This window comes from Notothenia rossii, assembly GCF_949606895.1.
Source record: "Notothenia rossii genome assembly, chromosome: 9".
Taxonomy (NCBI): domain Eukaryota; kingdom Metazoa; phylum Chordata; class Actinopteri; order Perciformes; family Nototheniidae; genus Notothenia; species Notothenia rossii.
In genome coordinates, this window is record NC_136907.1 from 5,847,674 (window position 1) to 5,915,173 (window position 67,500).

At 41.2% G+C, this 67,500-nt stretch overlaps 3 protein-coding genes across 4 annotated transcripts in view; 1 reads left to right on the top strand and 2 right to left on the bottom strand.

Annotated features, from left to right (window-relative positions):
* Positions 1 to 4,585: 4,585 nt before the first annotated feature.
* Positions 4,586 to 43,095, bottom strand: pof1b (POF1B actin binding protein). The gene is made up of 13 exons (XM_079650649.1): positions 42,349 to 43,095; positions 39,430 to 39,474; positions 21,916 to 22,211; positions 19,638 to 19,671; positions 19,183 to 19,263; positions 18,720 to 18,812; positions 18,094 to 18,207; positions 17,161 to 17,313; positions 13,727 to 13,846; positions 13,069 to 13,206; positions 10,063 to 10,181; positions 9,509 to 9,623; positions 4,586 to 7,485 (listed from the first exon to the last, which is right to left on the bottom strand). The coding sequence occupies exons 1-12, from the start codon at positions 42,814 to 42,816 to the stop codon at positions 9,524 to 9,526; spliced, it is 1,761 nt and encodes a 586-aa protein (XP_079506775.1). The 5' UTR covers positions 42,817 to 43,095; the 3' UTR covers positions 4,586 to 7,485; positions 9,509 to 9,523.
* A 2,400-nt stretch (positions 43,096 to 45,495) lies between these two features.
* On the top strand, positions 45,496 to 61,193 carry LOC307020294 (putative monooxygenase p33MONOX). Its single transcript, XM_079651533.1, has 9 exons — positions 45,496 to 45,654; positions 47,634 to 47,697; positions 48,340 to 48,515; positions 51,444 to 51,555; positions 51,911 to 52,038; positions 52,362 to 52,465; positions 53,124 to 53,296; positions 57,221 to 57,454; positions 59,683 to 61,193. The coding sequence occupies exons 2-8, from the start codon at positions 47,673 to 47,675 to the stop codon at positions 57,433 to 57,435; spliced, it is 933 nt and encodes a 310-aa protein (XP_079507659.1). The 5' UTR covers positions 45,496 to 45,654; positions 47,634 to 47,672; the 3' UTR covers positions 57,436 to 57,454; positions 59,683 to 61,193.
* A 121-nt stretch (positions 61,194 to 61,314) lies between these two features.
* Positions 61,315 to 67,500, bottom strand: part of LOC307020291 (rho GTPase-activating protein 24-like) — a 9,952-nt gene continuing 3,766 nt past the window's right edge. Inside the window, exons 4-9 of one of the 2 annotated variants that reach the window (XM_079651527.1) lie at positions 67,417 to 67,500; positions 65,886 to 65,959; positions 65,549 to 65,670; positions 65,004 to 65,238; positions 63,436 to 64,305; positions 61,315 to 62,687 (exon numbers count right to left, since the gene is read on the bottom strand). The exon at positions 67,417 to 67,500 is cut by the window's right edge and continues 49 nt beyond it. In XM_079651527.1, the coding sequence (XP_079507653.1) occupies positions 62,447 to 62,687; positions 63,436 to 64,305; positions 65,004 to 65,238; positions 65,549 to 65,670; positions 65,886 to 65,959; positions 67,417 to 67,500 (1,626 nt within the window). In that variant the 3' untranslated portion in view covers positions 61,315 to 62,446. Of the gene's footprint in view, positions 62,688 to 63,435; positions 64,306 to 65,003; positions 65,239 to 65,548; positions 65,671 to 65,885; positions 65,960 to 66,165; positions 66,503 to 67,416 lie in introns of those variants that run through there. The other variant, XM_079651528.1, reaches the window with a different exon arrangement.

The window sequence follows — 67,500 nt, forward strand, 5'->3', positions numbered from 1 at the left end:
GAGACACAGTGTGAGACAAACGAGAGAGAGGAGGGGGGGAGTGTGTGGGAGACGCTGATGGATGGATCAGGAGATGGGGAGATAGAATTAAGTGAAACAAAGCAGAGGCCAGACATTAAAAGAGAAAGAGAGCTTTTCTATAGGCTCACTACCTACAGTATCTCTTACAGTGTAACTTCATTACACAGCAATACACTACAGGACACTCAGAGCACCTTTCCTCTCATCATGACATAACGCTCATTTAAATATGGAGCAAGGCATGACTCATTATTTCTCCGGTATGAGACAAATAAAGAGCTTTTTGAACATTAAAGCATGGAGACATGTCACAGTAGAGACACTATGAACCTGAAAAGCCTGAAAAGCCTACATGAAGACACATGCTGTGTCTTCATGTAGGCTTGGGAAGGTACCTCACCAGAGAGAGAGACAACACTATACAGTATGGCCTTTCATCGCTCTGTGAAACCTGAATGGAGAGCTTCAAATGTGTATAGAGGATCTTAATTACATCAAATGGAGGAAATATGAGAGCTGTCAACGCTTTCCTGGCAGGGTGGAGAGACGGGGAGATGGAGGAAGAGAGAAAGTGGTGACAGGTGGAAAACTGAAAACATCCAGACTGATGCAACCTGGAGTCGTCTGTGCAAACCCACAAGGGTTATCCCACCGTTATATCACGCTGCGGAGTCACGGATTACATCAAGGGGAATTACGTAATCAGGATACTTTAAGTTAGTTAAATACTTGAAGTTGGAGTTTATATTGTCTTTCCATCAGTTTGTGCCCCACACACACACACACACACACACACACACACACACACACACACACACACACACACACACACACACACACACACACACACACACACACACACACACACACACACACACACACACACACACACACACACACACACACACACACACACACACACACACACACACACACACACACACACACACACACACACACACACACACACACACACACACACACACACACTTCAGGGGACATTACATTGACTTACATGCATTTCCTGGGGACTTACCCTAACCCTAACCAAGTCTTCACCCTAAAATTAATGATTCCCCTCATGGGGACCTCCATTTTGTCCCCATAAAGGAGGCGAGTCCCCACACGTGACTGTGTAAACAGATTTAGGTCCCCACAAGTATAGTAATGCTAGGCCACACACACACACACACACACACACACACCCACCCACACACACACACACACACACACACACACACACACACACACACACACACACACACACACACACACACACACACACACACACACACACACACACACACACACACACACACACACACACACACACACACACACACACACACACACACACACACACACACACACACACACACACACACACACCCCGACCGACCCCACAGCCAGGCAGGGGGCTTCCTGGGGCCTGGTTTCTGGCTGAGGGGTCGATGGGCCTGCCTGTGTGGGGCGAAGGGGGTCAATAAGGGCGAAAGGCAGAGAAAATTAGATTTTAATTTGCATTATAGGTTTAATTCACATATTCTCCATAAATATGTTGAGCGTTCTTTCAGAGTACATTTTTTACATTCTTTGTTATTGATTTACCTTTCCGGCAGTGGCAACCTATTGAGTTTGGTCCATTGAGAGGATGTGTGTTTCTGCTGCATTGCTATAAAATGATGACTTCCTGTGTCTCTAGTCTTAGTCAAAACGCAGATCTATGTATAATGGATACGACACTTCAATCTGTTTTTGCACTCACGTCATTTTATACTTTTTAGGCATAATTGTGTTTATTTTCAGGGATCAGCTGTTTTTTTTCGGTCCCACATTATGTATCCCATTCAACTTTCAAAAAGTCTGAAAATCAGTATCCTCTCAACATTTCAAATCATCAACCAGACCCCTTTTCTTGTTGTTTTTCATGCCAATATTAATATAATACTTCCATTCATGCCAATAAAGCGTATTGATCTGATTATAGAGAGAGAGGGTGAGAGGGAGAGGCAGACGGGGGAGGGTAATGGGGCAGCATTGATTATGGCTGTTAACTCTGGCCCTTTGATGTGGATAATGCAGTCTCTCTCTTCCTGCCTCTGCACTGCCTTTACTCTCTAAAACCCCCGGGCCTCAGAGGATATTGGGTTTGCAGATAGAGAGAGGGAGAGGATACGTCAGACTTGCTACATTCGCTTAAATGTGACAGAAAGAAGTGCAGTAGAGAGAGGAGAGAGCATGCGGCTGTGTGTGAGCGATTGTGTTTATGTCAAAATGCGTTAATGGGATCACATAGGGGAAGGAATTGGTTTGTGTGTGAAAGGGAAAAGTTGGAGACAAAGTTGAAGATGTTTCTCTCCAGCTGTTTTAACAGAATGCACAAAAAAGACATATTTACGAAGGGGGTTCCTGTAAAAAGTCATAAAACACATGATATCCTTTAATCTAATCAATACTAAAAGTCTGTAACATGTAAAGAATCAGATGTTAGAGTTTCATGATGCCTTCCAATAATGTACCTATTGCATTCATGCCACATAAATGAGGATGGTGATGCTGCATACAATTGGTCTAAAATTGTATTTCAAGGGCCATTAAAAATGATTTGCAAATTAGGATACCTGTCCATTGGCAGCAAAGTAGGAACAAGTATCGGTGACCCATTGATAAGTCTGATCAAGAGATAGTGACATTGTATATCAACAGAAGAATTATCCCTAACTATTGTTAAAGTCATTTTTCATGTTGAACATTTCGTGCTGTTCTCCTTATATTCATACGTGAATATCTTTTTAACTGACGAAACAAGACATCACCTTGGACTCTGGGATGGACATGTTCCACTATCTTCAGACATCTTGCAGATCGAACCATGAACCAAGAAAATATTCTTCAGTTTACTGGATAATAAAAGGTCTCTGCATGTCCTGTGATTCCTCCTGGATGTGTGTGTCGGGCTCTGTGATGAGTGTGTGAGTGTGTGAGTGTGTGTGTGTGTGTGTGTGTGTGTGTGTGCGTGTGCGTGTGCGTGTGCGTGTGTGTGTAGGTCCCCACTAGCATTACTTGTGGGGACCTAAATCTGTTTACACAGTCACGTGTGGGGACTCGCCTCCTTTATGGGGACAAATTAGAGGTCCCCATAAGGGGTATCATTAATTTGAGGGTGAAGACTTGGTTAGGGTTAGGTTAAGGGTTAGGATAAGTCTCCAGGAAATGCATGTAAGTCAATGTAATGTCCCCTGAAGTGATGTATACATGGTGTGTGTGTGTGTGTGAGATGAGGGAACAGTGACTGAAGTCAAAATGGTTGACGATCAGCCAACTGAGCCGAGCCCTACAGAGATGACCTCATTCTGAGTCTCTGCTCCATCAGATCCCTCACTGACCCCGAGCCAGAGGAGCTAAAGGGGGGGGGGGGGGGGGGGGAGCGTCCTCTGCTGGAGATTCTGAGAGGTGCAGCATTATCCAGGTCCAGGTACGATCAAGAAGTATTTATCCACAAGGGGAAATTCAATTTTCACTCTGGTGTTATTTACATTATATCACACACAGGCCTGAAATGCACGCCCATACACACAGGCGCAAACTGGACCAGCATGCATAGGGGTCTGGGTCCAAATAACGCCTTTTTTCTTCTTCGATGAGGACAGAAGGCAGAAAATATGCACACTTACCGGCAGCAACATCTGGTGTCCACCAGGCCAATCTACTCCAAAATACCTCCTCTTCGGTCCTTGTTTTTGTCTAACAGAAACTGCCAAAAACAAGCTTTTCATGCAATTTCTACAGTTAGTGCGTCACAGGTGCTTTAGTGATGTGGACTGCTGATCGTGTATATCTCAATCCATAATCATATTTTATTAGTTCGATATATATTCGTTATTAATAATATGATCATGCAAATGACCTTGTGAATTACGTAAAAGGTCAAATGTGATTTTGGAGAAACCAGCTCGAGTGCGCTAGAATTTGAAAATACACAACCGGAAAAAATCTGCCTCTTCCTTCAGACTTCCTCACAGAGCCCCTCCTCCAACACACACGAACGCACACATGACCAATGAGGGCACGAGATAAGTTTGTGCACAGAGGGAAGGCTGACATCCAGTTATTTTAGCCGGGCGGAGGCAGATGATTGGTTGTGCTTTTTACAGCGCTACGGCTTCCAGAGATGATTTTTTTTTTAATGTATTTATTGTCAAAGCATTTAATATATTCATTGCTATCGGGATGTTAAGAGCATTCCATGGAATATAAAAACAAGTGTTTCTGAAATAAATTACATACCCTACCTTTAAATAGAGAAAACGTACTTTCACAACTCTCTGTATGTGATGCAGCTGTGAGTCTCTGCTTTTCACCAAATGTATTCAAGGATAGACTTTTAGAGACAATTATGTTACCATCAAAAATGTGGGTAGGCTATGTAGAAGTATTTATATATATATATATATATATATATATATATATATATATATATATATATATATATATATATATAATTAGGATGAAATGACCCCTGATATGACAGTATTGATCTGGTGAGTTCAATAAAACACACACGTTTGCATAGAAACATTACTGATTTTAATCACAGCTGAAACATATCTCATTGGAGCCCAAAGTCCGTTTGAACTGGAAATAAAGACAGCTGTTTGCATAAGAAAATATATTAACAACACTCTATTTGCTACATTAGCTAGAAAAGTTAATTGAGCTCAGCATATATTTGACTGTCAGCAAAGATTTAGTCTCCTCAGAGAAAGTTACAGATCGTCAACAAACTGAAATGCTGGGCTAACATTACCTTACGTCGCTAACGCAGTAAGGCACTTTAGGTCCAGTCAATTAAATGTACAGGCTTTTCATAGAAATCCGTCTCTGTGTCCACTGGCAGCTCGTCTCTATTAAAAAAAGTGAAATAAGATAAAATAGAATATGCTAAGGACGAGTTACAGCCGCTTCACAATCTGACACCATTCCATGTTAAATTAAGAAGCTCATCCGGACCCTATTCCTGCAGTGTGAACACGCATCAGCCTTTATGCATGATCCAACAAAAAGCATCTCGGTACACTGCAGCTTTTCAAGAAATACCAATACCATGAGCACTACCAAAACAATCTGTCTTTTTAAATGCACAAAAAAGTTCTCTGCAGACTTTATGAAACATACGATACAGGATGAAACAGTTTGAGTTCATTTGAAATTCGTTTTTTTGAGTTCAGAGATTTCTGTAGTCAATAAGACATTTTTAAAGATGTTTGAAGCTTATTTTCAATAAACTTTTTGGACACCTCTGTGGTAAATATAAGATTTTTGAGAAACTCAGATTTACAAATCAACTTTAATTTAATTTTCGACAAAGATGTCTTTAGTTGGGAACAGACTAACACACATAAGGAAGTTATTGATTGAGACGGGTGAAGATTCTGCTTCAGAAAACAGTTGTTCTTAAAAAGTAACATCTTGTTATCCTGTCCTGTACAGATAACTTTGTTATGTGATGAGGCTGGTTTGGGAGACACAGCACACAGAGAATCATTTGATTGGCAGCAGGAAGTCAGCGCAGTGGTCTCTACGTTACGAGCAACATAAATAAAAGCCTCAGTGTCTGTAAACTCTCTACCATTGAGCTCCCAGTGGACACAAAGCCGTCAACGTGATTCCTTTATGCAAAAGCCTGAACGGAGACAAAGCAGGAAAACTCTGACAGGAACAAAAACAGTTAACATAATATTGTGCTTTTAAAATGTTCTTCCACCATCATAAACCCCCATTAACCCTCCTATTGTCTTCGTCTTCGTCCCCCCCCCCCCCTTACTTTGGTGTTTGCGTTCAAATTTGACCGGTCCTGTTTTAACTGCTATTACATTAACAAAAAAACATTAATCATCACCACATTTCATTTAACACCCTTTCAAACTGTACATATTGTATCAGACTACTGGTATACATGAACAACTGCAGTAAATATACAAAGAACAGACACTGAACATGTAGTGTGTGTGCCAGGTGTGATCCATGTGGGGGGAGGGGCACATAAGAGCGGGAAATGTGTGAAATTGTTCTGTGCGTGTGCCAGGTGTGATGGGGGGATTGGGCACATAATGGGGACACACACATCTAGAGTGTGTGTGTGTGTGTGTGTGTGTGTGTGTGTGTGTGTGTGTGTGTGTGTGTGTGTGTGTGTGTGTGTGTGTGTGTGTGTGTGTGTGTGCGTGCGTGCGTGTGTGTGTGTGTATGTGTGTGTGCGTGTGTGTGTGTGTGTGTGATCCGGATGGTTACTAATTTATTTTATTTATGGCGGTCATTTTTGACCGGGAACACCGTGGGTGTTACAAAGTTGACTAAATCATCCAAAATTCAATGAAAGTGGTGATCAGCCATTTTATATGTTCAAATATCTACTGTGAAGGATATCAGAAAGCCTTAATGCAATCAAATATAAAACAAAAAAGTTATGATTGATGAAAGTAGTAAATCGGTCAGATTTGACCCGAAGACAACAGGAGGGTTAAATCATGCTACAGTTCCACCAACACACTTCACACATCAAGCTCTGTGTGAACACATCCCCATGCACCTCAGAGTCAAAATGACAACACAAAATTACACATTGCATACATAAAAACTACCATTAACCACGAAGCAAACTACCCGATTTTTTCAAAAGTTCCTCAAAAGATTCAATGAGTGTCTTACAATATATATAAAAAAATATTAATATGTACATGCAGAGTAGCAATCATGGTTCCACCTCCTTATCCCCAGGCTAGAGTGGCTGTGGTGGCTTTGAGGAGGATGCTGTGCTTTCGTCTTTAAATAAAAGTGTGTTGGTGACAACAGCAAGCTGGACACCTTGTTTTCCCTTCAGTGAGGAGATGACTGATTGAAGACCAGAGCCCTCAGTTAGAGATCAACAAATGGTGAAAGGGAACTGATAGAAGGGAAAATGCTTTAGACCTGTCTGTCCTTTAACCAAAACGTCTCCATAGTTGTGTTTCAGCACGTACAAAAATGGCCTGTATTGATTTGATTTATTGTGACATGTTTGAGCCGACCTTGCAAAGTAGAGCAAGTTTCTTTCTTGGAAATTCTTGGAAAGACAAGTTTGGGTTTCTTTGCTTTTAGTGTTTGTCTTGGAATGGTCTTAGTTATTCTTCTGATACGCCTCTCTGATCTCAAAGCATGTCTGAATTTACAACTTTTAAATCTCTAGTTAGTCTCTGAATATAACCCTCCTTCTTGGTTTTGTAATAAAAACATTTTTTTAACAAGAATGGCCTCAATACATTTACGTAGAATTGGTGTTTTGGACAAATATATTTTATTTAGTTGCTTTTCTTGGTCATTTAGGTCTTTGATACATCAGCCACCACGAAGCCTATGAGCCCTGAGGATGAGGAGGAGGAGGAAGAGGAGGGGGGGGGTCGTCTGGATCTTGTTGTTGCTCAATCATTCCTGTTGGAGAGAAGAGTGACTTCAATAAAAACACAGTTCAAATGTTGTGAAATGTTGTGTCAGCTTTAAAAAGGAATGAATGAAGCTCTCTGAATGTTAGAGAGTTTCTATTGTTTGTTCTTTTTGACATGGGATGGATATTGTCTCAGACTTTAGATATGAGTTTTGCATAAATATTCGGCTTCCCTGGTTTTAAACGCGGTAGTGATTTAATGTTGTTCTTCAGTTTTTATCAATATAGTTTTTCTCATTGTTTTAATGTTTTGTGAAAGCACTGCACAAAGGATTCAAAGGGCTTGATTGCAAGCTTTCACCTAAAACCTGCAGTGGCATTATTTTACCACAAGGGGGAACTAGATCATCATTATAAATCAGATGTCAAGCAAATAGTAGTTCTCCCTTAACTTCACACTGAACAGCTCTCATAACCCTATAACAGCTGAGAGATTTCAAAACATAGGAAGTACTGATATCACTATGACTGGATACTCAGCCAGAAGGCAAGCTGTTTTGAAAAGCCTAACATTTATCCAGTAGTTTAATGTTGAAGTCAAAGTCAAACCATTGCGCAGAGACAGTATATATAGTGGTGTGTCCATAATTGTAAATTCAAAGTGTCCTTCCCAGCTTTATATCCAAAGAGATTAAACCCATGTATGTTTCAAACTATAGTAAACTCTGAAACCATTTAGTTTGATTTAATTAGTTTACTTCAGCTGGGATAATTTACATTGTGACGTCAAGATATGCAGGAGTGTGTGTGTGTGTGTGTGTGTGTGTGTGTGTGTGTGTGTGTGTGTGTGTGTGTGTGTGTGTGTGTGTTCATGTGGCCCCTCCTTGGTGTGAATGTGGACCAAGTATCATGTAAACAAACCTCATTTCAACTCAAGCCCCCGTGTGAAGGACTGCATTAGGAAGCCCTCACCTTCACTTTGACCTGGGCTCGTTTTTATTACCTCCGTGTTGAATGTGGTGCGACTCGGTGAATTTAGCACGGTGCCTCAATGCGGCTTGTTTCTCATAATGAGTCGGCCAGCATCATAATCATCACTTCTCTAACAAAGCAGCAAAGCTCAATGTCAGTACAACAAACACTTTATACAGGGAAAACTCCCGTCAGCAAAGCAGGGTTTTCCAGCTTAAAGTGGACCTATCATGCTATATTTGAATGATATAGTGTAGGACCATACCTATATAAGGCATATTTATACTTTTTATTTTTCAAAATACCAAACAGATCATGCATTTTAGCCATTCCTCATTTCGCTCAATTGAACACTGTCTTTGCACGGGCTGATTCTGAGAGAACAGCACCATCTACAGGCCTGGCATATGTACTACAGCCTCTCCAGCGCTTTCCAACGGCAATGTCTGTGGCTGTCTCCTCCTGATTGGTGGAGTTGGCCCAATAGCCGTAGCGCCACTTCTGTGACATCATAGAAGTGTTCAAATCTGGATCAGTCTGTATCAGATCCGTTGCAGCCCCTTTTTAAGAGATTTGGGTATGGAGGACAATAGAGGGTTGTGTTTTCTGACACTTGGTGAGTTCCCTGGAACACCGGGGACACATATTCATGGATAAAAGACGTACAAAAGTGCATTTTGCATGATAGGTCCCCTTTAAGGAAAGTACATTTAAGACTTTTTAATGCCACTCCAAGACCAATTTTCGAGACAGAAGCAAAAATCCTCAAATTAAGGGGAACATTTATTGTAACTTTGGCCTTGTTGTGTATCTAACGATGCGTTTGTGTTTGCGCTGCATTGATTCTACTCAAGTTGTAAACACTTTTACAAGCAGTTTCTAGAATTTTGATAGATTTTTTAATACCAATTAAGGCTTTATTTTTTGGATGAATGAATTAAATGACTTTATTATGATCTGAGGAGCCCTACAGAGTCATCCATGAGTCCCAGTAAACCACTTTAAACCACAGTGCAGTATGTTGAGCATGTATTATAATATATCTTGTCGGTGTATCTTTTGTACATGTCTTTCAGAAGTTTACAAACTTGTTTTTACCTGTTCGATCACATCTCAAGTAGATCTATCAAGGACGATGGTCTTGTTAGTTTTGACGGATGAGCTTTGGTACTGGTCGTCCAGCAGACCCAGCATAGGGTACTTGTTACTAAACCTACACACACACACACACACACACACACACACACACACACACACACACACACACACACACACACACACACACACACACACACACACACACACACACACACACACACACACACACACACACACACACACACACACACACACACACACACACACACACACACACACACACACACACACACACACACACACACACACACACACACACACACACACACACACACAGGTCAAAGTGTTCAGTTCAGTTAACAGACAGTTTTTTGCAGATAGTTTTCCACCGACTAACTTTTCCATTTTGTTTACAGCAGTTAAATGGACAACGAGTGATGGTGAAAAGTCCACTTCTCTACTGTTATTAAAAACGCCATTTTAGCTCTGTAGCGCAGTGTATATACACACACACATATAGTTGTGTTTTCTCAGATGATTTGTTGTGATGTTACCTCTGGGTGGTGGTGGTTTTGGTGACCAGGTTCCTGGAGCTGCTGGAGTTGTTGGAGTTGCTGGAGCTGCTGGATTTGCTGGTCATGCTGGTCATTTCCATCCTCATCCTCCTGATCTCCTGCAGGACACAACAGGTCAAAAGGTCAGCAGCAAATACATGTGACTACTGGGCATTGTGTTTTGAATTTTACAAAAACGATTTGATTTATCCTCCCTGCATGTAGTGTTAAAGTGATCGATTGTCTGCTCAGATTCTTAGCCAGATTGGATTGTATTTGTTCCAATCAGATTTCCTCAAATTCTTGTATGGCGGCTTTTATTTGCTCAAATTAAACACCTGAACTGTTGAAACAACATCTGTTAAACACCTGAACTGTTGAAACAACATCTGTTAAACACCTGAACTGTTGAAACATCCATAACACTCATCTGGCTGCTACTTAGAAATGATTTATCTAATATATCGTATTCCAATAACTGGAATTTAGACTTTAGACACTTTTTTTAAAACTATTTTTATTTTTGTATTTACTATTTACTTGCACTATATTTGTATGTGTATCTGTTTTATTGTGTTGCACTGTTTGCTTAAGATTTTTATCGTCATAACTACACTGTAGATATGTTCGTATGACAAATAAAAACCTTGAACCTTGAGCTTGAACCAAAGCTGCAGCTGCTTTTATATTTACAAGGGAAACTATAAATCAGGCATGTCCCTCCAAAACAATTCCTGAGGTTAAAAGAAAGAACACATCACTTTCAGCTCTGCACAAAAACAAAAATGCAGTTGGACCTGAAAGATTAAAATAATAAAAAAGAAAGAAAGAAACGTACGGGCTCAGTGTGTGTGTGTGTGTGTGTGTGTGTGTGTGTGTGTGTGTGTGTGTGTGTGTGTGTGTGTGTGTGTGTGTGTGTGTGTGTGTGGGTGTGTGTGTGTGTGTGTGTGTGTGTTTCTTTTTTTCTTTGCAAACAGATCACATTACACAGCTGGCCTAGTTTCCCTTCTCGATACACTTCATTGCTGATTAGCGACTCGTTTGCATGCCTGAACCCATCCCTGCTGAGCGTAGCACCTGTGATTGTGAAATGAGAACTAAGAAGATAAGATCAGTTTAATAAATATTGAGGTTTATTTTGGCAGTTTTGTCCAACAGTAGATCCGTGGTTTTCTATCTGATCAATTAGTGCGACGATGTTGTTTTAAACCAACGATTAGGAAGATCAGCTACTTCAGTACTAATTTTAAAGTGTCATTTGTTAATCATTTATTTTGGTTTGGTGTGGTTTACATTGCACCACAATAGAGAAGTACTTCTGTGCACGTTGTTTTTCAATTCTTTTTAGTATACAAATACTGACTGTTAGCTAAATTACACTGTGAACTTCTGGAAGAACTTTGACCTACAGTACGTGCCATAGTTTCGAGCACGCTGATGTTTTACCAACACTTTATTTGGAGATTAATGCTAACTTTATCTTCTGTCTGAAATTGTAGGGAAACAACTTTGTAGCCTGCATTCAAAAATAGTTGAATATTTTAATAAGTGACTTGATGAAAATACACTGATAAGGTTCTCAAGGCTTTGCTTGCTTAAAGGGGACCTATCATGCTATATTTGAATAATATATTGTAGGGCCATACCTATATAAGGTATATTTCTAAGTTTTATTTTTCAAAATACCAAACAGATCATGCATTTTAGCCATGCCTCATTTTGCCTCACTCCAGCTCTGTCTTTGCATGAGCTGGAGCTGACCCCCCCCCCCCCCTGCAAAGGACGGGGCGAGGCACAAGCGTCATGTTACTATGCTGTTGCCATGCTGTTGCTATGCTGTTGCCATGCCACGGCAACCTCTCATTCCCCTGATAGGTGGAGAGTTTACCATACAGGCGGAGTGCACCTTTGTGACATCATAGAGGTGCAAATCAGAATCCACATGTATCAGATCCGTTACAGCCCCGTTTTTAGAGATTTGGGTATGGAGGAAAATAGAGAGGGTTGTATTTTTGACACTTGGTGAGTTCCCTGGAACACCGGGGACACATATTAATGTAGAAAAGACGTACAAAAGTGCATTTTGCATGATAGGTCACTTTTAAGGGCTCGAAATATTCTTCTGTCAATATAAATACACAATAGAGAGGTGCAGTGACGCGTCCTAAAACCTGGAAGTAAGCTGCGCATGGGTTCCCTCGAGAAAAAAGCATTGGGATTTCTCCATAGGATTTTAGAAAATAATCTGTGGAAAACTAACCTGTTTCAAAAATGCACGTTTTGTTCAGCCGGATAATCTCCACATGTCTACCCTACTTTTATAATTTTCTAATCATAAATCTAGTCGCCAGAAGCAAAATACTAACGTTATGCTATAAAGGAACTACAGCCGAGACCAGCAGCACGACTTCAACGTCACGCCAACTTCAGATCCATATTCAAACACACAGATTCTAAATGGTACGAGTTGAAGCGTTTGTTTGAACAGTCTGCAGGAGGCAGGGACTTGCTTTCAAGCAGAACAGGGCAAACTAACTTAGAGGAGTGTTTACGTGTTCGGCGTCATGACGTACAACGGCCTCCACAACTTCCCATTGGCTCTGAGACGAGGAAACAGGAAGTGGTAAAATGCTAACTCACGTCCGGGTTTTAGGACTCGTCACTGCACCACTCTATAGATATATGGCTCAAATTGTGTCAAATTGGGCTTTTCAAAAAAAACGTTTTAATATATTTTTGGGCAACCAGTGCCTTCATGATAGGGGGAGACAAACGGGATGACAATGGTCCCAGGCCGGATTTGAACCCGGGTCCTTTGGTTTTAACATACTGTAATAAGACTGAACTCTTTCTAATATGGTTTACCTGATTTGAACTGCTGGGGGTTGTTATATGAACATGTCCTAATATCATTGTTTTTGTTACAAATACAATCATTCAACCTTATGGAGACCCTGATTCTCTCTATATTCAAATAAAGTCTAGAGTGTGTGTTGTGTTGCGGACCTCCTCCTGTTTGCTGATGGTGGTCTGCCGCAGCTCCAGCATGGCCAGCAGCTCGGAGATCTTCAGCTGGAGACTGTTGTCGGAGGACGACCTCTCGCTGGTGGTGGTGATCTCCGTCTGGATCCTCGTCACCTGGCTCTGCAGGGGGGACGGAGAGATACGAGGGACACATCAGGTACAGAGGGCTGACCTGAGTATTACTTGGACCTCACAGCTGTTCAAAATACCAAATATTTGTACACACACACACACACACACACACACACACACACACACACACACACACACACACACACACACACACACACACACACACACACACACACACACACACACACACACACACACACACACACACACACACACACACACACACACACACACACACACACACACACACACACACAGACTGTCTTTAAAGCAATAACCTCCACATGATGATGATGTTAGCTGGTATATTGTTTACCACGTTAGCCCTCTTCAGTGTGTTAGCATGCTAATATGCTAATGAGTACAGCTGTTCTAATGCCAGTGGTTGAAAAGAAATGCAAGTATTAAACAGATTTACAGGATGACTGAAGATGTCACTATGAATGTAGAGTATAATATCGAGTCAGGGATATCTAAACCAGTCTCTTGTTAGTCGTTGTCTTCTCACCCGCAGCCTCTGGATCTCCTGGTCCTTCTCGTCTCTCATGGCGCTCAGCTGGTCTTTGTACTGACGGGATAACTCTTCCGTCTTCACGTGCAGGGTGGAGCTGCTCGCCTGCCCCGCCAGCTGCAGGACACACACAGGAACCACAAGAAATCACTGCCTGTTTCTACGTTTTTAACTTTATGTCCCCCTCATTTATTCTGATCTCCTCCGTAACGTTATAATTTTTGTATTAAACAACGAAACGCACGGATACAAAATGTTATCAAAACAATAAAAAAACATATTGTGACAGAAATGGTGCTTAGCTTACTACAATTACTGTTTAACATTCATTATTTTGTACATTAAATGAAAGTGAAATAATCAATATCAAATGTAATATATTTTAAAAACATCCCAAACAAATGAATATAGAGGCTTTCTGTTCATAATACAGTTTTATAGTGTTAATCACTTGAAGGATTATTTGAATTATTTGAAGGATTAAAGTAACGTGGTATGGCAGGAAAGTTAAATCTGGTATATTCATTTTAATGTCACCTTATATATATTCATGTGTGTTAAATTTGAAGGGACCAAGTATCTTTTCCCTCCCCCAATATATTGAGGTGAAGTCCTTGTGTTTTGAGAAGAGATGGGAGCATGGGACACCCTTATTTGGAGATAGTGCCGAAACTCTGGAATGTTTCCCTCGTAAAAGAAGGGTGTGCGCTACACAATCTTGTAGCAGATGTGTGTGTGTTTTCATTGCAGTAAAATATATGTGCTACAGGATTACTGGTCAACTATACCTCTGTTCTTATTCTTTCATGTGTGGGTACTAAATGGCTACAAACATTGTGGAGAAATTAGCTTAAACATCTTTTATTACTCTATATGAAATGGAAGCAGTTTTTTATGACAGGGACGAGAGAGTTGGGGGAGGGGACACATTCCGAGGAGTTTCAGCATGTCAATTATCAGGGGAATCGACTTGTTTTCAATAGATATGTGTGGTTGGTTACTTTGTATTAATAATAACAGTATGTGTAAAGGAAGCTGGAAATATACAATGTGAAACCTTTTATTTGAAGTAAAGATGTGAACAATAGCTCAAACAAATGGAGGGGCTATAGGACAAATGAGTGTGTTCTCTATATGAGGCCTGTGTGAAGTTTGACTATTTGAAAAGCATCTCTAATACTGCTTAAGAGCATAGGTAATGTGTTCCTCGTTGTTATTGATATGAAAGTAATTAACATGTATTACGTATATTTAGCCAACTATAACAACTATATCTTAAAACATACTTTTAACTGGTGTGTGGTAGCCTGAGGCGGGAAGATGGACACAGGGACAAAGGGCCATAAAGGGGATGTGTGTGTGCTGGCTACAAGATGTGAAATAAGATAGGGAAACTTGTTGTTGAGAGCAGGTTCGTACCAGACACCAAAAGGTGTCTGGTCTTCGTCAAACTGAATGAGACTTTTTGTTTCCGGGTTTCTTCTGCTGTGTCGCACTGATTGGGTGCGACAGGCCATGTGTTGGTCTCTCCCAATAAGATGACCTCTGGGGGAAAGCAGGCACACACCTCCTCCTGTGTTTTAGTATGAAAGCCTGTGTTTTCCTTTGGTTCGCGCTCTTGTTTTTCACCGGCCGTTCCTGAGACCTGTCTCACACGGTGGTAGAACCTGAGCCCGGAGTACTCTGCAGAGTGCTTCGTGATTTCGTTGTATTTGTATTGTTACCTTGTATCATTAAAGCAAGATTATTGTTTAACTTGTATTCTGGTGTTTCTTAATCCCTTCCTTTTCACGAATTCACCCAGCTTATCAAACGACACGTGGAGACGAGGTTGGTTTTCAACATCCTCCAAATCTCCAACACACTTTAAGATGTTGCTTTAAATCTCATCGGTGAATTTAACATTATTATTCTAGTTTCAAAGCAATGAACTCAGCTAGCTACATTTATATTATATATTATCTTTTATTCTATCTCTATCAGTAACACACACCTTGTTTTATCCTCATTAACCTGGAATGAATACTGCTTTTAATTCCTTATACTTCAGGTTTACTTAAAGCTGATATGTTCACACATAGATTGGAGCAATTGAGTGTACAATGAGTAGGGTTTTACTGATAAAAACAATGTTAATAGCCGCTTTCACAACGCAGTACTTTTCCCACTTTAGTTCCGATATAGTTCCCAAATGTTGCGTTCACAACAAAAAAATCCGGAACTAGAACTTAGTTCATGAGAACCTTTGCACCCCCTTTTCCGTCCCTGCTAGAGAGCAGGTACTTTCGTGGGAGAAAAAGGTTCCTATGTCTGATTGGCTGGGCGGATTGCAAACCACGCCCCGTCAAACTCCCAAAAAGTTTTGTGAAGCCGCCATTTTATTATCCACGCATTAGCATTATTAGCATTAGCATTAGCCAAGCACAGAAACGCAGAGAGACTAACTTATGGCAACACAAAATAAAACATGGGAGGGGTGGCGATGAGGAGGTGTCGGTATTCTGGCGATTTACACTGAAGGCTTCAGTAGAAGCTTCTGGGAGTCCCAGCAGCTTCTACTGAAGCCAGTCCCCAACTCCGGGGACTTCCGGCCGGGAAATCCGGGTGGCAGTATACGCCGTGAAGTTGTCTGCGCCCTGCCAGTAAACCCAAAGTAGAAGAAGAAGAAGTGACGTCAGCGGCTTCATTTGCCTAATCCTCCCTCAGGGACTTATTCAGGTGAGAACGCGATCTGTACTTAGTTCCTCAGAACTAAAGAGTTCTGAGGAACTAAGTTCTGATAAACCTTTGTGGGAAAAGTACTGCGGTGTGAAAGCGCCTAGAGCTCATCTTTCTGTGTTTGTAACTATTCTTGGTGTCAACCTTTATTAAAACAAAGCGACCAGGTGTCAGATCTTAAACATGCATTAAACACAGCATCGAAAGAAACACATAAAAGTAATACTAAAAACGCCAATCTGAAAAAGGAGTGAAACGGGCCTTCCCCCACGGGCAAGGAGGAGCCGAGTGTGGAGATAAGCCTACAAACCACAACTGACTAACCTTAATTATAATTAATGTACCTTTAATCGTTTTCTGTAGCAGACATGCATCAACCTGTGTAAGAATCCACACTTGATTGATTTACGAAGGGAACAAAAGCTGGCCTGTGAATCTACATGGAGGCGCACCAACATGAGAGTCATGTAATAAGAGCTTTTCTCTCACTGTTCTGCAACGTCTCAGCTTGAATCAGAACAGCTGCATTACGTCCACTGGGGATTTTGAGGACGTGATGAAAACAGGTGTTGTGATTTTAAAGGTGTCTTTTCATCTGGCTGGAAATTAGCAATGTTGGCTAAAGCGTCCCCATATACAGTTTATTTTGTGACAGTTGATCAATGGGGACTGTCCACGACGCTATAAACACATAACCTAAGGCGGAGTGTTACCTTCTGTCGGAGCATCTCGTTCTCCTTCTCCATCGCCCTCATCCTGCCCTCCATCTCTTTCAGTCTGAAGTCGCGGCTGGAGTCGCTGCTCTTGGTGCTCATGAGCTGACTCTCCAGGGAGCGCTGTGTGGAGCTGGTCTCCTTCAGAGACAGCTGATGGAGAGGGAACACACACACACACACACACACACACACACACACACACACACACACACACACACACACACACACACACACACACACACACACACACACACACACACACACACACACACACACACACACACACACACACACACACACACACACACACACACACACACACACACACACACACACACACACACACACACACACACACACACACACACACACACACACACACACACACACCCACACACACACCCACACAGAGATTCAAATATCAGCAGTGGGATACCTACAGAGCTCTGCTCAGATACATTTTCAGTCTACTAAAATGTGCACGATGTTGTAGTCAAATGGATATTTTGATTTGGCTGATCCCTAAAATGTTTTTTCCGTATAAATAATCGTGCAAAAGCACCTCTTTAAATCAGTTTTTTACCAAATATGTGCTCATCAGTTTCTGCAAAAGAAAACACTTAGCATGCAAAAAACATTAAAAAAACTACCAATTAGTAGTTAGACCAAATAAGGTATATATATATATATAGAGCTAAACTTTAGCCTGGCTCTAGAGAATAAATATTATTGCATTATAACATCGTACTGTTTTTAACTATGAACAGCTAATTATAATGTCAGTAGATATGTTAATTAATAATAATGAGTTTGTTTGAAATAAACCTGCTGTGGGTTTCTGACTTACCTGCATTTTATGTGACCTTTTTAATTTGCAAATAAACTGTGTAGTTAACAACACGGAGGGGGGGGGTGGGGGGGTCACTGTACCTGTAGCTGTCTGTTGTTGTCTCTGACGGCTTCCAGCAGCGAGTCATACTGAAGAGCCTGGTCCGATTTGAAGCTCAGATCTCTCTCCAGACTCTCCTTCTCACTCTCCAGACGCTGAACACACACACGCAAAAAAAAAACATCAACCATTTACTTTTTCCGTGCATTCCTCTCAGATACTTCCTCGTGATTGTGTATCTCTAATTATGTCGGGTTGGGGGCATACTTAAAGAAAGTGATTAAGAACATTTATGACGGTAGTTCTGATTGCATTATTGGATTGCATTAAGCTATAGTTATAACTTACTTTATAGGAATGTTTTTAATAATAATTTATTTAATAAGATACTTTGCACATATAGGTTTTTTTTTTATATTTACACAGTACATTCATTCCCCACAAACTGAACAGCAGAAATACGTTTTTTCACAGTACTATCATTTCTTAAGTCTAGTCATGTTTCTTTGAGGTTGTGTCAACCATTATGTCATTAATGTTTGGCGAGCAGATCACATGACCTCATTGTTGTGATGCTGCTGACACCTTTGTGTTTTCCCACTGTCTCCATGGAGATCTGAACAAAGGGAGGAGTTTCATCACCTGAATGAAATGCTTCACTTCTTACCATCATGTCCTCCGTCATGTGGAGCAGCTCCTCTCTCAGACTGCTGAAGGTGGAGAGCAGCAGACGCATGCTCTTATCTGCAGTGAGACGAGTCTACACACACACACACACACACACACACACACACACACACACACACACACACACACACACACACACACACACACACACACACACACACACACACACACACACACACACACACACACACACACACACACACACACACACACACACACACACACACACACACACACACACACACACACACACACACACACACACACACACACACACACACACACACACACGAGAGTTAACAGCAGGGAGGCATTTCATCTGAAGTGCAAGCAAACCAACCATTGCAGATATATCCATGTGTTTCATGACAGTATGATATATTCTGTTCGATGGGGAAGTGTGCTATACTTAGATTTGATTACGTTGCATGTTAAAAACTGACCTGCAGCAGGTAGCGGATTTGTTGTCTGGTCAATTCAGAAGCTCCTTTGGGAAGCAGAGCCTCCACCTCCTCTTTTTCCACCTGAACACACACAGGTATAATAGAAACAAATGAATAACACGCCCAATGGAAAATAAAAGATGAAGGAAATCCTCTCACTTTGATTTGATTCCAAAAAGATGTCAGTATTAGTTGAAATTGTACTTTTGAATAAGATTTTGGTCCCTTAAATCCTTAAATCGCATGTGATCACAGTAAGAAGATATATATTTCGACTGAAGGAGGTTAAGATTTCTTCTTGCTGTGTTTATCAAAAAGAATACTTTAAAACAACCTGTCTCATTTTCAAGACGCCTTTCAATCTTGATTAAACATAGATCAGATACAGGCTCTAAGTCGACTTCTTTGACGCGTTCAGATTCATGAATCAGACGGGTGTGCTGCATGTTTCTCACCTTGTAGTCATTGCTGGGATCCAGGTGGTGTTTCCTGTAACACACACACACAGGAAAGACAAACAATGAGGAGGACAGCATGACTGTGTGTGTGTGGGTGTTTGCATTTCATCAGAGTGAAGACAAACATGTCCGTAGAATGGGGGTGAATCCACTAATATGTGAACTGTTTGTATTTTAGTGCAGACATGAATGCATTGCAGGTGATGTAACCAGTGTCGATAACAAATGAATAAAACGTAACTTTAAGGTTCATTTTCTTTGGAGTGAAAGGAGTAACGGTCAGTTTAATAAGCTTTCTTATCAAGTAAAATAATGATTCATTTCTTACACATCACTGTAACGGCCCCTACACACGGCGGCGTGCGTTGAAGCTTAAACGCTTCTGCCCATTCACTTTGAATGGGGTGACGTCACGCTTCTCCGAACTGCATTCTGGGAGCAAAGCGTCAAAAGTAGAGCAATGTTCTACTTTTGAAGCTTCGACGGAAGCATCAGCCAATCGAATGATATGCCAATACAAGCTCTAGCCAATCAAACCGCTGCTTGTGTGTCCGGGGCAGGAGATTCATGTGATTGGTTGTTGGTCGAGAGTCAGACATGCTCGCCGGCAAGCTTCAACGCACGCCGCCGTGTGTAGGGGCCGTAACTTTCATTCTTGATTTGTCTTATATTTAAGACTGTTTTTATTTCACTTTTCAATGTATAATGCATTTCTTGTGCACTATGTCTGTATGCTTTCAATGTGCTTTGTAAAGCACTGGATTGCCTTGTCGTTGAAAAGTGTTAGTTTGCTGCAAGTCATTTTGAGTGGCTGAACTAAAACTCAAAGTTTTCCCAGATATTCTTTACCTGAGTTTCTTTATTTTTGATATCGTATTTTCCTCAAAGGTCCCTGTGGTGTCTGCAGGAGCAGTTTGAGTTCAACACAAGGATTAACTCGACCGAAACTCTGCCTCCACCTGTTCCAGCATGCTGATAATTACACCAAGCCAAGCAGCTACCTCCAATAAAAACTATCCAACGGCTGTTCTCAGAACTCTACCAGCCTTCATGCAACTTGATATGATCAGATCAGAAGCGTTATGAGAAATACCGGCTGTGAACCTTTCAGTGTCAGAGAGGAACGCCATATCTACGAGCTTTAGTTAGTGTGTCATTTCTTAAGATCAGTGGGACTGTCATTACATATACACTCTTGTACATGTATCCAAAGTTATACCAAATAAAGTGAAAATTAGTTTATGAATATTCATTTTGTTTATTATAATTGATCTGCATTTATTTAGTTAGTTCATTCGAATCGTGCGGGGTCCTGTTAATTAAATCCTGTTATTAATTGAGTTGCTTCCTACAGCAAAGTCTGATGTTTAATCATTGAAATACGTGTCTGACCATGTATCTTGATATCTACATATACAGGATATAATCAAGCAATATTTTGCAGATGATATTGGTGTTTTAAAGGAGACATATCCTACGTGTTCTCAGGTTCATTCTTGTGTGTGTTTCGGTATTCTACTAGAACAAGTTTGCTTGATTTACTTGCTATAATAACACTTTATACTTCTCATACTGTCTGTCTGAATATACCTGTATTCACCCTCGGTCTGAATGTATGATCACAGGCACTGAAAAAGTGAGTTTGTCATGTTACAGCGCCCGCGGGCCGCCAGTTGCACTGTATAACATCACATTTGAATATTAACATACCCAGCACTTTGAACTAAACCCCTTCTCTGCAATTGTATGAACTCAGGAACATCTGAATGATGCATTCATGTTCATGCTTACAGAGAGGGAAAATAAACCGAAGCTAGCCGGTGAATGTTTGATAGCAGGATTTGTGACGCGTTGCACCGAATCTGCGTGATGTGTGAAAAACAAAAGATATGTTGTCTAATTGTATTTGATGTGGACATCACTAACTTTAAAAATAAAATTGTCGATACATTTCCTATTATAAACCCTATGAAACTCAAAGATCAGACATTGAAGCATGTCTCAATATGTACATGTGTATATAGACTTCTTGAACTGTTTTTTCTTTGTGTCGTTGTATTTAATGTTGGAGGAGCTCAGGTCAGAAGAATTGCATTTCCATTTCTACACTGTAGCTTATGTGCATATGACGATGAATCTTTGAATCAATAGCTTCTCGGGAACTTCCCTAGAAGGTTAAGATGAATTGGCCATGAGGACATCATTTATAAAAAATATACAATGATATATGTTTTCTTATAATCCCTAATGTGGACGGATGAATGAGTGCACTCACTGTCCGCGGATCTTGGACACGTGCTCGGAGATGCAGGAGTGGATGTCGCAGTTCTTCCTGTAGACCTCGGCCAGCAGCTCTCCGAAGTAACGCGTGTCCATCTTCGTCTCCGTGGGCATTTCCCTCACCTCGGTCCTCACCTCCCTCCTGCAGGTCTTTATCACCGGCGGCGCCGAGTGCACCACGTTGATGATTTCCACCTCGTCTATTTCCACTCTCTCCTCCTCTTCTTCTTCTTCCTCCTCTTCTTCCTCTTCTTCCTCTTCCTCAACCAACACCACCTCTTCCTCCTCCTCCTGGAAGAAAACAGGTCGAGTTAGTTTCTGCCTCCTCCTCATACTTAAAGTATATTGAAAATTCAAGGAAAATAATGTTGTTTAAATCATTTGACTCCAGGTGCTTCGTGTTTAAAGTCGCACACCTATAGCGTCAAAACATTTGGCTTTTATTAACATTATAATTAGAGATGTCCCAATCCGATCACGTGATCGGGGATCGGAGCCGATTACGTGATTTTCAAAAGATCGGAATCGGGAGGAAAAAATCGGGGATCGGGATTTTTTTTTTTTTTGAAATACTTTAAACAAAATTTTTATTCAATGTTACAAAACAAAAATGACCATGTTCAAGTCTTAAAGTCATCCTGAGGCCTTAGTTTTGGTTTCAAATTACAAAACATCATGTATGTGTTGCTTCTTTGGGGCTTGTTTTCATAGACCTGCTTATTTCTCTCAAATCTGGCAACAGAGTGGGCGCAGTGTCTAATTGTAGCAGTAAGCTAACGAGTACTGATAAGCTTTATTTTGTTTTGATCCAATGCTGCACAACTGAACTGATCCAATGCTGCTGTGAAAGAAAGAAGCTATATCCATGTTGGATAGAATATCCGATTTAAATAAAAAAAATAAGCTTAAGGGAAAACTTGAATGCTTTTTTTCTCTTAATGCATTGCATAAAGATCGGATCGGGAAAAATCGGTATCGGCAAATTGTCAAAATCAAATGATCGGAATCGGATCGGGAGCAAAAAAAGGTGATCGGGACATCCCTAATTACAATGTCTTTAATCTGTTAGTTCCAGAATATATGTTTCAGTTTGTCTACGTTGCTAACAGTTTTCCCAGTGTCTTATGAAGAAATTATGAGTTGGGAAAGACTGAAAAATGCGACATATTAATAAACACCAATGACAAAGGTCACAGGTTTGACATATTAACAGATAAGGACAAATGTCTAATGCTGCAAACGGTCAACATAATAAAACGCCAAAACCAGTGTGTGTTCAAAGTGTTTTTGTACAGATTACACAAATGTCCTTCATAAGTCAGTGTGATAATGTCATGTTTCAACTTCTGCGACTGTTCTCACAGCAAGAATTCAAGAAGTAATTACAATAAATCACTCCCCTCCTCAGCCTCCTGTCACACAGCTGCCAACATGAAGCACATTAAGTTTAGCCTTCACCTAAGGCCTTCTATGTTCCTCTGACAGAACAATTACATATTATACTATAAGCTGATAATTGTTCCAGAACGGCAAGTCCCTCAAACTCTCAAGTATACTTACAATACCTCACATTCACATGTGCCTGCAGCAAACAAATGTTATCAAGTTCAAAAGTTGTTTAAGCTCATGCCTCAGGGAGACAGTACATAGGGGAAACAATTCCTTTATCAAAGTCATAGTCAACTTAAATGTCAATCTTTCAGTTTGTGTGTACAGACAGAGAGATCGAAAAAACGTTTCCAACAATCCTGACTACAAAAATATAATTATACAATTATACAAATATGTATAATGGAGCCAGCTTGCAGAAAAGCATTGAATGTTGTAGGAATAAGCCCTTAAACCTGGAAATACATGTCTGCTCCTCCTGTTCCTTCAAAGTCGTGTTGTTTTGGTTAAGTCCCGTAAGGCCCGGACACACCAAGCTGACACCAAAGAACTCACACAGACGGACCCGACTGATGTGTCACCTCGTGTCTCTGCGTCTTGGCCATGTGTCGCACTGGAACACACCGCAAAGACGGCCAAGTAGCATGTACGCACTGCGCATGCGTGAGTGGCAATAACTCTCCTTACCAGCAGGTGGTGGTAGTGTGTATTCGTCATTCAAAAGAGGCAACAACCGGAAGACAGACAGACAGCGTGATAACCGAGAGTCAATCACCTGCAAAGTCTTTTTGAAATACTTTTCCAAATGGCTTCCAATGGAGCTCTCCTAGATGGTTTGGTGAAACAAAGCATCTGAGTCAGGTTAGTAATGCTCCATCACATGTTTCTATTACAGGTTGAATCTTAAACTGAAGCTTGACTCTAAAGCAACCCAACAGAAGTTTCATGTAAGTTTAGTTCTTTCACTCGTAGCTCGGGCTGCGGGGTGCTAGAGACGAGAGCACGTTGATACGACCTTCCTAGCCGGAGTTATGGCCGCATTTTACAATAAACTTCCGTTGGGTCGCTTAAAAACAAATATCGCAATTCGAATCGCAATATTTGTCAGAAAAATCGCAATTAGATTTTTTCCCAAAATCGTGCAGCCCTAGCGTGTCGACGCTCATCGTCTGCCAAAATCAGCTTGGTGTGTCCGGGCCTTAAAGGTAAGTCTGTGTTGAACACAAGTTAAACATGTATCCACATTTTCTTGGACAACATAAAATAACACAGTAAATATCCAGCCTGCTTTAAAATCATTAAGTGGTGTTTATTTGTGAAGATCACATTGCATACAAGTTTCATATACACGTGTTTGCCACAAAGTTTATTTTCTGTAATATGCTTAAACCTAACGGTGAGATCCCATTGGCCTTTTTGTCGTGGGAACCAGGGCAACGCTAACTTCAGGGTCGGCCTACAAAAATGCGGCATCCCGGCAGCATTGCATTCTCATGTCGAAACAGGAAAGGGGAAAGCTACAAATAGCAACCAGAAAGAAATGTGAGGTGTTTAATCCCTTCTCGGTGTGCTAAGAGCTCCTCTTGTCATTCTGCTCTCAGTCACTGCAGCGACGCATGAATCTGTGACCAACACAAGTCTTTTATCAGCATGTGGCAACAAAGAGAAGTCACACAGTTGTTGTTACATAACCTGTTATCTGACACACATAGTGAGCGGCCTTTTGTGTGTGCTCGTTACTTTCACTGTGCAAATAGCAGTCTGTGTGCTGACACATTACCACCGAGCATTCATTATGTTGGCCTTGTCTGGATTGAAACTCCTGTGATGCACTGGTACATGACATGTCACTTGTTAGACGCTTGTATCCAAAGAGACTTACATACTCAATACTGTGGACAATCCCCACAGGAGCAATGTGGGGTGAAGTGTCTCAGGGACACAACGACATGCTGACTGCAGTGGGGTTTGAACCTGATCCCCCCCTGATCCGAACAACAACGCACAACCCACTGCGCCACACACCACCTGGTACAAACTGGTTGTTAAAAAAGCCCTTTCTTTCCTTTGGATTCTTCAGACCTTCTGATGCTACAGACAGAGAAGAGTTAGGAATGGTGACAGACACGTTGTTTGGCTTTATGTCAGGCCTGTGTGTGTGTGTGTGTGTGTGTGTGTGTGTGTGTGTGTGTGTGTGTGTGTGTGTGTGTGTGTGTGTGTGTGTGTGTGTGTGTGTGTGTGTGTCAGCCTGATTTAACGTTTGCGTCATAAAAACTAAATCTAGGAATGCAGATGCTCCTCTGGCCCGCGGCCCATCTGTCCCTTCAAATGCAGTCAAACTTATAGGTATGTGTTTCGTTTACTGATTTATATTTCTGTCAAATCTGCAACTCACAAACAGGTGTGTGAATGTTATGTCCTTTCACATAGTACGCCATAAAGCCATCTTTCAGCCAATCACAGCACTAAAGCTACTCTTACTCTTAACTTGCCTATATACGTTTAAATGCACAAATATTCCTGAAAATGATATTACATTAATATCGCCGTAGCTTCTCAATGTTTCTGTTTTTAATTACAACAGCAGCACTTACACTGTAAAGCTGCATGAGTTGTTAAGTTTCAATGCTGCTTTGCACAAATCCTGAAACCGAGCTCAGTTTCACCCGTTCCCTTCTGATGTCCTTTTCGTGCACATCACTGCACAACGTAGAACCAACTTAAATGGCCTTCTTTAAATGTAAGAAGACACGCATTGGCTTCAGCTGATATTTAAATGCATGTATCTTAACTATCCCCCTTATTTAAAGCAGCATTTTGTACCCTACTCGCCAAATCATCAAGTCAGACATTCTGTTCAGATTTATTTCTCTGTCCCCTCTGCAAATAAATCTATTGGCAGAAGAGCGTTCATGTTCAAAGCTCCAACAGACTGGAATACTTGACCTGCTGCTGTTAGATCTCTTGCATCATTGGGTATGTTTAAACATTATCATCTCACTTTCAACTGGCCTGTACTCGTTATTGATGAAACTGATCTGCTCGACTGTCTCTCAAATTGTAATGATTGTATGTATTACTTGAATTGTACTTAACAGACTATGTTTGTTTTTTTTGTTTATGTATGTCTGTAAGTAGTTGCTGTTGTCGGGACCCCCTTGAAAACGAGAAGGTGCATCTCAAGGGGTTTATCCCAATAAATAACATTTCTATAATCTGGGATTTAAAACTAGCTCGTAATACCCTTTGATTTTAATATAAAAAGGGAAGTTCGTGCTGTAGAGAGTTACTTTTCTTTGTAAACCTCAGGTAAGGCAGAAATTGAAGGATTTGTAAAACATTTTTTAAAAAGATCATGAAGGGATCTTTTAATCCATGTTGATGAGAATATCCAGGCTTGTTATTTTTAATGCTGCAAACCATCAGGGAGAACATTTAGTCTAATTGCTTCCGAGATATCCAAACTGTGTCTGTGCAGAGCGGTCACGCCACATTCCTCCTGATCCAGGGGAACAGTAGCTTCCCACTGCAGTTTTAGCTCCACCAGGCATGGAGGGAGGAGGCAGAGACAGTGGGTGAAACTGGTAGGTTTTCGTCTGTTTGGGGATTTTATATCCAGTTTACTTTGGTTAAACATTGCTAGCAAGCATAGACAGTATCTTTAGCCAGCATGGAATGTAATGTCGGGGGCGGGATATTCATGTGATTGGTAGTTGGTCGCGTTGCTCGCAAAAAAAAAACAAGCTTTCAGACACGCCCACCTCCAAGATTTTTGTAACGCTGCTGTGTGGACGGGCCGTTAGGCTTTACAGAGGGTGGTAAACTGCACAGAACATCACCAGGACGAAGCTGCTATCCATGGAAGACCTTTACTCCCAGCAGCTCAGGAAGATAGCCCTCAGGATTATAAAAGACCCCCACCCCCCCCCCCCCCCCCCAGCCACAAACTGTTCAGTCTGCTGCCGTCAGGCAGGCGGTACCGCAGCATCCGGATTAAAACCACCAGACTCAGGGACAGTTTCATCCCGCAGGCAATAAGACTGTTAAACATCTGAACTGTTGAAACAACATCCATAACATTCATCTGCTACTTAGTAATTACTTCATATCCCAATCACTTGTATATAGACTCTTATTGCACTATTTCACTTTTTTTACTATTTTTCTTTTTGTATTTATTTGCACAATTTTTTTTGTTTTTCTGTTTTATTGTGTTGCTCTGTTGGAGGAGCCTTTGACCTAAGATTTTCATCGTCATAACTACTGTAGCTATGTTCGTATGACCAACACAAGCCTTGAACCTTGAACCTTGAGCAGGTGAAGTTAACCTGTGCCATTGGAGGGTCAGCAGCCCTGCAGCTTCAATTCACCTTCACTCTCTGTGTGAGGATGTTGTACAACAATTAACATATTATCACCCGCTGTATAAAAACCAACCAGTCACTCGTTTAAAATCTGACCAAAAGTGGGTCAGACTTTGGCATCATTGCACTATACAGTTCAAGCATTATTGTTTTTAGAATCAAAGTCATTATTTATATTACAACGTTACTGGATATACATATTTCTCCATATTGATTGTTATCTATTTTGGTACAAAGTGCAAATGTTTACATGTTTATGTAAAGTATATATTTGTTTGACAAAATCCAATTTCGAGGGAAGTGTTCTTGTTTCTGATTCAGACACATAACTGAAACCGGTCGTGTGTGAAACACCAATGCATCGCAATTAAATGTATATCCATCATGAAGTTGAACAATTATCACACACGTATCTCTCAACAGCTCCATGATGCTGGAAATACCTCTAATGCATTTGATAATTAATATTGGCCATGAGCCAGGGAAAGCAACATAAAACATTTGACATAACTTAAAGAACCTACTCTGTGCTAGGGATCACGCACCTCAGTGTTTGAATAAAGGCTTCGCTGACACACAGCTCTTGTTTCTGACGGTGTGCGCTCGTAAATAAAACATGTCTGTCGATGTGAAACTTAAAGTTTGTGTTATGACCCTGCAGAAGTCAGAGGTCAGGACCAACGGAGGCTACTTCTCAGGCAGTTATTATTACTGTGAATATGTCGTGGTGCAGAGCGAAGTGTGAGACGGAGAGGGTTGAGGAGCGTCTGGTTGTGACAGCATTGAGGAGGGTGTGGCTGCTATGCTAACATGCCTCTCATTCCTGCACAGAGAGTGAGAGTGAGAGGATGACCTGAAGCGGTCCTCATACAGAAACATGAGCTTCTTATCACCAGACAGATCTAATACATATCAGTTTGATTTAATGACATGTATTCCTTCCTTTCACAGGGTTCTTACAGCTGAAACAAGTTAGAGTTAAGACTTTTTCTAATGCCACTTGGAGTGACATGAAGGACCACCCAACGAAAAAAACTGCATCAACTATAAGGTTTAAAGAGGCCCTATTCTGTGTTTCGGGGGTTTCTTTTTCCTTTGGTTTGTTATATAGGTTTGTGTGCATGTAAATGGTCTACAAAGGCTCAAATCCCAAAGTTGGTAGTTCTCCCAAACACTACCAAGGCACAAAGCTAAATATGATCCTACAATTACCAAAACATTTCCTCTTTAAGGAACATTTGTTTTAAAGGTACCCTATTATTCTGTTTTTCATCAATATATTAAAGGTCTCAGATATATACAGAGCCTGTCTCTGATTGGCTGAAACACCAAACAGATCATTGCAGCATTACCCATAATCCCCTCTGTTTCAGCCCTGTTTCCAAAGTGCTGATTCTCTGTCTGTTACTTTAGATCAGGGGTGTCAAACTCAAGGCCCGCGGGCCAAATCCGGCCCACAACCTCATTTTATGTGGCCCGCAAGAGCTTGCAAAGAATATAATAAGTTTATTATACGGTTACATTGAATCTTGAATCTACATTCCACTTTACACGTTGCCGATAAACTACATGTCCCACAATGCATCTCGTTTTGTGACATGCGCACTGAAGAGACTTGCAATTATTTCTTCTTTCAGACGTAGTTAATTATGAAGTTAATACCCTATCCGATAATAATCCAATGCAGAGGTAATCATATAATATACTACATTATTTATATAGTCTTAAAGGTACAATCGGCCCTTTGAGTGCAACCATAATGCTGATGTGGCCCGCGAAGATATTGAGTTTGACACCCCTGCTTTAGATGAAAATAAGGAGCCCCTCCCCACGCCCCTCTGAGAGACATTTGGTTACAAATAACTCAATGGTGCTCTAGGAGGAGATTCAGGTGATAATGTGGGGGGGGGGGTTACCTTGGTTGCTGATTGGCTAATGGTTACACAAGACAACACATCGTGATGACATCATAAAGTGGCCAGACAGGTTTTTATAGAAATGGATCAAAAAGAGAGAGAATCTTTGTTCCTGAAACTTTCAGAGTCTCTTCATGAACAAGTGGATTTTGCGTAATAGGTGACCTTTAACACATTGTGTCATATAAAGACATTTTTGCAGTGAAAAATGTAAACTTTAAAAGTTGAAAATCGTGTTGAATTTGAAATAATAATAAGCCTCCTAAAGTAAACATTGGCTAGTCTCGGTATAATTAGTTGAATAAACAACTGTTGTTAAATGTTTGCTTTCCCATGTCACGAGCTACAGTAAATCCTGGCCGTCAACCAAATATTGGTGTTGTTTATCTTTTAAAAATAAACATTCGCCCAATTATTTAGAGAAATAACATTCCAATGTCAGACAAATAACTGTTAATGAAATGTTAAAAACACATGTCTCCAAGGGGAAACTGTAGATCCTCTATTTGGTTACAAAAACACTCAAAGAAAGAAAAACTAAGAACACTTGTTTTGTTGAGTTATGGTGAGAAACCTAAGAAAATTATTTGGAAAAACGTTCTTCAACCCAACTAAACCATCTTGAAATGTGTCCGCAGGTGAGAGAGTCCCCTCCTTAAGGACACAGAAGCTACAGCTGTGAAACTTGAGCTGTAGCTCTATAAACTGGCTGGGTTCATTTCAATACAAAATGTGTCAGGTGATTCTGAGAGAGATTCATTTGCAGCTAACCGGCAGACGCTAAATTCCACTTGTACTGTAGAATGTGTGAGTGTTCTTGTGTGGGTGTTCTTGTGTGAGTGTTCTTGTGTGAGTGTTCTTGTGTGGGTGTTCTTGTGTGGGTGTTCTTGTGTGAGTGTTCTTGTGTGGGTGTTCTTGTGTGAGTGTTCTTGTGTGAGTGTTCTTGTGTGGGTGTTCTTGTGTGAGTGTTCTTGTGTGGGTGTTCTTGTGTGGGTGTTCTTGTGTGAGTGTTCTTGTGTGGGTGTTCTTGTGTGGGTGTTCTTGTGTGGGTGTTCTTGTGTGAGTGTTCTTGTGTGAGTGTTCTTGTGTGGGTGTTCTTGTGTGGGTGTTTTTGTGTGAGTGTTCTTGTGTGAGTGTTCTTGTGTGGGTGTTCTTGTGTGGGTGTTCTTGTGTGAGTGTTCTTGTGTGGGTGTTCTTGTGTGAGTGTTCTTGTGTGGGTGTTCTTGTGTGGGTGTTCTTGTGTGGGTGTTCTTGTGTGGGTGTTCTTGTGTGAGTGTTCTTGTGTGAGTGTTCTTGTGTGGGTGTTCTTGTGTGGGTGTTCTTGTGTGGGTGTTCTTGTGTGGGTGTTCTTGTGTGAGTGTTCTTGTGTGAGTGTTCTTGTGTGAGTGTTCTTGTGTGGATGTTCTTGTGCATGTGTGTTAGCAGGAAGACTGACCTAGAAAAGGGTGAGAGCCCAAGGAAGCAATCTGAGGACATGTTATCTGTTCTGTGTAAGTTCAGACCGAAGTCAAGATCCAGTTAAATTCTTCCAAAAATCAACGAGTCGATTCCTGCAGTGTGAGGTCTAGATAACTGTTTCACTTCGTCTCAAACGTTCCTGTAGATGTGATTACACATTGGGTGTTTTTAAGGTACATTTGATCTTGTGCAATAGTCTCCAAAAAAGCAGCACTTTCCTGTTTCAAATACAAACAAAAATCAATCCAAGTTTTTTCAGGATCACAAGCCGACTGATCTAGTTTCTCTGCAACGGGCTGTGAAAAGAGACGGTAACCGAATACACCAACTCATTACATCATCCCCTCTTTACCGCGCGCGCGTGTGCGTGCGTGCGTGCGTGTGTGTGTGTGTGTGTGTGTGTGTGTGTGCGTGTGTGTGTGTGTGTGTGTGTGTGTGTAACACTAGAGGTTGATAATGGAGAGCTGGGGGTCACTTTACCACACAGGCTCTCTGTGTGCAAACTGCAAAACATCTCCGTCTTATCGAGACATTCCAGTGAGTCTGAGAATATTTCCACCTGTAGCTGCTATCAAACTGTTTTCAAACATTTGTTCAGGAAACAAAATCAAGTCTGATATTTGTCCAAAGCCTGACACATTTTCTCTGATGTAAAGATGCACACACTTACCTAATGAGTTTTTGTATCATAGCTTCTCTCATTTAGGAATACATTTAGTCTTTCAATGCATTGATTTTAGTTCATTCTGCTTTTTTTTTAATACTCATACCATGTTTGTTGTTGGTCTGCATTGTGTACTAGTTCGTACCTGCAATTGTGTGAAGTATTCTTACTGCATTGTCAGATTGTGTCCTTTTTAGGAAATACAGTACTAGAGAAACTAATAAGATAGGAGATGATTGTGATAGTGGGATCAAAACAATAAGACAGATGTATGAAAATAAGAGTACAAACCCCACTACACTGTACTGTTTCCTACAAACACACCTATTCAGCTTTTTGAACTGCAAACAGGTTTCAAACCAGCTACCATGATGCCAGAACTGTGCAAATAAAAACATGTTTTTCTCTGGATATCAATCCATTAATTATCTCAATGAACAAAAGGTAAAGAAAACAAGAGGAAGTGTTTCACAGAAAGCGTAGTGTTTTTTAGGGTCAACTTTCAGGGTTAACCGTCTAAGTGAAAACTTGGATCGGTGTGTCTGCTAAACAAATGCCAGCATGAAGTCATCAAAAGAGGCCGGTTATGTAAACAGAAAGCGATGAGAACCTAACCCTTAACGCGGTGACGCTGCGTTGTGTCCACTCCAGTTTAAACCTGCAGTGCATATTTGTAAAGACAGATCTGCTGATTACGTCTGTCTGGAAAACCAAAAAGGGCAAACACAACCAACACTAAGTTCATGAGGAAACAGTACAGAGGCTTTCCCGTCTCTTTGATATACTGTAGGAGCTGCAGGAGATGTAATGCCAAGCCAAGCTATAATCAAAGCAGGAAGGCGGATCTGTGTTCCTCCACCTTTTAACATGTGTAAGTATCAGATGAAGGGCAGCAGGTAGAGGTGGCTACAAGCTCACACCATGTAACCATTCATATATCAACACAGAGTACATGAACATGCAATTAAGCTTTTTTGAGCAAGCTAGCTAGCATAACTGGTACCACACATTAGCAGGGATTGATTTACTCTCATCTCTGTTCCCTCACAAAGTAGCTCAATTAAGTTTTATATTTTTATATCAAAGATACAATCATCAACATCGGGAAAATAACTTTTGGGATCAAACTAAACGCTGAGTAACTGCCCCAAGAGGAACGTAGGAGAGTCTAATTAAAGCTAAGCTAAGAAAGCTAGTAGCTAAGACTAAAGCTAGCCACGTGTTCTTGTCTGGAAATAAGATGGATAAAGTCTGCAAATCTACGATACTTGTTGCTCAAAGTTCATGACATAATTTCCTGAATCTTAAGTATGCTGATAGTGTCATCTGAACAGAGGATTTACTAATTGGTGTTTCTGTGGTTTGCATTCGTCCTGAGGCATATCCAAGAGGAATGTCTTTGTTCCGTGTTGTTTATCTTATGTAACACAAATAGACTACAGATGCATTTCATTGTGCAAACCTGTGTTGCAGAATCACACGACACAACATCAAATAAATGTATTCTTGCTCATGCGGTATTAGTTTAGTGGGAGAACACAAACATTTAGGGGCCACAAAGAAGCATTCATGAGGTGCAACCTGACTATATGCAAAACATGGCTGCATGCAGCACTGTGAACTGTGGGGACACTGTAAAAAGGAGGATTGTAAAGCTTTGCATTCCTGTTGGTTGCCAAGCTCTTCCTCCACAATGGCGATGTAAGTGAACTACAAATCAAATGTATCATCGTACAGAATGTTAGTGATGCTTATTTAATTAAAGATTGTAGGTAACAAACATGACATCCTTCTCTGTCATCACCACCATGTGACACACTTCTTCTCTATCCTGTAATTAAGTCTGAATGCTTCACATACCATGCAGCAGTGAGGAAAAACCCTTAAGAAGCAGCTGGAGACAGACAAAACGATTTGAAGAAGGAATGCAGCTTAAAGGGCCCATGTCATGCTTTCCCGGTTATCACCCGTCTCCTTGTGTGTTATGAAGGTTTTTATGCATGTAAACGGTCTGCAGAGTCAAAACCCTCAAAGTACACCCTGTAGTGAGTAAAACTCTAACACAGAAAAGACCTCCCCGAAACGCCTCGTTGGAGATACGTCACTGTCCATTGATTCTTCCGGGTAACTCATGATGTCATACGTTACCCGGAACCAAATGGACCAATCCGTGGAGCCGTTACGTACGTCCGCGGAGCCGTTACGTTAAGCCCCCGCCGATTGGTCCAAATTGACCAATCCACGGACTTCCTCTCACACACACACACACACACACACACACACACACACACACACACACACACACACACACACACACACACACACACACACACACACACACACACACACACACACACACACACACACACACACACACACACACACACACACACACACACACACACACACACACACACACACACACACACACACACACACACACACACACACACACACACACACACACACACACACACACACACACACACACACACACACACACACACACACACACACACACACACACACACACACACACACACACACGCAGCTCTGCTGATCTCTCCTCCCTGGCTGCAGGCTGATAACAGACAGTTGGGATTTCTCTCTGCAGATCCATTCTCACAGCGTTTATCAACCTTTTTCTTACTCAATATCAAGCCACACTTATTGTTTTTACTTGGGCTGTGACTTTGTGTGTGCTCAGGGTGAGTTTGGCTGTGTTTCGCTGTGTATTGCTAAACAAGGAAATCACACCTCCACGGAGCTCAGCACGATTCACAACGTCCCGACCAATCAGAGCACACTGTGCTCACAGGGAGGGGGGGGGCTGGAGCTACTGGAGCTACAACGAGCCGTTAAAGGCAGAGAGTGAAATTCAGTGAATACACGTACTGTAGTTTACAGAGATGCTGTATCAGAAACCAAAGTGATTTTGGAAAATTGCACAATAAAAATCTATTCTAGTAGACCTCAACAATGGAATTATGATCAGTAGAAATGGCCATGACATGCAACCTTTAAGATCATCGCCGTTTCTCACTGTGGAAGACAGGCAGCCACTTTAAGATGACAGAATCTGTCCTCAAAGTAGTGGACATGTCTATCAGTGCCGCTTCAACACACTTCAACTTCAACCTGCATGCTAAACAAACAATCTCACATCTTCACTCTCAATGGCTTTGACTTTTGACCCAACTCAAAGTGAACTGTTTACCTGATAAGAGCTGTTATGGTGCTTTTTGTGGGTTTCCCTTTCCTGTAGTGTGTTATATAGCTTAGTGTGCATGTAAGTGGTCTGCAAAGGCTAAAATCCCTGTGTTCCCTCCAGTGGGAGTTTCTCTCCCACAAACTCCCCTCCCCCCCTGCCTGAAATGCATCCATTGGACTCCTTTGTTTACGTCCAGAACTTAGTGACATCACTATGTTACACTCGCGTATCTATTGGCTAGAGCTCCAACACAGAGTACATTATAGGCTAAGAGGCGGGACATCTCTAATGGTGCTTTTCCACTGCAGGGCCTGGCTCGGCTTAGTACGGTATGGTTAGGCCTCGTTAGGCCTCGTTAGGCCAGGCTCACTTTCTGCTGCGTTTCCATTACAGTTTAGTAGCTGGGGCAGTAACTATAGTAACGCAGCGTAGGCGGAGCCGTGACGTCATCTTCAATGAGAACCACAGAAAACCAACATCAGCCGTTAGCTGTTAGCACTCAGAGCTCACAGCTCCTCATATCTGTTCAGAAACTAGACAAAAGTGAAACAAGTACAAACCACAGACTGTCTGTGTCATGGAGAATACAGTCGCTGGTTTATTTATGTCTGTAGGCCGTGGTTGTGAGTGTGGGCGGTCGGAGCATATACTGCGTTAGCTTAGCCAAGCTCCATTCAGAAAACACACATTTTAAAAGGTGTTTCTCCTGCCGTCTGTCTGCAGACTCGTCAAAGCATTAATTCATGGTTTTTACTAACCGGTATCAGTATGTTGTTACTTCGGCATCATTTTGAAACGTGTATTACAATTAAATCACGGTCAAATATGTTCATTTTGTTGTAGTTGCCAGTGATTCTCTCTCTAGTTTAGAATACTCAGCCCGACTCAGCCTCGATTTTGGAGAGCCAGAAAACTGTGAAAAAGTAACCGCTAGCCGGAACTACGCCAAGTGGAAACGCAACCAAAAACGGGCCGGGCACGGCACGCTTAAACCGCGCTGTAGTGGAAATGCGCCATAAGTGGTAAACCAATCACAACAGAGCCGGCCAGCTAACCAATCAGAGCAGGCACCCGTGAAAACAGAGTCACAACATTCCATACATGCAAAACGTCAGTATTTACTATTTTATAAACCCTTCAAATCCCCCCCCAAAAAACTGACGTCAATAGTTTTCATCTTCCACTATGGGAAATCCATACTTTACTGCAACAGCAGGAATAATCAGGTCATTACATTCACAACTATAGCATGTACCGCCCTGTAAACCCAGCGTACATCTGAGGACTGAATAAATATGACAACGTGCCACAGTGATAAGGTAATAAGACCTCACAGTGTGTGTGTGTGTGTGTGTGTGTGTGTGTGTGTGTGTGTGTGTGTGTGTGTGTGTGTGTGTGTGTGTGTGTGTGTGTGTGTGTGTGTGTGTGTGTGTGTGTGTGTGTGTGTGTGTGTGTGTGTGTGTGTGTGTGTGTGTGTGTGATAAATATTTTACTACAGGTGCGTATAGCTTCCTTTTTTTTATGTGTTGCACCTTCATGAGGGAGCTTAGTGTAGAGAATAAAATGGGAACACATAATGCAGCTCAATGTTATTATTTAAGAAGAAATATTGTTTCTCTGGAGGCCTGAGGTCAAACACAGAAGTGTAAAATGTGAGCTTGAGAAGAATCAGTTCAGGAAAGCCGGTTAGTTTACCACACCTTCTACCTCATTGTTAATACATCATGTTTTGGCAACATATTTTTGAGTCACTGTCGACAAAAGCAACGACAACATGCAGTATACAGTACTTCAGTCAGCCAAGAGGAAGGTCTCCAAAACGATTAGTGGTTTTCTCGCAGGGCGTGTAAAATAACATGAATTCTTTCTCAGGCTCTTGATTAATATCTACCGTTTCAATTTTCACATGGAAATAAATTAGCTGTCTTTTAATTACACTTCATATTCTGACACCTTTTATTTCCTTGCACCTGTAATGAGCGTCCCCAGCATTTAACAACTTTTGATTCTTCACCCCACACACACACACACACACACACACACACACACACACACACACACACACACACACACACACACACACACACACACACACACACACACACACACACACACACACACACACACACACACACACACACACACACACACACACACACACACACACACACACACACACACACACACACACACACACACACACACACACACACACACACACACACACACACACACACACACACACACACTTTTATTACAAACTAATTTGTGAGAACAAAAACTTCTCATTGCTACTCAAGGAGTTTCTATAGATAAAAGTGTCAAACTACATTGAACCTGCCTCTCAGGATTCTGATGTCCACAAAATGAATCAATCATAAGTTGAAGCATATGAATAAAGATGAACGTCATAAATCAAAGGCTGAGAGACACTCCCTCTTAACGAGGTGTGGACCAAAGACTCATTAATAGTTGTAACGAAAAAATTACTACAGAAAACGAACAATTATTACACAATAATTTGGGAAGACACGTTGACTTAAAATAAGGTGGGACAGGTTCCAATTATCTTTTTACCGTTGCAGAGTCTAGCAATTTGTCTTCTTTACTCTAATTTGTTGCAGTGTTATTATGGACCTCTGTACAGAGTTCATTGTTTTAAATGTCTTAAGATCTTTGTGTAACCACGTTATTTTTTTTTGGTTTATTGGTTTGTTTGTCACCAGGATTACAGAAGAACTACTGGGGTCTTCATGAAACTATGGTGGAGGGTAGACCAATAGGCAAAGGAAGAACAAATGTATTGGTTTTAAACTTAAATCCCTTTCGAAGCACAATAAAGAGCAGAACTGAACAATGCCAACGCTGTAAAACATCAATGATCTTGCACCTGGACAGCTTTTTTTCATTTATAGTCCAACATTGAAACACTCAACAATTAACAAGTCCCTGTTCGGGAGTAACTCTGGAGGCGTGTGGTGCAGTGGGATAGTGCGTTGGTGTTCGGATCAGGGGGTCACAGGTTCAAACCCCACTACAGTCATTATGTCGTTGTGTCCCTGAGACACTTCACCAAATGGCTCCAGTGGGGATTGCCCACAGTATTGAGTAAGTAAGTCGCTTTGGATAGAAGCGTTTAACAAGTGACATGCAATGTAATTAAATCTAAAGCCAAGAAGTTTAGAGATAATCATAATATGTATTGGTTCCAGCCTTAAGGTGAGGACTACGCTGCCAAAATAACTTACTTTGAACATTCTTTTGTGACTTCGATGCCAGGACAAAAAGTCTTCAAAGCACAGCCGCTTCAAACAGGTCACCTCCCTGTTTTGACAGCGGCCATTTATACATGAGGCCGCAGGTTTAAACTACAGGAATGCAGGCAGCCACAGGAAAAAGGCCGGGACACACCCAGCTGGAACACCCACACTGCATGGTTTGTCAGTGTTGCGACAGTTGACGAGGCTGTGATTATGAACAAAGTGCTGTTGTAAGAATGTGAACATGGAGGCAGGGCGTAGACTGCTCACAGAGACTGGAGCATGCAAGAGCAGTGACTCGCCCCGGACTGAAAGGAGAGGATTTACAAAATAAATAAATATATATATTACTAATGCACGTTCACACAGCCACCTGTTCCCACAAACACACACACACACACACACACACACACACACACACACACACACACACACACACACACACACACACACACACACACACACACACACACACACACACACACACACACACACACACACACACACACACACACACACACACACACACACACACACACACACACACACACACACACACACACACACACACCTGATTATTTAACTTATTTGAGTTTCTATTTTTATGTTACGGATGTGTAAAAACAAGGAATGTGCGATTCCATGCAGGCGTTACGATTCGACGTTTTGCAATTTCTTCAATCTAATTTGAGGTCATAGTATAGAGTGTGATACAGTATGAGAGATACTCTATTTGGAAAAGCTTAGATAAAAAATTGCAGAAGGATGGGAGGTGTTTTGATCAGTGTTGAAATATGTTGTAAGATATCCGAGAGATTAATACTGTAATTTAAGAAGCTGTTTGTTTGTTCTATGTATTCTTGTTCCCCAACATGGATCCTTGACATTTGAAAATAACGTATGCCCCAGTAGGTTGTTTTTGTTGTTGAAATGGAAAAGGGATATGTATTTTATATATTCTTAAAACCGATCCACAATTACAAAACATTATATTGCTCAATTACTCAGGAGTAACGATATTTCCACACCTTCTTCGTGTACTACAGAAGGGTTGTACTTCAGACTATGAGTCATTAGGAGGGTTGGAACGAACCACAATGCCAGCTTTGATTCCACCAAAATAAATGGAGAACTTGGACACTGTAGTTTCCTGAAATTCTTGTCACCACAAATCACCAGCTTACAATAAATGTAAATTGCACAGAAGTAAAAACAGTTTGTTTGTTTGTTTGTTTGTGTGTACTTGCCTCCTCCTCAACACTGAACACTGATGAAGACATCCCACTGATGCTCTGAAATAACAGAAAGGGGAGAAAAAGAAGAGATTGTCAGTTTCCAACCGAAAATAAAAACACTTCAGTCCACTTTGTTGAAGCTAGAGCAAATCAATAAAAAAGGTTTGCCTATGACACACACATTTCACACAATTAATATTAGTATATACAGATACATCTTGATTCAGCCGCAACTAAGCACATTAGTTACTACTGCATTCAATACTAAATAATCTAAACTGTGTCTAAGTACTCTTGTACTCTCTTTCATACAAAAATGTCCAAAAATGGTGTACTTCAACCTCTCAAATATGTGGGTCAAATCCTATTAAAGTAAATATCTTTGGATTTTGAGCTGACAAACGCACCAGGTTTGAAAACATCCCCTTGGACTTAGGACTGGGATGGACATGTTTCACATTTTATAAAGCAACTAACCGATTAAATAAGAAAAGTTATTGTTAGTTGCAGCCATTACTCTCCAGCCAATCAGAATGAAGAAATCCTGCAGGGCATGGAATAAGTTTAAAAAGTGAGATTAGAGACTAAATTAATCAGTTGTGGGTCCCCTGGATGTCAGTCTAAAAAGACAAATGAAGTGAAAGTTAAGCAGTTTATTTCAGCTGTGGTGTCAGGTAGTCAGGTAGAAATATGTGTTTTTCTTCAAATGTGAGGGAGTGCCATCTTAGCAGAGTCAGACCGGGTGTGGCACAACGACTCTATCAAACACGTCATTTTGCATTTAGCTCGCAATTACCCAAACTGCAAAACCTGAACTACATCAAGACAAGAAGCAGACAGAAGGGAAATCTAGCAGGACCTGACATGCTGCTGCACTCGATACTAGACAGAGATTAAACTAAAATTATACTAATACTAAAGCAGTAGTGGAAGGAATATTTTTGGATCACAGAGGAAGATATCATTTGGATGTTGTCAACTGCTTGTAAATCCTCCCAAGGGAGAAGGGCACGGCATTCAGGAAGAGATGTTTGATCAGACAAGGCAAGACTCTGGCAGGTGAAGGATTAAGACTGGATCCGAGTGATGAGTAATCAATGAATACAACTCAAGGCCCGGGGGCCAAATCCGGCCTGCGACTTCATTTTATGTGGCCCCACAAGAGCTTGCAAAGAATATCATTATTAATTATGCGGCTACGTGCCGCTTTACAGGAGCACGTTGCCCATACATGGAGCACAATGCATCTCAAATTTGATTTTTTTTCTTTTAAATAGGCCTTTTTTCTTAGAATTTTTCAAAATGTCACTTCTTTTTTTTTATTGTTCCTTTTTTTCCAGAATTTGGCTTTTCTGTTTAAATCATTTTGTGACATTCTCACCGAAGAGACTTGCAATTATTGGCCCTAGACTTCTGCTTTCAGACGTAGTTAATTATGAAGTTATTACCCTATCCGATAATAATCCAATGCAGAGGCAATAATGTAATATAATACATTATTTCATATATATGATATATTTATATATGTATTTTTTATATGGTCTTAAAGTTACAACCGGCCCTGCCATGAAATGGAGTTTGACACCCCTGGCTTAGTTGATATGCAAAGTGCAGGAATGGTGAGAATTTTCTAAATTCTCAAAAACATGTGAGCAGATAATGTGTCTTTGAAAGACTTGAGAAGACTTTAAACCAAACCACATCAAGAAAATCTACACAGCCGGTTCTTCTACTCGACAAAAGCACAAGCTAGATTTGCACATCAGTGTTTGCTGTATCATTTTGTATTTTTCAATGTGTCAAATTATTAAAAATATGTTTTGTCTTTTGAACAGCTAGAAAATATTGTACAAGTCCATCACATCAAATTACCCTATCTGGCAAATGTTAAATTCATATTCCTAACTGTGAAAGATGTTGTGTTTCTCTTTTTATTAAGAATGCTTTTTGGCATTGTAGCATTTAATTGACAGCAGTTGAAATGAAAGGCATGGGGACAGCATTGAGCCCGCAACTAACAATTATATTCATCATTACTTAATCAGATTTTTAATTTTAATCAATCATTTTGTATAGAAACACATTGAATTCTCTCCTTTCTGTATTAAAATGTGCATCTGGGGTCGTGGCAAAAGCTTGTTCATATATTTATTATATTCACATATTTATCTCTGGCTATTAACTGTAAGAATGTTATGCACAGTGTCAGAAGTCTGCTGAGGTTTTTTCTGACAGCTGTTACATCATGCATTCACCTTTGTGACTGACACACTAATAAACAATCTCAGACATGTAACAGCTCACTGGGATCAGTACCTGGTGTGTGGACTCTTTCTCACACAACAGATGAATATTCTGCTAATTATAAACGTGTTCTCATCTCCAAAATGAATTGTATTATTACATATATTTTGAGATACTAACTCAACTCAAAATGATTACTAAGTAGAGCAAAATAAAGACTTAGAAACTCAGAATGATGACTTAGTATTACAGAATAATGTCTTAAAATCTCAAAAATAATGACTTAATATAAAAAAAATATAGAATAGCAAAAAGCAATGACTTAATATCTCCTAATAATTACTTAGTATTAGAAAATAATGACTCAGTATTTATAAATAATGACTTGATTTCTCAAAATACTGACTTAGTATTACAAATTGATGACTTAGTGTGACATAATAATTCAAATGACTTAGTATTTCGAAACAATAACTTAGGATCTCATAATAATTAATTAGTACCACACATGAATGACTTAGTATCACAATTTTTTTTCCTAAAATCTCTTAACAATGAGAAACTGACTGAGATAATGACTTTTATAATGTTGTAATTGTTATTTTGAGATAGTAGACCTAACTTTGCATTATGAACACACAGAATATCAATAATAAAAGCCTTTAATCAGCTGTCCGTGGGGCTCACCTCATGCCTGCTGTTCTGCAGGTATATGTGGTCGGTGGTGTCCTGGCTGCTGACGCTCATGTTGGACATTCCCTGCAGGTACACCGGGGAAACCATCTGCTGGATCATGGGCTGCTGCTGCTGGATCATGGGCTGCTGCATGATGATGTACTGCTGCTGCATGCCCTGCTGCACCATGCCCTGCTGCACCATGCCCTGCTGCAACGGGATGTAGGACTGCTGCTGCTGCTGCACCGGGATGTAGGACTGCTGCTGCTGCTGCACCGGGATGTAGGACTGCTGCTGCTGCATGCCCTGCTGCATGGGCATCAGGTACCGCACCGTCTCATAGGAGCCGTTCATCCCGTACGGAACCGGGGACACCGGGTTGGACGAGATCACCGTGTTGCTCACCACCGGCTCCGGGGAGGAGGCCGCCACCTTCACGGTCCGGTAGGTCGTCGTCTTCTGGGTGCTATGCATAGACATCTTGATGGATCCACAAAACCGAAAAAGGGAGGAAAAATAAGAACAACCAAAGAAAGTTTGGAAGTTGGAAGAGTAGGCGAATCAAGCTGTTCCCCTGTGCGTGTTTTTCAGCGGTGGGAAAAGTTAAACTACCTCGGGTTTACTTCCTCCTCTGCTTGGCAAACTGGAGAGAAAAGTCCGGTTGGAGGAGTTCTTCCGTGGAGGGGAAGACTGAGAAAGTGAGGGAGGCGCTCCGCTCCTCTGCCTCACTACTGCTGTGGAGGTGGGAGGAGGCTCAGCTGACAGGAAGTCACCTGTTGCACCGTTAACATGGATACTTATTATTATGTAAGCAACTTATCTCTTTTATAACAGTTACAGTCAGTTCATTTAGACATAGAGGGATTCCCTGATTATTAAAAGTTGTTTATGTTGTTATTAAATGGGTTTTACAAGGAATTTGCCTCGGTGTACTTATGTGACATAAACATAATAAGTTAAGAAATACAATTAAAAAAAATTAAAAAGTAAAGCTTCCTGTACTACTACCACAACTACTAATACTAATACTGCTACGTACTATTACTACCACAACTAATGCTAGTACTACTACTACTACTACTACTACTACTACTACTACTACTACTACTACTACTACTATTACTATTACTACTACTACTACTACTACTACTACTACTACTACTACTACTACTACTACTACTACTAGTAGTCTACCACCACCACTAATACTACTACTACTACTACTACTACTACTACTACTACTACTACTAGTCTACCACCACCACTACTACTACTAACTACTACCAATACCACCACCTCAACTAATACTACTACTACTACCATTAATACCACTAATACTACTACTACTACTACTATTACTATTACTACTACTACTACTACTACTACTACTACTACTACTACAACTACTACTACTACTACTAGTAGTCTACCACCACCACCACTACTACTACTAACTACTACCAATACCACCACCTCAACTACTACTACTACTACCACCACTAATACTACTACTACCATTAATACCACTAATAATAATACTACTACGACTACTACTACTACTACTACTACTACTACTACTACTACTACTACTAGTCTACCACCACTAATACTACTACTACTACCAATACCACCACCTCAACTACTACTACTAGTAGTAGTCTACCACCACTAATACTACTACTACTACTATTACTAGTACTATTACTACTACTACTACTACTACTACTACTACTACTACTACTACTACTATTACTACCACCACTACTAATACTACTACCAATACCACCACCTCAACTACTACTACTAGTAGTAGTCTACCACCACTAATACTACTACTATTACTACCACTACTAATACTACTATGTACTATTACTACCACCACTACTAATACTACTACTACCAATACCACCACCTAAACTACTACTACTACCACTACTATTACTATTAATACCACTACTACTACTTCTACCTCTATAACTACGATTGCGTTGTTTGTTTGTTTTTAAGACATTTATTCATGCATGTGTTATTTTGTGTGAGGTTTACTTCATAATGTGAGGTAACTGTATAATTATAGGCTTATTATATCAAATCAAATAGAAAATGCCTATAAATAAAATTATCAAGGAAAGCAAGTACTACAATAAATATAAGATAGAAGATGAATGGGGTCCATATATGAAAATGATGCTTAAAAATAGATAACATTAAAGAGTTGGTTCAACAACCAGCACTACTGGACCAATGGTAAAGATCGAATCAAAAACCTGAACCAGCCACTAGGTGGAAACAGACAGCCACTGATGATACAGCTCACAGCCTCCTGCACAGTAACTCATGCATTTACCTTTATTTTCAGTGTCTCCAAATATTTTAAAGGTCCCATGTCATGCTTTTCCGGTTATCACCCGTCCCCTTGAGTGTTATGAAGGTTTTTCTGCATGTAAACGGTCTGCAGAGTCACAAACCCTCAAAGTACACCCTGTAGCGAGTAAAACTCTAAAACAGAGAAGACCTGTCTATGCTGCCCCAGAACGCCTCGTTGGAGATTTCTCTTTTTCCATTTGTTTCTTCCTGGGTTCTGTGACGTGTGAACACCCAAATCAACAACAAATGACCAGATTGGCTCCAACAAGCCGTTTAGGACAGAGAGTGAATACACATACTATACAGAGATGCTGTATTAGAAACCAATGTGATTTTGGAAAATTGCACTGTTTGAATCTATTCTAGTAGACCTCAACAATGGAAATATGATCAGCAAAAATGGCCATGCCATGGGACCTTTAAAGCCGTAGTATTTTATTTGATTCACATTAATGTATGTTATTCAGTTAACCTGTGCTTCTCTTGCTATATGAATACAAATGTAAAAATACAAAATAAAGATGTAAATTGGAATAACCATTTAATGTGTCCGATAAAATAAAAATAAAAACAGTTATTCAGTACTGTCTCTGCTATTATGAATACAAATGTATGTCCTAAAATTACAAAATAAATATATATAATTGAATAACCATGTTATCTGACAGATAAGGTAAAGAAAAAAATCCCACATTATAAAAAAGTAAAATAATGTTTATCTTTACGAGAATATTTGCTCCATCTATCTATCATCGTGTGCCTGCATACAAACTCAACTCTCGCGATACTCAGCGAGATCAGCCAACGTAATCTAGCGAGGAAGCAGCTTTTTTATTTATCGGAAATAAGAATGGCTGCTATCCGACTTCTCTATTGTTTTCAACGCGGTCCAGTCGACATTGCAGGGTCACAGATGCCCCAGTCTTTTCTTTGAAGAATCCTTTTCTTCTGGTAAGTGAAAACAAGACACACTACGCTGAGAGCATCCTGTTGTCAACCGGTTTTAGTCCTCAGATGATGGGACATCTTGTTGTCCTTCATCCAGCTCCGACCGGTTCCGCTATCCGTCGACCCTGCATGCTGCCACCAAACTACAACCGGAAAATACACAATTTAACCATGCATATGCTCTCAGCTGACGTATTTAATTAGTAAACCTTGTTTTTAGACATTTTGCTTGTGTGTAGTAGACGTTCTTCAATTCGGCATGAGTTAAAATTGGTTAAAATACACCTTGCAGTACCTGTTAAAGGAAACATGTGTGTTTCCTTTCACACCAAACAAGCCTGTTGAATAATCTTGGAAATAAATGTGCTATTATGTGATTCATATTTGCAGAATTCACTGGGATATTATGTTGGTTTTTAAGCCACCAGACAGTAATATAACCATTTCCCCCCTTCTCAAATACCTTAAAAGGCCGAATATTTCAATGTAGTTTTGCAAATAGTGTCCCTTTTTAAAGTGAGTGAAGGAAGAATGTGTTTTACTTTAATTGTATTCTGTGATACAATAGTAAGAAAAACATTCATGTCAACATACTTGCTACATTTAAATGTACCTGTTTTTAGAAAGGGTCGTTAAAAATGTTTAATTGCAACTATTGACAACCGGCCTTGTCTTCATCATGAAATTCCCAAACAACCTGCTTATGTGTAAACTGCAAGGCCTGCTCTATCATCCCAACATGACCTGATTTAAGCTTTTGTTTTGGAGTAAAGCTCAGGTGTCTGTGAGGCTCCCTGTTGATGCAGCAGCGGTTACGTAATGCAGCCTATGATCATTTGGAGAAACCCTGCAGTGAGCTGGTTCTAACAGGATGAGCTCCCTTTCAAGAACAATGCAAGTAATGCAGATGAAGTCAACTATATATACATCTCAGATAAATAAATACAAAAAGATAAATAAAGTAGAGAATGTTGTAAGTGACCAAGTAAATGCGGGACTAAATGCTGAATTTGTGTTAAGAATATCACTTTTTTATTTATTCATGAAAATCACATAAAAACAAAAGCTTGGGTTAAATCCTTTTACTCTAACAGTCGGTCTAACTTTACACATTCATAAAGGTAGAGCATTTAAATCCTTTACTTAAAGCCGCCTCTGTCAACAGAGATGCACTCTATGGTTCTATCTCACATCACCTACTGCCTAACAGCCTGCTCACATGCCTGTACAACCATTCTTAAACCCCTGGAGTCAGTATACAAACCAACACTTAAAATACTAGATAACAAATCAGTGTATTCTCATCATTGCCCAATACTCACAAAATATGACTTGTTGAGCTGGGAAAATGTAATTAAATATGCAAATGCTTGCCTCGTGTACAAAAATAATACACGGCCTTACCTCCGCTCAGACATGTCATCACCATACGCACACCTGTAGGTCAACAAGAGCTGCAACAAGAGGAGATTGCGTTGTTCCATTCAGCCAATCCTCTTTTTCTTTTAAAGCTGCACAACAGTGGATCACCGCTGTGCTCTGATTGGTCAGCTCGCCCACTCTGTTCTGATGAGTCCACCACCGTTACAGCGGAACATCAGTGATTATGTGTTACAATGGCGTTAGCAACCAGAAATGACAAACAGATGAGGGGTTCATTTCCTGCTTGCTGTGTGGGATCTGTGAGACAGCGAGACATCGTGAATGGACGCGGGAAGGGGGGGGGATTGCTGCGAGGCTCTACTAGCAAGTGAAGTCCAATAGTCTCCGGTGAGCGTGGAAGTGTGCTCCGCGGCAAGCGGGCGGCAGGAGCGGGGCTGTCAGCATCAGCTTGTAGATGGTGTTTTAAACTCGATGCGCTCTGAAACTACATGCGTTAAAATAATTAGTGGCGTTAAAAATGTTTGGCGCTAACTTGACAGCCCTAATATAAATGTTTATTAATAATGATAATAGACATCTCTGTGTCTTTTTTTTTTCAGATCCTCTCCCGGTTGATCTTATTCCTCGTTTCTGAAATCATGTCTGGCTCGGGGGACATACCAGGTGAGATTTATTTTGGAAGAACACGCACAACAGATAACATTTCTCCAGCCCATCAATAAATTACCAATGTTTTCTAAAGCTGGTAAGGGATGCCAGTCTTCCTGCCATTTGCATATGTTATCAGTGTGTGGTGTTCATTATGTGCCCTGCTCTCGCTGGTGGAAAACAGCAGTGTATTTTGGTCTTAGCAAAGGGAAATGACCTTGACGGCGTCATGTGACCATGATGAACTTTTTTAACTTAACTTAACGTTATCCTTTTACTTTTGGCTATTTAATCTTTAACGAAAAAATCAAAGCTTCTTTCTAGATTATGTCATGGAGCAAAACGTGCACTTTTTTTTGGCACAGAGTCTATTTCTTTTAATAAACAACTACAAAACTAACTTTTAACGATTAGCCAATAAAAGCACGTCATCCCTTCTGCACTTCACTCCCTGTGTGCTGTGGACATATTCTCCCACTCACCTCACAGCGTGCAGCTGAAGGGTGCGTTGGCAGTTAGTGACTGTCCTCGTTCCAATGCATTGATTTCAGTTGTTTTCTGCCTCGCTCAGCATCACAGTGACGCACTCTCTGCAACACAAAGACAAGATAAAAGCTGTTGTTGACTTGTTGTTGTTGTTGTTGTTTGTGTCCGCAGCCATCGAGGGCCCCGGGATGGGCGCTATGAGGCTTCCCATTGGGATGACCCGACGAGCCCTCAGCTACGACGATAACCTGGAGGCCCCCATGTCCACGCCCCCCCACGACATCAGCATCAACAACCTGTGGAGACGACCAATCATACCGGAGAGGAAGTTCTCCCGCCTGGCTGAGGTGAGACACACACACACACACACACACACACACACACACACACACACACACACACACACACACACACACACACACACACACACACACACACACACACACACACACACACACACACACACACACACACACACACACACACACACACACACACACACACACACACACACACACACACACACACACACACACACACACACACACACACACACACACACACACACACACACACACACACACACACACACACACACACACACACACACACACACACACACACACACACACACACACACACACACACACACACACACACACACACACACACACACACACACACACACACACACACACACACACACACACACGCATGCACGCACACACACACACCTATTTTCTAATGATGCTGTTTTTTCAGCAAGAGGTATCGTTTAATACAAAGTCTTGAGCGTTTGGGAAATGTCTACATTGTTACAGTTCTGTTTTCAAGGTTAGGAATGCTCCAGAATAATGAACAAAAAATAGTTGAAAAGAAACATTCATATCTTTATTTTTTTTCCGGTTCACTTTTATATGCTTGGTTACATTTTCTCTTTAATATGGTCTCATTAAATAAAATAATTTCCATATTTGGGATAAATAAAGTATCTATCTTATTTATGGTATTGAATGTCTCTTACTGTGTTATATGTATACACTAAAGCAGTGGTTCTCAACTGGTGGGCATTTCGAGTGGGTTGCAGATGTGAGTGAAGAAAAAAAATCAAGTCAAGCTTTTATTTTGAAGGGCCGATGTTCTAACGCTCTGCATGCAGTCGGCGTTGGACTGGAAGTACCGGAGACCATAAACGGTTTTGGAAAACTTCTGTCACGTAGTGATCATCTTCTCAATAAAACTTCTTTGCTGATGTTTTTTCGAATCAAGATTGTTGCCGGAAGTCCCCACGGAGAATAACTTTGCTGTAGAACTCTTCTTTATACATCCATGGGTACAACTTCTGATAAAGAGGAACACATAATGAGATATGACCCCCGGTCTGATGATTGGCAGGTCACAGAACAATGGGGGCTATCTAAGTCACACAGACTATCTCCTCTTTGCTCTTCTCTCTGTGTGGAGCAGCAAGCTGTCAGAACAAAGTGAAAAACAAACAATGGCATAACATATTATTAATATGTCGGGTAGCGATAGATTTTTGTGTACCAGAATGCGTAGTTTATATGTTAGTATTTCAAAAAATGCCTTATGTTTTACAGTTCAGCTTTGATTCCATCATCTCATTGAACTTTTTTAAAAGCATACTTTAGTTCTGTGAAGGGATATATGCACTATACTTCACTTTTATTAATATTGTATGCTGAAAAGAGTATATATTTTATTTTATTTGATCGGTTAAAAATTTCGGGTCGCGATTTATTGACAAAAGAAAAAGTGGGCCCCGTCGCTGACCAGTTGAGAACCACTGCACTAAAGGCCCTGACACACCAAACTGACACCACAGAACACGTCCAGACGGACCCGATTGTTGTGTCGCCTCACAACCCCTGCGTCTTGGCCATGTGTCGCACTGGAACACGCCGCAAAGACTTGTAAAAGAAGCACGTACAAACTGCGCATGCGTGAGTGGCAATAACTCTCCTTACCAGCAGGCGGCGGTAGTGTGTATTCGTCATTCAAAAGAGGCAACCTGAAGACAGACTGTGTGATATATACAAACAACAAATAGCATGCGTTCCATTTTCACTCTCGTCCATCACAGACTGTTTCATATAGCGACTTATAATCGAAAACATGTTTAGTGCGGTACTGGAAAATGAAAAATGATAGCCGTCTGTGTGCCTTCTCCACTTCCGTTTCGCTTCTCATGCACTGATTCGCTAAGCTGAACAGCCAATCAGAGTGATTTATTTTGCCGACAGTAGAGATGGCAAATCCGGATCCTTTTATGGACTTGGAGTCTTATGAGTCAGTCATTGAAGAGATCCGGATCATACGAGTCATTTGAGTCATATGAGTCAGCATCACCAAGACAGTAGAAATCCTACCGGTGAAACCGAAGAGTTGTTGCATTTCACGAGCATATTAAACTGACGTCATATTAACCTCCGCTACACAGTGCCTTTTGCTTTAATAAAAAATGTTGATCACAAAAATTATTATTATTTTGTGATTTGGCGAATCTGAGTCTGCTGTTGACTCCTGCATGACGACCAGTCTGCTGGATCTGCTGCTATACGGTTACGGCTCTGAGTCCGCACGAGTCTGCAGGAAGTTTCACTGATCCCCTCCCCTGAGCCAAACGATAACTTCCGGAAGCTATCCTACTTGCTAAAGGGTAGGCAGATGGACTGGGGTACGTTGTAATGTTATTTTACATGTTTATAAAGAGAGTAGCGAGTGACGCAATTGATAGTTTTAATTTGTACGTCGCACCAGGTGTAGGACTCAAAGGACTCGGGTTAATGAAGAGGGGAGACTCGTCACGACCAGCTCATTTCTAGGATCCGGGTTAATGATCCGGATGAATCAGGACTCGCCCATCTCTAGCCGACAGCCTTGTCTGACAGCCTCCCGATTCAACATGTTGAATCGGCGGCGGAAGGTGTCGGCACGACCGAAAAGACACGACGGGGCGGGACACACACATCTGAGTAGGGCGACGCGACGCTCATCGATGGCCGAAATTGGCCCTTGGTGTCCGGGCCTTAATAATATACACCAAAGCTAATTCCTTGTATGTAAAAACTGCTGATTCTGAAGAAAATCTGTATTTGATTTTTTTATTGCATCTTATTAACAATTTAGATGAGATAATAAAGGCTTCAAGAATATGGAATGTTTTGGTTTAGGTACCTCTAACTAAAAAGTGCTACGGTCTTATAAACTCTGTGTGTGTGTTTTTATAACAGTGTGTTTGTTTTTCCCTCCAGGAGGATGAGAGTGGTGCAGTGAGACAGTCTTCAGTGGCGTACAGCGCCCCCTCCAGGTCTCCAACTGTAGTGAAAACCAAGGCGTCCTCCATCATGAACTCTCTCATCACCAGTATGTTACCTTTTCCTAATTACCATCATATAATATCTAGATATGTTCTGTGGATTTTCACCAAGGCTGAAAATGGACAGTGCCATGAATAAGTCAAATATAAAGAACAAACTAGTTAACCAAGTAAGTAACAGGAGTTCTTGCTGCTGCATGAAAAGTTATCTTCATGTTCAAACAACATTTGACACGTTTCTTTTGATATTCTGTAAAGTTGTAATCAAAATTTCATCTTGATTGTAACACTCACTCAGATTCAGGATGCCCACAACCATTTAGAAAGCCACCTTCTGCTTCTGAAGCCACAGCGTTTAAATGCTTGATATCTAAAGACAGATGTGGTTTGTATCCCCCTCAGAGCAGACCCAGGAGAGTGTGTACAGGTTTGAGCAGAGGGCCGGGCTCACGGACACTAGCTACACCCCCCACAAAGGCCTCACCGCTGAGGAGACCAGGCACCACCACCGCATGCCCGAATCCCTGCAGGTAACACACACTGAAACACCCACACACACCCACACACACCCACACACACCCACACACACACACACACACACACACACACACACACACACACACACACACACACACACACACACACACCAATGGTAGGTTACATGATGATAAACACCATGCAAAAGTAGAACTGTGTCGACTGGTAGAGTTTCTGTATTATTGTCTTTAAAAAGGTAGCTTTCCTCACATGATCATGCCATAACACAATCTCTTATATCCAGCTGCATCGCAAAGGTAATTACATTTGAACTTGTCTGAAGCTTGTTGTTGTTGTTGTTGTTGTTGTTGTTTAGAAACTGCAGATCCAGAGCATGGAGGCCAGAGAGGAGCGTCAGAGCGCCTCGGCTCAGTCCACTCCATCCAACACACCACAAACATCTCCAAAACAACAACGCAGGTACAAACAGAACTTTCCCATAATATGATTATTATTTCTTTGAATTTAAATGTAATTTCCACTTTAGATTATTAGTAATATTTGTATTATTATTACGATATATATATTTTGTATTATTCTTTTTTTGTATATATAATTATTTATTTATTTTCTCGCCTTTTTCCTCACATTAAAAAAATATGTGTTTGGCTTGAAAGTGGCATACTACATGGCATGTTCTTTTTGTATTTATGCTGAATAATATTTATAAGGAATATTACACTGCTACCTAACAACATATTAAGCATTTTGAGCAAGGTACAAAAAAAATGACTAACTAAATAAAAAGCATAAGGAAATGGGGTCAATACCATATAAGGGAAATTGAGTCTGTTCATCCTGATCATAAAAGTGTGTGTGTGTGTGTGTGTGTGTGTGTGTGTGTGTGTGTGTGTGTGTGTGTGTGTGTGTGTGTGTGTGTGTGTGTGTGTGTGTGTGTGTGTGTGTGTGTGTGTGTGTGTGTGTGTGTGTGTGTGTGTGTGTGTGTGTGTGTGTGTGTGTGTGTGTGTGTGTGTGTGTGTGTGTGTGTGTGTGTGTGTGTGTGTGTGTGTGTGTGTGTGTGTGTGTGTGTGTGTGTGTGTGTGTGTGTGTGTGTGTGTGTGTGTGTGTGTGTGTGTAGGGGCTGGTTCGGCAGTACCAGTTCATCAGATGTAAGCTCCTGTAACAGCAGTGTGGACCTCGTAGATTCGGGGGTGGGAGCAGGAGGAGCAGGAGCGGTTGAACGTTGGGGCGTGTTTGGCCCGCGGCCGGCGGTCCAGAAGTCCACATCTGACCTGGGATCAGACCCTGCAGGTAGACAGCATCTCACTCTGTATTCAGAATGTATTGGTTCTTATCCAAATTCCCATGGCATCTTTTTTCTTTACTAAACTAACAAATTGAAAGTGGAACTCTTCTTATAAACACTTTGTTTGTTCAGACGTGTTTGTTATGGTGGGATCTGGGTTACTGGGTGAACACATGGACCTTTTGGACTGATTGCAAACACTCAACAAAATGAAAAACCTTCCCTTATTGGCTTTCGCTAACCCTACGTTTATTTCATCACAGAGATATAACAGGCTGATATATGAGATGAGCTTTAGAGCACAGGCGGCTGCTGAGACACAACATTTACATTTTCACATGAGGGACAATTCAGTCGCTTTGGAACTATCAAAATATTTGTTCCACGATGGCGTTAGGTAGGTCATTTAAGAAAAGTAATAGATATCTGTCTGGAGTGGAAATTTGCTCAGATTATAGAAAATGGAAATATGTAATTTTAGAGATTGTTTTTTTGTGAAAAATGTTTGTAGTATTTTAACAACAAGTTGGATATCATTCCAAAAATGGTAAAAATAACTGAACTGTGCTGTTTTTTCTGCCAACTTAATCAAAATGGATATATATTTAGATCTTAGATGTTATAGAGGTAAATATAGTGGCTGATGCAGTAAAGAGACAGACTAACTTCTCATTAGGAACAATGATCCCATGCTGCGCCGTCTTTGCTTTTTATTTTGGTTGAGAGCCCCCTAGTGGCAGAAAATGACATATGTTCAAATCACTGGATCCTGTTGCAGTTCCAAGTTAAGGGTCCCCGATGATACTGTGTTTCATCAATATATCATAGCTCTCAGATATATACAGAGCCTGTCTCTGATTGGCTGTTACTTTAGATGAAAATAAGGAGCCCCTCCCCACGCCCCTCTGAGAGAGATTTGGTTACAAATAACTCAATGGTGCTCTAGGAGGAGATTCAGGGGATAAGTGGGGGGGGGGGTTACCTTGGTTGCTGATTGGCTAATGGTTACTCAAGCCAAAACATTGTTATGACATCATAAAGTGGCCAAAATCTGATCAGCTCATTTTCAGACAGGTTTTTATAGAAATGGATCAAAAAGAGAGAGAATCTTTGTTCCTGAAACTTTCAGAGTCTCTTCCCACAGAGGGGACACATGTTGATTTAGAAGAGACATGAGGAAGAGGGGACACATGTTGATGTAGAAGAGACATGGAGAAGAGGGGACACATGTTGATGTAGAAGAGACATGAAGAAGAGGGGACACATGTTGATGTAGAAGAGATATGAAGAAGAGGGGACACATGTTGATGTAGAAGAGACATGAAGAAGAGGGGACACATGTTGATGTAGAAGAGACATGAAGAAGAGGGGACACATGTTGATGTAGAAGAGACATGAAGAAGAGGGGACACATGTTGATGTAGAAGAGACGTGGAGAAGAGGGGACACATGTTGATGTAGAAGAGACATGAAGAAGAGGGGACACATGTTGATGTAGAAGAGACATGGAGAAGAGGGGACACATGTTGATGTAGAAGAGACATGGAGAAGAGGGGACACATGTTGATGTAGAAGAGACGTGGAGAAGAGGGGACACATGTTGATGTAGAAGAGACATGAAGAAGAGGGGACACATGTTGATGTAGAAGAGACATGGAGAAGAGGGGACACATGTTGATGTAGAAGAGACATGAAGAAGAGGGGACACATGTTGATGTAGAAGAGATATGAAGAAGATGGGACACATGTTGATTAGGGGTGCAACAACTAATCGACTTAATCGATTAAAATCGATTACCAAATTAGTTGGCAACTAATTCAGTCGTCGATTCGTTGGTGACGTCATCACATGTGTTCTACACCCCGTTAAGCTCCAACGTTATCGCTCTTTTGTATGGGTACAGGAGACATTTAAAAACATATGTTATGTATTATTGCTACATAAACATTATATCGCAGTCTTAGTGTCGCCAACTCAGTTTCTAATATGCAATATGACTACAAAATGCGTCTATAATGTATTTTCGATCTTCCGAATTCAGACGAGCGATCTCTCCCCCGCCTGCTTGCGAGGGGGCGGGGCAGTTTACACACACACGCAGGAGATGGCGGAGAGAACGCGCTCCGAGGTGTGGTTAAACTTTATCCGTCTCGATGTGGACAATGCTCGTTACCAAAATTGCAATAACAGTTTATCATATAAAGGCGGTAAAACGAGCAATTTGTCTAAACATTTAGCAAAAGTGCACCACATTCAGACGGAGAAATGCACCGGGTTCGGCTGTCTTTCTAGTAGCTCTGTAGCCCCTTCCAAGAGTAACCTTTCCACGTCAGGTGTTATGTATGCTAGCAGCAACACGCAGAGTTAACTCAGTTATAAAAACATAGGTTAATGATTAGAGGTAACTGAATTAGTTATTTTGTTAAAGTTTCAGCTATTCTGTTTACAGTTCTGTCATCACATTATTTAATATGATTTGTTAAAACATTGTTGTTTCTTTTGATGTGAAATATTATGCATTTAATTAAAATAAAAAGCAATGTTAGTTTTGTTCACAATTTGTTGAGTTAGTTTACCTTATTTCTTGTCAAAAGAACCGTTAATACTATCGTTGAAAGGACCGGATCGATAAGCAGTATTGATATAAGTAGTAGTACAGTTAAAACCTTAACGATCCGAATAATCGATTAATCGTTTCATTAATCGATAGATTAATCGATTATCAAATTAGTCGTTTGTTGCAGCCCTAATGTTGATGTAGAAGAGACATGGAGAAGAGGGGACACATGTTGATGTAGAAGAGACATGAAGAAGAGGGGACACATGTTGATGTAGAAGAGACATGGAGAAGAGGGGACACATGTTGATGTAGAAGAGACATGAAGAAGAGGGGAGACATGTTGATGTAGAAGAGACATGAAGAAGAGGGGACACATGTTGATGTAGAAGAGACATGAAGAAGAGGGGACACATGTTGATGTAGAAGAGACATGGAGAAGAGGGGACACATGTTGATGTAGAAGAGACATGGAGAAGAGGGGACACATGTTGATGTAGAAGAGACATGAAGAAGAGGGGACACATGTTGATGTAGAAGAGACATGAAGAAGAGGGGACACATGTTGATGTAGAAGAGACATGGAGAAGAGGGGACACATGTTGATGTAGAAGAGACATGGAGAAGAGGGGACACATGTTGATGTAGAAGAGACATGAAGAAGAGGGGACACATGTTGATGTAGAAGAGACATGAAGAAGAGGGGACACATGTTGATGTAGAAGAGACATGAAGAAGAGGGGACACATGTTGATTTAGAAGATACATGAAGAAGAGGGGACACATGTTGATTTAGAAGATACATGAAGAAGAGGGGACACATGTTGATGTAGAAGAGACATGGAGAAGAGGGGACACATGTTGATTTAGAAGATACATGAAGAAGAGGGGACACATGTTGATGTAGAAGAGACATGGAGAAGAGGGGACACATGCTGATGTAGAAGAGACATGAAGAAGAGGGGACACATGTTGATGTAGAAGAGACATGAACAAGAGGGGACACATGTTGATGTAGAAGAGACATGGAGAAGAGGGGACACATGTTGATTTAGAAGATACATGAAGAAGAGGGGACACATGTTGATGTAGAAGAGACATGAAGAAGAGGGGACACATGTTGATGTAGAAGAGACATGGAGAAGAGGGGACACATGTTGATGTAGAAGAGAAATGGAGAAGAGGGGACACATGTTGATGGAGAAGAGACATGGAGAAGAGGGGACACATGTTGATGTAGAAGAGACATGGAGAAGAGGGGACACATGTTGATGTAGAAGAGACATGGAGAAGAGGGGACACATGTTGATGTAGAAGAGACATGCGTAATAGGTGACCTTTGAAAATCATTTTATCTGTATCTTTTCTCAGCTGGCTTTGCGCTGCAGGCGTACCGCGGCGCCCAGAAGCCGAGCCCCATGGAGGTGATGAAGTCTCAGGCCTCTCGACTCGCCGACGCCGCCCCCGCTCAGGCCCTGGCCCCTCCCAAGATGGAGATCCCCACGGTGGAGGGCCGCCGGCAGGGGCCACAACCCCACAAGCTCAAACCCCGAGACATGAACATCCTGATGCCGTCCGGCTTCTGAGAGGCGGCTACACAGACAGGTCTGATGAAGTGAAAGCTTCTCTGTGTTGTTGTTGTTGTTGTTGTTGTTGTTGTTGTTGTTGTGTGTTTGGGAGGAAATTTGCATCGAGTCATGTAAATCCTGCAGGTCTGCTTCAGCTCCCTTATGGCGCATTTCCACTACAGCGCGGTTTGAGCGTGCCGTGCCCATTTTTGGTTGCGTTTCCACTTGGTGTAGTTCCGGCTAGCGGGTACTATTTCACAGTTTTCTGACTCTCCAAAATCGAGGTTGTTTCCGGGCCAACAACCGGGCGTCCTAACGAGGCCTAGCCATACCGTACTAAGCCGAGCGAGGCCCTGCAGTGGAAAAGCGCCATTAGTTAGCTTAGGAGGAAAGTTGCAATAGAGAGATGCAGGAATGAGTACAAGAAGCCCTTCAAGTCCGAACACTTTTTAATGGTTTTTTTGCCTAAAATAAGATTTGTGATCACCACCAGTTTAAGAAATTGCCACGTTCTGTTGTAAGTAGGGCTGCTCAATTAATCGTATTTTAGTCGCAATTACGATTTTGGCTTGCAACGATTATGAAAACAACATAATCGAAATAAAAGGATTATTTATTTATTTTAATTAATTTTTTTATAAAAAAAAAAAGATTCTTAGGTTTTTTTCGGTTGAATTCTACTTAAAGTTCAGGGTAATCAACTGTTAAAAACACACTGTTCACATTTTCTTTCTCCAATAAATGGATGTTTTCAAAGTAAATGGATAATCGTTTTAATAATCGTGATATCAATTATTGACCCAAATAATCGAGATTATGATTTTTGCCATAATCGAGCAGCCCTAGTTGTAAGGTTACAAAATATTTCATATTTTTAAGCTTGTTAAAATGTTGTTGCTCACAAGAGGCTTAATATGACTACAAAGGTCTCTACTCGCACATTGTAAACTATTTCAATTCAACAGTTCCAACTTTCTTTTCACCTGAAATGCTTCTTTTTTTTATGTTTATGGCAAGTTATGCCTTTTAAGCTTTAATAATCAAAAAAGTTGACTACATTTTTGAAGAAACGTTTACGTATCATTGACTCTTGTTTGCCACGCAGCTTATTTCTTTTATTGTAATCCAAAAATTGAATGGAAAATCGCAGCAGATTTTTGTCGAAATCCAAAAATGTTATCCCTTCAGAACGGTATTATCAGAATCCAATTTGCATGCAAGAAACGTGTTAAAACCTGCAGCCCTTAAAGCCATTTCATGGGATCTTAACTGCATTTCCAACATTTACATCACCATTGTACTGTCCATCATAATTATTATTATCATTATTAATTATTGCCAATAATTTTTTATTTATTTTTATTTTTTATTTTGATATACTTTATTAATCCCTGTGGGGAAATTGTTTCTCTGCATTTGACCCATCCTAGTGTTAGGAGCAGTGGGCTGCCATTATGTACGGCGCCCGGGGAGCAGTGTAGGGAACGGTGCCTTGCTCAGGGACACCTCGATAGCACTTGGTCTTGCTGGGACTTAAACTGGTGACCTTCCAGTTGCCAAGCCAAATCCCTATCGACTTCGCCACCACCGCCCTAAATTAATTCCGGCAGTGGCTCAGTCAGTAGGGGCTTGGACTGGGAGCCCTAGGGTCGCCGGTTCAAGTCCCCGAACAGACCTAAATATGAAGTGTGGACTGCTACTTGGAGAGGTCCCAGTTCACCTCCTGCCCTGCCGTGGTGCCTTTGAGCAAGGCACCGGACATCCCCCTTCCCCCCCTCACTCCCATTGCTCCCCGGGTGCTGTGCAATAGCTGCCCACTGCTCCTATTGCTAGACTCCTGGTGCTAGACTCCTGGTGCTAGACTCCTGGTACTAGACTCCTGGTGCTAGACTCCTGGTGCTAGACTCCTGGTACTAGACTCCTGGTGCTAGACTCCTGGTGCTAGACTCCTGGTGCTAGACTCCTGGTACTAGACTCCTGGTGCTAGACTCCTGGTACTAGACTCCTGGTACTAGACTCCTGGTACTAGACTCCTAGTACTAGACTCCTGGTACTAGACTCCTGGTACTAGGATGGGTTAAAAGCAGAGAACACGTGTCACTGTGTGCTCCGCATGTGAGACCATTAACGAGGGGTTCGTCTCTCCCATTCTATCTATCATTGAAAAGTAATTTGATAAAACATTCCTTTACAATTTCCAATCTGCACGGCTTTGAGGTGTAAACTGTGTTGCTTATCGCTTTCCCTTCTAATTTGTACATCTAGCTGCAGCACGCTGGCATCAACAAATTCCACATGGACGGATCCTGGGAACTTTGTCCGGCTGAAGGTGAAGACGATGGTTGAGGGTCCCCTGTAAATGCACTTTATCCTAACGATTATCCCCCCACCCAAACCCTCACGTCACGCAGCACTCCAGGATGCAAATGACGGCAACAAAAGAAAAGAAGTTCTTCTGTGTTCATAGTCTTAATGTCATCACAAGTCAAATGTATTTGTCTTCTTAAAAGGAGAGTGGCAACGAAAACATCAATCAAACCAACAGAACAAAAATGAAAAATGGTCTCAGGAAATTTGGCAGGCTCCTGCTCACTGAAACGCTCCCCTTATCTGTTCTTTTTTATAGATGTTTTTATTTATGGATATTTTATTTGCTACTATAGCAAACAGATTTAGTTCCCTAGAGATCAGAAGGATAAAATAACGTGTGTGAAAATCAGAGCTACATGTCGACGGGGCTCACACACTGACACGCTGCAGCGTTCAGGGGTTTTGGATTTAATCAAAATGGAATATGAGGGTTTAAATATTCTTCCAGTCGTCGGTGTGTGAGCTCCAGGTTACATGTCTGCCTCAGGGCATACAATGAAGAGTTTCTGTTTCTGATGAGTTTTGGTGCTTATCAGATTCTGTTTGTGTGTATGTTGACTGAAGAATAGGATCCTGCAGAAACCTTGTGTCTCTGACAGAGTCAAGGAGCGTTTTGCTTTTGGCATTTAAGTCGGGAAACTACAGGCCACAACATGATCTTTCTTGGAATGGACAATTCCGAGATCTTGGACTATATTGTTTCCAAAACATGTCGTTTATTTGACTAATTCTGTCTATTTGTTTCTGTAGTTTTCTCTGAAATTCAACATTTTGTAGTTTATAAACATACAAAATATAACTATAATACAAACTTCTTAGTGTATGTAATCAACTGGGGACGTTTCATGGTGAAATGCATTTATAAAAAGATTTGATCATTTCCTCTGTGGTGCAGTGCTAGAAAGCCTAGCTACAGTGCTAGCTAACAAACAGCTGTGTATTCAGGGTTTCTGCAGGACGGTGTGTGTGATGCTTCGTAGAGCAGAACAAGCGCTATCAAATATATCTGTCAAATGAGATGTAGCACTTGGCTGATTATTATTATTTCACTTTAATTGTCAAGTGATTGAAGTCTGTTGCGTAATGTGACACAGCAGTGGAAGTGAAGTGTCATGTCTGAGTTGTTTTCCTCTCCTGTGGTGTCAGTCAGGTGTTCTGATACAAAAGATAACACTCTAATTATGAAATGAATATGACTGTTAATGTGTCGTGCTGTTTGTCCCTTTACATTGAAGTCTCAAACCTGAATCTCCTCTGTGTGACTGTCGTGACTGAATTATCTGTTCAACATTTTCCAGTTGATGGTAAAGAGAAATGTTCCTTATTTGAGCAGACTGTATACTTTTTAATTTCTTTGCCAAAACCGTTGATTTGAGAATAAATGTTAAATTCTCGTCGGAAAAGAAGTCAGAAATGCATCAGAGCGTTTTTTTGTATTTCATATGGTTACTTTTTTCTTGCCAGTTACAAGTCCTAATAAACAATGCATTTTTAGTCAACCAGACCCAATGGACACAGACATGAAGATTCACTGATTACTTTTTAATTTTTCAGGTACAGCGAAATAATTTTTTATTGCAAAAGCATCTTCATGCAGAGTCAACACTTTCTGTATCTGTATCTTTCAGAGGATCCGACTTCTTGTACACTTTTAACTGTAAAAAAACGACATCTTCTCCCTGCTTTTGTTGGACTTTCATTCTCGAAGAAGTCCTGCACAGCAAGTCTCGTCACTTATAAAAACATGTCATTTCAAGCCAATAACTTAGTATAGTGAAAAACTGTGTGACGCCAGTGTGAAAATGTCCAGTTGATGCAGAAAGCAAACCAGAATGCTTCAATCACCGTACGCTTGATTATTTTTTAGGACTTTGGTCCTTTGCAGTGTAAAACTAAAGAAACAGACATTCAGTGTAAAAAAAGACTACTGTTGACATCGTCCGCTGCTTTGATTCGACACGTCTGTTTACAACTCCTCAGATTTAATGAATGGTGTTGATTTTTCCACGTGGAATTCAAACTTCACCTCTTCTGCTGTCTGTAATTCAAGTTCTCAAAGGCAGTCTTCTCAACGTTGGCAAGGATTTTCCTGTTTCAGATACATCTGTGAGGACGGAGACCGAAACCTCTTCAGTTCAAACTGTTCCGAGATGCTTTTTGTTCTTGTCAAAGCATGTCACGAATGCTTTGACAGTAAACATCTTAAGACATGATAGAAAGAAGGTTTTATCGGAGACAAAAGCAGGATGCACTTGTTGGATAATCTTATCTTGGATACCAGTCTTGGCAATGTCCAACAAGATTGCCAGGCAAACGCAGATGTGGAAGGAAGGTGTCTCACCTTGCAAGACGTCAAACTCCAACACCCCTACATGGCTAAGTCCAATCTTTCAATGCCAATGTCCAAGACTGCTTTTTGATTTCAACATTTCTTGCAATTTTTCTGCAAACCGTGAAGTCCAACCAAGTCACCCTCAACTTCATTACTTCTTCAGATTGTCTTTTGTATCAGTAAACAACTCAATGTCTGATTTTTCCTACTGAGTTTGATGCCTTCAAGGTTTCCCTAAAGGATCCATTCAAAGGTCTTCTGTCGTGAAACAACATCCCCTCCCTGATCTCTTGCCCTCCGTCCTACCCAAAACAAATCTTTCTATCTTCAGAGAGTCTCTGCTCCTTTTCCTCCTTCTTCTCCTCCTTTTCTTTTGACGTCTCCGTACATCTGGAAGAAGACATGCATCTCTTTCTGCAGCGTTTTGTTTCTTTGGTCAGCGTCCACTTTGGCTCGATCCATGTTGCGGATCTTGATCTCGGCGACGCTTCGGCTTCGCTTCTGCTGCTCCAGACCGACTCGCAGTATCGCCAGCTGCCGCTCCAGGACGTCATTACAGCGCTCCAACCTGCAGCGGACCAGAGGGCAAGGTCAAGTCTTTGCTTTCAAGTCCCAAGTCCTAAGCATTGAGTCCTGTACAGGTCTTACCGCCCGTCCACACACAGGCATGAAAAAAATCTTTCAAAGCTTCGCCCATTCACTTGAATGGGGTGACGTAGAAGATTTTTAATCTTCGCCGAACTGCATTGTGGGTAGGGGAGCATGGCTTTGCAAGCATCGTGAGCATCAAAAGTTGAGCAATGTTCAACTTGTGATGCTCCCAATGCTTGCAAAGCTGGCATCAGCCAATCAAATCCGTTAATGCAAATCCCGCCAGTGCAAGCGCTAACCAATCAAACCGCGTGTACTGTATGCAGATACCGCTGCGGCCTTTTCCATATGTCATAAGGGGAATTTGGGGTATCAAGTGTAGACTTGCAAGGAATGAAAAGTGCTAAAATGTGTTGATTCAGGAAAATGATCCCTTCTTTTCTTCAATCAACGTTAATTAATCTGCAATTCATTTAAAGGCTCAAGTCCAATTGAAGTCTCATGTCATTGTTGTTCAAGTCCAGTTTTTGTATTTTGTCAAGTCTAAAGTCATCCAATGAGTGACTCAAGTCAATATCTCTGCAGTAAACACACACATAGCATATAGTACATGCCCTTACTTACAAAAAACACCAGCTAAAGTTTCATTTGTGAAATATCGCTTGGAATAAAAGTGACTTTAGGAATTCAAACATGTATACATCCTCCTTGAGCCAGTGTCTCACCTCTGCATCCTGGCCTGGTACTCGGCCTTCTGCTGGTTCATCTGATCCCGCAGCTCGGCCAGGAGTGAGTGAACGTCCCCAGGCTGTGAGTCAGGCTCCTGGTGGTCTGAAGGTCCAGAGGGGAGGAACACCTCTGAGCTGCCCGTACTGAGAGGGCTCTCACTCAGTAACGAACCGGAGGCTAGTGAGGTAGGGTGGTGGACGTCAGCCTCTCTATCACGATCATCACTGTCACTGTTTTCCTTTTCTGCTGCCTGACTTGAAGGTAACCTCTCAGGAGTCTTTGGAGATGCTTCAGGGCTAACTGCTTCCCCAGCGTCACTGCCCTCGTCCAACGGTAGCACCTCGCAGGAAGACCATGAAGAGGACAAGCCCCTAATCTTCCCAGCTTCCTCTTCACAGGGTCCAATATGGCCTCCTGGTTCGTTGCTTTCATCCTCCATTCCTGGCGCCCTATCCATGTTGTCGTAGGCAGACAGGTTGCTCTCTTCCTGATCCTCACTGCTGCCCCCGCCAGAGGATCCTGGCATTTCACCATGTTCCTCTGCAGCATCAGAGCTCCAGTAAGCAGCACCAGCTTCTTCCTGTTTAGGCCAGTCTTTTGCCCAGTTCAAGAGCACCTTTCTGGGCTTGGAGCTCTCCGGCAGCTGCTCTTTTAGCTGGGGGCTCGTTGAAGAGTCCTGAGCGTTTGCAGGGGACGGTCCTCGGCCAGCATGACCCTGGTGATAGTCTATGTTGTGTCTCTCAGAGGTACTGGAGGAGGGCAGGGGGTAGAAGCAGTTCTCCGGATGGGAGGAGGTGTATCGATGGCCGAGACGTCTCTTCTGGCCTGAGGACAAGTCGGGTTCTGCAGCAGCAGAGTAGATGCAGCTAGAGAAAGCAAGGCAAGAGAGGTTAGCCCTTCAAAATGTTCTACTTGTAGATTGTCTGAATATCTTTTTGTTTGTCTGCTTTCAGTTTATCTGACAGAAAAACTTGTAAAAAGACAGATTATTATATATAACTTTTTGATATTGAGACAGGGCATTTATCCTGCTTTCATGTAACGTCCAGCAGCTGCGCGAAGGTGCTGACAGGCTTTACAAAGACTGGATTCGTGGACTTGCTCAAAAACGTGGACTTCCTGTATCTCTCTGATTGCTCTATACAATCTCTTGTAGATTTCTTGCCAATATATAGGATGATTACAAAAATGAGTTACAGGCTAGGAAAATGATTTGCAGCGTCCGTGTTGTTTCCACAACACTTGAAGCTCCTGAACACACCAAAGATGGAAGACACACTTCAAAAGGTACCATTGGTCCTGGTGGAGGTCTGCGTTTTCCAAATTTACTAGTTACATCTCAAATCGTTACCCTGGTAAAGATCACCACCTCTTTGTGTGATGGTTAATCAAGCAAGCTAGTAATACTAGTAGTCTAAACCCAGGTCTTCACAGTTTAGAGAAAGTCATACGGCTTACTACTTAGAATTTGCCAGAACATCAAGTAAGACTGTATGTCTGTCAGATGTTGGCATGAGATGGGTGTGGGTTGATGGTTAACCTTTTTAGAGCAGGTTTGAGTTACCTGGAGGTTTGTTGGTCTGCGGCAGACTGTCCTGGTTCTCTGGAGCGCTCTACGATCAGAGGCATCGACAGCTGACGGAGGCAAGGTGTCGGGTGGAGGTGAGGCTGCCTCAGAGCGCTTGGTGATGCATGGGAACCTCCAGGTGGGCGGGAGGAGACAAGTGAAGGGATTTTGGCAAACAGAGACTCGTGTTCTCTGATCAGCTCCAACATCAGAACCTGGACCAGTGCTGCACCTACAGGACACAGGCAAAGGGTTTAGGAGGGTTTTCTAAGAATCTGATTGGTTGTATGATGTTCTTGTCATACACAACAACATCATTTTTGTTTTTGTGTAATGCCATTTATAGCTTCTTTTGGTGAGTCTGTTGATTTATTACCTCAGTAAACATTTTCTTAAAAAGTTTATGGTCTCAATCTTAAGTTAAAACACTTATTTTATACACCAGGCGTTGTTTTTGACTTGCCAACATGTTATATCACAGATGCTATCTTTTGCAATTAAAATAAATATTTAAAACAATTTGTTCACATTCTGCTGTTTACCTCCCATGATGCTTTGTGGGTCTTCAGCTTTGGCTCGGAGGATGTTCGGCCCAAACACGGTGGCCAAGTTCTGACCGCTCATCTTGTTACTGCTGGAATAACTCTGGACCTCATATAAAAACCTGGAAATCACACAAAGAAACCCAACTTTTATGATAATATCTGAAGTAAATGTAGAAGTCAGAATTCCCTACTTACTTGCTATCGTTTAACATGTTTGAAGGATGTAAGTTGCAAACATTCAAATGCATTTACAGCCCCCATGTCAAGCATGTACACACATTCATGAATAAAAAACCTGGCTACAGATTATTTATCTAAAAAACAACACTCTTACTGGCAGATGAAGTTGAGCAGGTTGAAGTTTACTACGGGCAACTCATGAAGGAGACTCCTCAACTCCCCTAAAACCTAGAAGAGAGGAATAATAAGAGGGTAAAAGAAAAGAAGTAAGATAAGACATTAGGAACCTAGCTGGTGTGAACATGGATATTCATAATGCAGGTTCGAATAGCTTTGCAAAATGTTTTCTGAACGTTTTAAAGAGCAACTTAAAGGTGGGGTAGGTAATTTTGGAGAAACCAGCTCGAGTGCGCTAGAATTTGAAAATACACAACCGGAAAAAATCTGCCTCTTCCTTCAGACTTCCTTACAGAGCCCCTCCTCCAACACACACGAACGCGCACATGACCAATGAGGGCACGTGATAAGTTTGTGCCCAGATGGAAGGCTGACAGGCAGGTAGGCCATCCAGTTACTTTAGCCGGCTCAGATGATTGGTCGTGCCTTTTACAGCGCCACGGCTTCCACTGATTACATTTTTTTAATGTATTTATTGTCAAAGCATTTAATATATTCATTGCTATCGGGATGTTAAGAGCATTCCATGGAATATAATAAGTGTTTCTGAAATAAATTACATACCCCACCTTTAACATCAACTTCAAAGCACTGTTTTGTTCTTATTCTCTTAGAAGCCATTGTAGTATTATTTTCTGTTCTTAGTTCATAATTATACCCCTTGCTGGGTAAACAATAGGTGTGCACCTGTGAACACACCCAGCAGTAATGATACACCTGTACATCACTGCAGAGGTCAGTAAAGACACACATTGTAGGGTTTGAGCTGCTCTTTAAAGAGGCCCTATTATTAATATCTTTCATTTTTGTAAAGCACTTTGAATTGCCTTGTGTTGAAAGGTGCAACATAAATAAACTTGCCTTGCCTTTAGTTTTGTCACTTTCAGTGCAGGAGTGTCCAAACCTTTTTCACCGAGGGCCACATACAGCAAAGTAAACGAAGGGGTGTGCCACTCCCGAGAGGTGAGGTTTATCGGCTCGTAAGTTCAGTTATAAGTCGGAAAAATCAATCCAATGTAAGGAAATGATTCTTGATACTTGAAAATGCTGTAAGAAAAAAACAGCTCTCAGCTCTCCATTGGGTTTTATTTATTTTGTTAGCAGCTCATTCCTTAAAACAGATTCTTCAGATTGACTATAATAAGAGGAAACATGAAGGGTCTATTTCAAGTTATGTACATTTGTTATTGGACTTTTTTATTATCACCTTAGATTTGTTAGAACATGTTTTCAACTTTAATTAACTGAATGTATTTGAAAATTGGGCTCTTATTAACACATGAGTACTGTGTAATATATTTGAACATAGGCTATAGAAGTTTATTATAGTTAAGTCATTATATATTTTTAATTAACTGAAGGCCGATTTAAAATGTGGCCTGCGGGCCATAGTTTGGACAACCCTGCTGTGTTTGTGCATGTAAATGGTCTGCAAAGGCTCACATCCCATGGAAATGAGCATTAAAGGGCCCCTTTGAATAATGCATGGTGCTCAGAGATGCAGTTACCAGCGTTCCATCAGTCGCCAGCTTCTGAGCGCACAGCAGGAAGTCCTGGTATCGTCTGTGAGGAACCAGAGGCTCCGGCAGCTG

Excerpts from the sequence above, each read along its gene's own strand:
- pof1b (XM_079650649.1), bottom strand. The coding sequence starts at position 42,816 with ATGTCTATGCATAGCACCCAGAAGACGACGACCTACCGGACCGTGAAG. Across the intron at positions 39,475-42,348 it reads TGCAGAACAGCAGGCATGAG|AGCATCAGTGGGATGTCTTC; the intron begins GTGAGCCCCACG and ends CTGTTATTTCAG. Across the intron at positions 22,212-39,429 it reads TGTTCAGTGTTGAGGAGGAG|GAGGAGGAGGAAGAGGTGGT; the intron begins GCAAGTACACAC and ends GTTTTCTTCCAG.
- LOC307020294 (XM_079651533.1), top strand. The coding sequence starts at position 47,673 with ATGTCTGGCTCGGGGGACATACCAG. Across the intron at positions 51,556-51,910 it reads CATGAACTCTCTCATCACCA|AGCAGACCCAGGAGAGTGTG; the intron begins GTATGTTACCTT and ends TATCCCCCTCAG. Across the intron at positions 52,466-53,123 it reads TCTCCAAAACAACAACGCAG|GGGCTGGTTCGGCAGTACCA; the intron begins GTACAAACAGAA and ends GTGTGTGTGTAG.